Raw genomic sequence first — 51950 nt, 5'->3', positions numbered from 1 at the left:
AAAGTGGTTATTGTTAGAGAAATTTAAGGAATTCAAAAATTCATAACGTCAAAATAATGTTAGCGTGTTTAATGTTTACTGCTTGATATACGTACTCATTACACTAAATAAATGTTTTTTTTAATAATAATGCAAAAATTTGTTGCTAGTAAAAGGGAAGCTCAGGCATAATTAGTTCTCAGTTTGTGTTGTTTAGCTATTTTCCTAAACGTTAGCAAACGTTGGCTAGATCCAAAAATTGTAATTTGTTTTGGGCTAGAAAACTACAGTGCCCAACTTTATACCTAGTTATTAACTTTATACCTATTTATTGAATTATTATGTTATTTGACTTGAGGGGTAAATTCTTGAGCCGGTTGAAAGTTTGACCAATTTGAAGGCTCGAGTCTATTCTAAAAGTACTTTATCAGTTTATCTTATTGAACTAGATTTAGTATAGCGCGTCAAAAGTTTACCGTAATTTATTATATAAATAAATAAAGAAAAATTTATTGTAATAGTCAATCTTCTCGCTTCTTTTAAAACTCTAACCAAAGTTTTATTTTATTAAGAAAATAGCCCACTAGCCCGAAGTAAATTAATTAATCTAACAAGGTTAATCAATTTACTTTGGCATGTAAAATTATTTTCGAAATAAATTAAATTAACCTAACCATCTAATTAATTTACATCGACTTGATATGCTATTTTTTTAATAAAATGAAACTTTGACTATTTTTTCAAAGGAGGGTATGTTATTAGACTACTAGCCTAATTGTCCCACAAATATATAATGAGGTATCTGTGAAATTTGTGAATTTTTTTTTTGTAGAATTTACGGAATTTGATAAAATATTTGTAGTATTTGTGAAATTATTTGTGATATTTGTGAAATTTTTTGACGGAATTTGCAAAAAAATGAAGACATTTGCGAAATATACTCGAAACTCTATTGTGTGCCTGCGAAATGAGAGATCATGTGCAAAATCCGTGTTATTTGAAACCCCACTACTGACATAGAGTGGTTGTAGCTCAAATGGTTGTTGCTGACCTCAAGTAGCAAAGTAAATGATTGGATCTCACAATTAAAAAAATTACCGTTTCTAAACACTCATATCCACAAAAAATACTCATTTTTTAACTCCATCATTTTCATTGCCTATACAAAAGCCCCAACTATCTACCAGTATATTTTTCTTCTAATTTTCATCATTTCAACTCTTCCACCTACTAGTTTATCAATATCAAAGTAAGTGTTTTATATTGAATATGTGTGCATTGTTCATCAACAATTTACATTGTTTGAGTTTTCTAATTCATAAATACAAACTATGTGTTTGATGAAAGTCCAAAATTAATTTTTTTTTTTACAAATTGTGTTTTAAATATGACAAATTTTGCCTCCAATATTTTGGTTTTTACTTTTTTTTCCCATACGAATTTATACATGGAGAAATATTTCAAAAGAAAAATAAAGTCGACGGTCTTCATAGAAGAGCACTGCTAAAATTGCAAAGAAGAGAAGTGAAGAAGTAAAAGAAACATTTGGAGGTCAACTTAGAAGAACTCCATCCCAATCTGGGATTAAAGATTCCAATCATGAAAATAATGTTAATGACCAAGATGAAGTGCGAAGAAAATATATGCTCAAATGTGCTTGTCAACACACGACCCTGATTTTTCAATAAGATTTTTTGAACGAAAGCTAGATGATTTAACCCATCAAGAGAAAAATAATCTACTCGGTTAGAGTACAGCATATCAAAAGATGCACTCTTTTGTTTATGTTGTTATCTTTACAAGGAAAAAAATGGGAAAAGATAGCTCGTGACTCTTTTATTGGCAAAGAATTTTCAAATTGGCAAAAACAAAATTTGATTGCATTGATGATGAAGTTATTACGCAACTTTTTTATAATGTGAGAACTTGATGTGGAAATTCGTAATATTTTTACTAAATTGGATTATTTTATTATATATATTGTATGTTTAATTTTGTTCAAATTGTTATTGTATCCCTCATTAATTTAATTCCTGGTTCCGCCACTGCTCGTGCTCTTCGAATAACGTGAATTATAGGAGCACAAATGCAAGCAAAGAACTAAGTAGGGGCTAGTTGGGGACGTGTCTAGATGTTGGACTTCGTTCTCCATTTACATGTATTTTTAGGCCCAAATTGGAAGCAATTTGGCTCGAGCCAATGAAATTAATCCATCAAGACCATGAGTTGGACATTGCATACACTCAACCCGATGACTGCTGGCTTTGGAAAAGGCCAACTCGATCTGTATTCGCAAGCTTACCTTAGTGAAGGTCAGCTCCATCAGCAAACTTCTAAACCATTTCATTGAAGACATGTACAACGCATATCAGTCCCATGTCAAATCCTTCAATCGTTCATCCCGAACCGGGCCACAAGAGACATGTGGCCCCATGAGACCGACGTAGTACGGATTCAACGTACAACTTGCCCTAGAAGGTCAGAGCTCGTCAACTGCCTCTTGCAGCTATAAATATGAGATCATGGAGCATATTTACGCACATTATGTTATGCTTATATTATTGTTATTCTCATCTTGTGTTGATCTCATATCCTTTAGCTTACTATTTATATTTGAATTTGAAATTAGGGTTTTGAATGTGTTTTGTTGAAATTTTTTATAGATATGTCATGGTTAAACTAAACTTATTTGTTTTAAAGATGAAGATGATCTAATATTTAAATCTGAATTTTGATTTTTTGTTAAATTCTAAATTAAATTAAGCTAATGTTATTTAAATGTTGTGTTCATGGTTTAGTTATATGAAAATAAATTATGAATATGTATATGTATGTTTATGAAATTTAAAATTAATGTGATTTTTCACATTAAGAATATGTGTATATGTAATTATGTGGTATTTGTGATATGTGTTGTCACTTTGTGTTTATGAATTTATGTTTTACTTGTAGACTTGAAGAATGACGCCACCCGACCTAGCAAGGAAGTACTGTACATCCGTTCCGAGAAAGGCAAGTGCTAACACTTGTAATTTATGTGGTCATATAATGGAAGAAGGGGGGATCACTATAGTGAAAAATCACCTGGAACATTTGGACGCTTAAAAGAACGTAAAAATGTGTGATAAAGTCCCCCCTGAGGTGGTGGAGGAGATGCGAGCCTTAATCCTTGGTAATGTTGAAAAAAAGAAGCAGAAACATACCTTGCACGAAACGATTCGCAAGACCTTCAAAAATTCCTTTCACAATGATGATGATGAAGAGGATCCTGAATATGAATCCCTCCGAGCAGCGATGAAGAGGTCACGACAAGATGCGGCTTGATCAGAATGGGAAGCACGGTAGCAATCGAGTCCCGAGGGAGGCTCGGGTGCAAAACCTCCACCTGCGGCTCCCTCGTTATATAAGACTCCCAGGGCGAGGCAACCAAGAGTTGACGAGAATGGTGGACCCGAAGAAGAAGACGTGGCTTAGAAGATATATCACCATAAATATCGATTTTTATAGCTCTAAACAGGCCCAAAATTTAAACTTGAGTTCTTGGGCCGATGAAGGCTCATTGTTGCTTCTGAAAATTCATAGAACCACATAGGTTTATATGGAGTGATTTCTTTCAATTTTTTAATTTCACAATAAGGTGAACTTTACTTATTAGCTAAATAACATCAAAGATGTTTTATATTCTATTTTTATTTTTGTATTCTCTTGTTTCAAGTTAAAATCAATTGGTTCAAAATCCAACTAAATGTTATATATTCATTCATTAAATATATTTATAGATATGTTATATATATAATTATTATATGTATCATTAAATGATATATACATAATATTTATTTGTTATAGAATTTTTGTCGATATATCATCGGTAGTCGGTATTAAAATTGTTCTAAGATACCCGTCGATATATCCGTTGATACTCGATATATCAGTAAAATCAAAACTTTGGTATCGGTATCGGTATCGATATCGATATTTTAATCCTTGAGCGCGGCCACGATGAAAGTATGAATGATGCCATGTTATTTATGTCTACTAATGACGTTGATGACTTGTTCAACAACTTCTGATCGGTGACACTTACTCTTCAAGATACGGGGTACTCATACTCGTATTATGAAGGATTTTCCTCTTACTACAGCAACCAATATTGTCCACCACCACCTCCCGACATTACCTGAGTCCGACCGCAGTAAAGTTATCCCGCATACTCTTTCTCTACTGGTATGACTAATTGAGAATTTGACTATCATTTGAAAACGTACCAAAGTGCATATGCTCATTTCTTGAGTTTGTATGATTATTGTATGACGTTAGCTAATGGATATTGCCGAAGTAGTCATTTTATTGGTTATTTTTGTTGAAGTATGATATTTGGTAGATTGTGTTGGTCTTTTCATTTTGGATCGTACTTTGTATTTAACTATTTTCATTAGGGTTGTGTTGAACTATATTCATTAGGTTTGTGTTGAACTATTTCATATTGATTATGCAATGAAGATATTGTAAAATATTTTATTTTTATTTTTAGCGTATGGTAAGTATGACATTTTATAAATATTTGTTCAGTAGAAACTCCATTGGTAAATTCGGTACTTATCGGTAATCTAAAACTATCTCCTGGCAAACTATCAAAATTTTAGTAGTGTCTTTTTTCTTCAATAGAAAAATAAAAGCTTATTAGTGTATTTTGGTATGAAGTAGTGTAATTTTTTTTTTTTTTCAATTTAATGTGTTGCTCGCAGTATCTATTTTAATAAAATTGGCTTGTAAATCTATCTAAACAATCAGTGAGTGAAGAAAGTACTTTCAAGGTCCGGTAGGTCTTCAGAACTGAAGTCAAAAGGAAAGCTTCATTGAGAGAGAAAGAGAGAGAGAGAGGTACACACAACAAGGGCAGCTTCCTTTTCTTCCGTCGAGCTGCGAGAGAAATGTTAAGGTTGCAGAGGAGGGCTTCTCGGTGCTTCAATATCAATGGAGGTACGCTTTGTCGTCATAATCTCTTCAAGACTTTGATCACTCGAATACATTCTCTGCCATCTCCAAATAATCATCCTCGTACAGACGATTTGCGGTATTTGAAAGACGCTCTGGACTCGTTCGACGGAATGCTCCGAATGAGTCCTCTGCCTTCTGTGGTGCGTTTCACTCAGCTGTTGAATCAAATCGTCAAAATGAAGCGTTTCTCACTTGTGGTTTCTCTGGACAAGAAGATGTGTCTCGTCGGAGTCAAGCCTGACGCGTATAGCCTCAGCATCTTGATTAACTGTTTCTTTCAGTTGAAACTCACGCGATTTTGCTTTTCTGTTCTCGCAAAGTACGCCAAACTCGGCTTTAGACCCGACACCGTGACCATGACCACTCTCGTGAGAGGGTTTCTGCTTGAGAACAAGGTCAAGGAGGCGAAGGAGTTCTTCTATAAAATGGTCGCCGAAGGTTGCGAGCCAAATCTCATCACTTACACCACTTTGCTAAACGGGTTTTGTAAGAATGGAAACACTAGCGAGGCTGTTGAGCTGTTGGGAATAATGGAACAGACCGAGCACTGCAAGCCCAACATAGTGTCGTACAGCACCGTCGTAGATGGGCTTTGCAGAGACGGATTGATTTCCGATGCGAGAGATCTCTTCGCGAAAATGAAAAGACGAGGCATCGGTCCAGATGTTGTCTCTTACAACACCTTTATGTGTGGGCTGTGCAGGTCAGGCGAACTGGACGAAGCTATGAGGCTGTTCGGCGAAATGGATAGCCGACAGATCGCCCCCGACGTGCGTACTTTCAATATATTGATCGACGGACATTGCAAAAAGGGCATCGTCGTACAAGCCCGGAAGCTTATGAAGACCATGGCTCAACACGGCATCGAACCCGACGTGGTGACACACACTTCGCTGATGGGTGGTTATTGTGCGAGAGGAGAGACGAGCGAGGCCAGGAAAGTGCTCGATGCCATGATCGGCGAAGGTCGTGCTTGTAATCTGAATTGTTTCAACGTTTTGATCAACGGGTATTGCAAAAACAACGAGATCGAGCACGGGCTTACCCTTTTCTATGAGATGTCGGCAAAGGGATTTAATCCAGATGTTGTTACTTACAGCACTCTCATTCAGGGGCTTTGTGAGTCGGGAAGAACTCAACACGCTCAAAGCCTCCTCAACGAGATGCAACTTGGTGGGCAACATCCTAATGCTCAGACATACGCCATTTTGCTCGAAGGTCTCTGCAAGAACGAGCGGCTCGGAGAGGCGATGGAGCTTTTTTTGGGCATGAGAGAGAAGAATTTACCGGTCAACGTCGTGACCTACGGCACTCTCATCGGAGCTCTGTGTAAAGTCGGGGATTTGAAAGGTGCGAATAATCTCTTTAGGAGATTGCGTTTGGACGGCCTGAGTCCCAACGTCGAAACGCTTACGATGATGATCGATGGGCTTATTAGAAGAGGACTCGTCGATGAAGCATTACATTTGTTCGGAGTAATGGAGGAAAGTGGATGCCCGCCAAATGGAATCACTTACAACATCATGATTCGGGGGTTTGTCCATAATGACGAGTTTTCAAAAGCCGTTAAGCTTACTGAGGAAATGATCGGTAAGGGTTTCTCAGCGGATAATTTAACTTACAGAACATTGGTAGATCTAATTTTGGACAGGAAGTTAGATCCTTCTCTGAAACTGGTGGCTCAATAGGATGGATTCATGTGTTTATTGTGATATTTAATCTAAACAGTTGCTTAATGTATGATACTTCGGGTAATGGTTTTTTCAACTGCCATTCTCTAAAACTTGTGTATAAATAAAGACCCACTATTCTGGGTATGTATCTCCCTTCCAAATGCAAACTAGATCTTATACATAGCACATTCAGTCCTGTATAACCAGTAATATGGGACATACAAATCCTGACAAATGAACAACACTACTCGCTTCTGGTAGGTACTGTCAATGATCGTATGCATATACGTTTCAAACAGAACCATCGGCCAATTATCAGATATTTAAATCGCGAAAAAATGTAAAGATCGGTGAAGATGCAATGCAAGACCATGTTATTGCAAAAATCTGTTTTGCTGGTGAATGTTAGTGTTCAAAGTTTGACCTTTTAAAATGATGGAATCATGGTACTTGTAGTTTTATCAAATGAGAGTATTAACTATTAAGTATTAACTATGAACTAGTGAAGGTGAAGGTGAAGAAAAAAACCCAAACATATGCATCGAGCTTTAGCATAATGAGATATGCTTATGTTTATAGATAGATCTTTTATTAGTTTTACATTGTACGACACATGCTTCCTGTTATGTTTTTTACTTTGATACATTTTAAAGAAAATCAGTGACATTGATGGTTGTTTCAATAGTGACTTTAATACTCGCAGCAAAGTTGTTGATGTAGTGGAAGTTGTCCCACATGGGAAAGGAAGGGATAGAATAGGGAAGAGAAGTGGGTATAAGTAAGGAAGGATGTGGAAGGGGAAAGGTACTTACCTGGGCGGGGTCAATGAGCGATCAAGAAGGCTCATGGCCTGGGCCAATGGTCTCCATTGCACATTGAGGAGATGCGTTGGGCTATGATCTCCCCTCTGAGGGAGAGTCAACGTCGTTATTTGTGGCAGCGGGGGCCTGCGTTCGCGCGGCCCCCACCCAATTCTAAGTCTTAATTTTTTTTTTTTGTATCTCTCGCTTAATTCCTAATCTTTTTCTTGAGTTTATTCCTTGTCAGTTTGGTTTCTATTGTATAAATTATTAAACGTATAAGAATGAAATAATATTTTTAACAAGCAAGCACCATATAACCTGCTCAGACATCCGGCAAAACAAAATGTAGATAGTCAAAATCCTGGCCAGACTTGGTCCTCAACTATCTCCACCAATCTGCATCTAGAGAGACTGAGCTCTGTCCCACGGAACCAGCGTCGTGCAGATATTTTCCCACCCATGAGTTATAAGTAGGAGCAGAAGCACGGAGGACCCATTTCTGAAGCTCTGTCCATGAAGGCCTGACCACTAACCTGGCGGGCCTCAGGATCGGTTGATATCCTCCACGACCATTTCGTATCGCGTTATTATTGTCAAATTCAAACCTTCGTGTTCGGGTTTTGTTTCGTAAGATTCTCTGGTTACACACAGCCGAGGTTATGAAATAGCAGTGATTATAAGTTAGCCCCTATAAGATTCTCTGCTTGCACATATTTTTGGCATTTATTTATTTAAATTAGTGCTAAGCTCAATATGATTGACTCACTGACAATTGACCGCTACAAAACTAAACAAGTTTTTAAAAAAAGTTATGGTATTGGTCAAGTGAAATACCTTCGAGAAGATTCTCTATCCTACAATAGAGTATTGGTCAACTTGAAGCCATGAAAATAGACTTCATCTGGCTGGCAAAGGCCTTCATAATGGCTTCCCAAACACGATATGTTAACATGGTGTTGCAAAAGCAAATAGATACTCGTAAACAAATTAACATTATGCTAAATCGAAGGAAAAACAATTAAATGAAGCAATATGTACTCGCTGCAGAATGGAAAATTTTCCACCAATATCCGCACTTGCAAACTACTATATACATATATCCCTATGATGTATGTCTGCAAATATTTATTTCTTCTTTCAAGACTTTGATTCATTTAGGTTTGGATGCTCCAAGTAAAGCTGTACACAAAGAGGTTCACTGCTCATAGACTTTATCGGAGTTATTGAAGGAGGTTGTTCCCATTGCTTTGTATCCGCCGGGACCCAAAAATCCGAGTCCTTACTCGGGCCCGCCTCAGGAAGAGATCGGAAGTAGCCAGTTATTTCCCAGCTGCAATCTGCAACAAAGAATAAAATGAGAATAAAATGACAACTGAAACATATATCGTTAAGTAAGTGATTCCAAGCAAAGCCCAGCACAGCAAATGAGAGTTCAAAAAGAAAGAAAATAGAAAACGTTGAATAGCTGTAGCATAAGCGAAAAATGCAGTTGGACTTGCTTTGAGCCAAAGCTCTTGTAAGTGGTTCCGAGACCGACAGCTTGACGAGAAGTGACCGAAGAGCTAACTCCAAATTGGCTTCTTCCACCTTCAAGTCGTTCGACTGGTTCAGCGCGAGCTTGAACACAAACCTTTCCAATGGGACGTGGGCTGCATCGAAGAACACAACTGCTACTCTTTCAACCATGCCCTAAAGAGAAAGAAAATAAAAACTATTTAAAGAGATTTATGCCATTGTTAGTCTACTCCTTGGAAAACGGAGAAGCAATCTCATTTTTGTTGTGATGAGATGATTTTATGATCAATAATTTCAAGTTACCAACCCAGTTGCAAAATTAATTCCAAAATATATATATATATATATATATATATTACAAACATTAAATCATTTTCTTGCAAAGACCAACCAAATCCATGTAAAAAATAAAAATAACAAAGGGCTACTTTGCCAATTTCAACTATGACATTCAATCACTATGCCGATTTGATTTTTTTTTTTTTCCTACTAGAACCCATTCAACAGCAGAACATTAAACGAGGGCAACTGGAAGTGGAACAAAACCGGAATTTTGTTCTGATTCGCCTAAAAATTGGAACCGGAATCCTGTCCCGGTTCCGAAATACTCCAGTTGGTTCCACTTCTGTGAACAGTGCCGGAACGGAATTCTGTTCCAGATCGAGAAACTTTTTTTTTTTTTAATATCTTTTAGAATATCAGAGGCCATAAATGACTTTTTTCTATTTTTTATTCTTTTTTTTTAGTGAACAATACTGGAACGCAAAGTCATTTCCATTGGCAGCCGGTTGGGACGGAACAATTTTCTTACTCAGTTCGTTTAGCTAGTAGAAGTTAGAACCTGTATTTTAATATTGTACAAACCTAATACAATCATCAAACTGTTCACAATCTGATTTCAGTTTCATGGTATCTCTAAGCAAAAGATATTTATATGAAAACGAAAAGAAAATTAAAAACAAAATTTAAAACACGACACAAGGAGACCAAACCTTTTCAATAAAAGGAAGAAGTCGCGATACAGAAGTATATATATAATCTCTGAGCTCAGGATGATATGCCCTCTGAACCACCAAATTCATATATCTCCTCCTTTCAAAAGCACCTTTTAATACAAGAATTCCAAATTCACAACCAACAATAAAAAAGTTCCACATATAAATAAATATAATAGCAGTTCCTATAAGGGTTTATAGACTAGAGAAAATGGTGTTTCTTTCTTGGGTCTAAACATAAATAAATGAATAAACATCAGTGGCAACAAGTGGTATAAGAGATCAAAGTTCAAACCAGAAGGGTAAATCCCTTTAAGGAAAACGATCGACGAGATTGCAACCTCCAATAATTCCAATAGAATCCGAGCTATCCCACCTGAACCATTTCGTTTTCGTTAAATTTAGCACAAATCATTTAATAAATGGAAAAACGAAAACAGAGAGAGAGAGGCAAAACCATGGGATGATTGATCATCTTTGCGGCCCATTTATCGGCAGAGCTTGGTAAAAGAGTGTTCGTTTCGTACGAACGGAGAGTGCCAAATGAAAACGTCTTGAGAGTGGAAATTGGCAATATTAAAACGTGAGAGCTCAAAATGAACAAAACAAGTAGGGATAAATTTGTCCCAAAGTTAACCATCACAATTTTATCAATTAAATAAATATTTATTATCCCTCGTCTAAAATATGCATAATTCTTAATCTAGACCTTTTTAAAAAAAAAAAATTAATACCAATGTGAAATCTCGTCAAAATGATTATTTTGACTCGGGTGAAAACCTTTAGATACGTAAGGTGCTGAGTAAAAATATTCAACTACATGTAAGCTAAAACAAAAAAACAAAATTAGACATTTATTTAATTTAAAAAATTTGTCTAATTTTTTTTAGAAAGACCCTCAAATTGAACTTTTACCTACTTAGTCCATGAAAAAATTATTAAAAAAATTGATGTATTATTATATTGTAATGTTATACTTGTATGTGTAAATATTATATTATAGCTGGTGAATTTAATATAAAAGTAAATAATAATGATTTAATTTTCTATGCAAAATTAAAATATTATTTTCAATACTTCTTATAAGAATTTACATTAAATTGCAGATACTTAGAATGATGTATATTTTGTAGATTTTGAACAACTCGTTACTACTCATAAACTCAATCTATGTGATCACATTTTTTTTCACTGTTGTGTTTATATCTCACTAGTTTAAAAAGCGCGCCATGCGCGAGTCATCAATTTTTTTTATTTACTTTTAAAAAGTGAAAAAGAAAAATAAGTAAAATAGGGTAAGTTGAAGACTTTTAATTGTATTAAATTAAATCTAGCAAAATCGTTGTCAAGGATGTTTAAAAAATAACAAAGGGTAGAAAAAAAAATCTTTTATGATTCAAAGGTTTTCAAAATACTGCATGTTTTCCTATCTGTCAGATTTCGTAGAAGTACTATGGGAAAAAGAAATTTTAGGTAAGTAAAAGTTAAAGTTAAATTTTGATAAAAGAAATTAAAAAAAACAAAGATATAGAGAAATAGAAAGTATAAAAAAATTTCTTATATTTATAATATAATAAATATTGTTATGTTAAATTGCAAAAGTGTATTATACATCAAACAATAACATATAAAATATACGTGTAATATTAATACGACATAGTTTTTCCAAGAATATATATATATATATATATATATATATATATATATATAATAACACATACTCAAAATAACGTATGTTATTGGTATAGTATAATATAGTATAATAATGTATGTTATTGGTATAGTATAATATAAAATAATGTATGTTATTAAAAGTATTTAGAATAATATAAAATACTCTTATACCCTTTAAAATTTTGCCATGTTATCAAAACGTGAAATTTAACGTCCAAATACTGACGAAAGTGGGGCTTTGTAACACGTGTTTGAGTTATGAGTTGAGTTTTGCAACATTTCCAACTCCAAGGGTGAAATGTAACCAATGTACGAGTCCAGGGGGCAAAAATGGGATTAATTCATATGATTATAATATACATAAAAAATGATACAAAATATAATGATGAAAGATGGAAAAAAAAAAAAATTGAAGGCCGGAAAAAAAAAGAAGGCAAAAAAAAAAACCCGCAACGTGTCGCTGTCAGGCGGGGCCACGTGACGGCCCTAGGATGCATGTGGGCCAGGGCGGAACTAGGAATTGAAGTTGAGGGTGGCCAAGAAAAAAAAATTATGTAAATTAAATATCATAAAAAAATGTATCCTAATACATAATTTAATTAAAATAAAGAGCGTCTTGATTCCATATCACGAAAATCATCTATTATTGAATCTATGCTAAACATCTCAACAATTTCTTTCTCAATATTAATGAGCAAACAATCCAACAAGAAATCATCTTCCATCTTGTTACGAAGTGCAGTCTTCACTATCTTCATCGCTGAAAAAGAACGTTCAGTAGTAGCGGTAGAAACTGGAAGTGTGAGAATAAGAGTTATCACTTTATACACCAAAGAAAATATTTCCGATTTTCTTGTTTTCACCAATCATTGACATAGATCAAAAATCGTTGTCAATGATATGAAATTTGGAAGTTGTCGAACCTGATCAAAATATTGAAGCTCCATTTGCAACAATGTCATCTCATATTCCACAAAATCTTCTGAGTAAAATTTCAGCACAAGTTTACATATATCATCACCTCTTAATGATGCGCCCATCTCTTTCGGATCTAAAGCTGAACTGAGAATCATCAACTCCACTGTATTATCATTAAATCTGCTATTCAATTCTTGCAGCTGAGAGTCTATCACTGTATAGAATATATCAGCTTTATAATAATGCTCCACTGTAATGTCACGAGCCATTCCCCTCCGTGCAACATGAAAAGCACTAAAATTAGGCACTTCTATATTGACACTTCCACAAAACGATCTCACTTTTTCAACCAAATTGCTCCATCCATCATCTCTAAGCTTCTGAAAGAGTGACTTAGTTGATGAAAAAAGCTGCATTGCATTTAAAATATCTTGAGATTGAATCTGCAAAGCATGCTAGTGATCTCTAGAATTTCTTTCATCAGATGCATAATGAAGACAAAGTAATAAGAAGTCATTGTCTCGTAAGCTGAACCTGCTTCACCACGTTGGTTATGAGTAGTTTCATCATCAATGATGTTTAATAACACTTCACATGTTGCACTAAACATTTTAATCATACTAGAAATTGATTTAAAGTGAGAAGTCCAACGTGTATCACCCGGCCTTTGCAAAGAACCTATCTGGTTAAGGCCTTTCCCACTTTCAAGCTCCTCAATATTAAGCAAATAGGCAATATTTGAGGCATGAGCATCTTTAAGTTGATCGTTACGCTTACATGATGCACTCACAATATTGACAATAAAATTAAGCTTAGTAAAGAAAAAACTCACATGATAAACTTCCTTGGACGCCGCAACTAGTGATAATTGCAGGCGATGGGCAAAACAATGAACATAATAAGCATACGGGCATTGATTTGAAACTAAGGCTTGCAAAGCATTCCATTCTCCACGCATGTTACTTGCACCATCATAACCTTGCCCTCGTATAGATTGCACATCAAGACCATAACGAGTGAGCATCGAGAAAATACCATCTTTTAAAGTCAATGCTTTAGTATCTTTGACATGAAGTAAACCAAAAAAAGCGCTCTTTTATGCAACCATCCTTGCCAACAAATCTCAATACAAGTGACATTTGCTCCCTTTTAGATTCATCTCTAGCTTCGTCCACAATTATACAATACTTCGCACAATCAATCTCTTCTCGGATATACTTTTTTCTTTACTTGCCAAGACATGTAATATTTGCTTTTGTATCTTCAGTGATGTATACGATGCGTTTCATGGAGCTTTATCCAAAACGTTTGCTACATCATCATTTAAAGCTGCAGAATATCTCAACAATTCTAAAAAGTTTCCGCGATTTCTTGATGTGCTAGACTCATCATGACCTCTAAATGCGCATGCCTGGTATGCAAGCCACTTAGCTACTTAAATGGAGGTTTTAAGACAAAGTCTATTATCTATTATATCTTGAGATATAAAATTCTCAAACCTGTTTGGAATATGAGCAGACTGATTCAAGAGATCTGACAAGGCATGTTGTGCCTTTTGATGAGGAGAATTATGATCCTTTCCAACATGTGCCACCAGTGAACAATTTTTCCCTCCCACTTTACTCCACGTCCGAAACCCATTAACAGTGAATGCATTGGATCCTGATGGTCCATCTTCTTTATGAAATAAGAAGCACGGTAGACAAAATATAGCATCTATTACAGGAGAATATTCCAACCATGGTGAAAAGCGGGTAAACATAGATGGCTGAAAACTTCGAGAATGTTTTTCACCTGATTTTGGATACATAGAAAGTATAGGCTAATATGGTCCATTCTTAATATAAGCTCTTCGAACTTCGTCACGCTTATCGAATGGATACTTCCATATTTGTGGTCGTAAACCTGGATCACGTTCTAATTTATCGATATCAAATTCGGCAACAACTTCAACTCTTTGTAATTTTGAAGCATGATCCTCAGACTGTAATTGACTATCTGAAGATGAAGATTCAATATTTTTTTCTTTTGAAGAACGAATGAATTGTGGGTGTTTTCTTCTGAAAAAAAAATAATGAATTAAAAAAATATATATTGAATAAAAAAAATAATGAATTAGAAAAAATATATTGAATCAAAAATAATATACACATGTACATATCCTCAAATTCGCTTGAAGCTAAGAGAAATAAAAAGAATAATATTATGTCAGGATACATAAAAGCAATTGCTTTGCGTGACTGATTTGTTCAACAAACAACCCAAAAAGCAAAAAAAGTACAATAGATGGATAGATAAAATAAAGTGAATTGCTTCACCTGGTAGTGTACGCAAGTGTGAAGTATTGACTTTTCTTTATTTTTTTTAATCAAGCAATATAATATACAAAGAATTAAATGAGTAAAAGAAAAGAATTACCTCTGATTTGCGGCAGCCTTTAGGAGAACAGAGAAGGACAGGGCGCAGACTTCAGAAGGGCAGCGCACTGTTGGGAGGGAGTTGTGTGACGCAGGAAGATTAAAAAGAAATTGATTCTGAATAAACAAAACAATCAAAGAATAGAGTTTGTTCTCATTTAAATAGTGACTCCGATTTTTTTGGTCTTTTTATTAGTGTACTATAATTATTTTTTTATTTATATTTAATTTTTAACTAATTAAAAAATTATTAATTTATGAAAAGTGGGAGTGACCCGGGTCACCCCCGTTGACTATGTGGGTCTGCCCCTGCATGTGGGAGAGGAGTTGCTCTTTATAAACTATGTTATAGATATATAATAACATATACTCAAAATAATGTATGTTATTGGTATAGTATAATATAGTATTAGTAATTATGATTATAATATACATTAAAAAAAATTATACAAAATATATTGATGAAAGAGGGAGAAAAAAAATAATATAAATAAAAAGATATACAAAATATATTGATGAGAGGGAGACAAAATTAAAGGTCGGAAAAAAAATAAAGGATAATATATGTTATTGATATAGTATAATATAGTATTAGTAATTATGATTATAATATACATGAAGAAATTATACAACGTATATTGATGTTTGGAAGGTAAAAAAAAAATCAAAATTGGAAGCGAAAAAAAAAATCAAAATCGGGTGGCAAAGAAAAAAAAATCAAAATTGCGAAAGCGAGCTTGTTATTATCGTTAGGGAGACGGAAGCCCCAAAGCTGCACAAATTGGGCTTCTTTGAGGGAATGAGAGACGCAGATGGTGTTCCAGTCGCCGACGAGGTTGAGCACGGGCGTGTTTTCCATCATCCACCTGGTCAGCACCAGGTCCTTCATGCTCAACTCGGAGTCGGCCACGAGCACCTTCACTCTCTTTCCGGCCTTGAGGCTGGCCTTCTCGGCCGGGCTCAGCAGGGCGTCCTACTCGCTCTCCACCACTATCCGTCGTGTCCGTCTTCGTCAGCAGCTTGTTCATCACTATCTGGAACCCTTCTCCCCTGGCCTCCTCCAGCCTCGCCATCAGCTCCTCCGGTAACTCCGCCACAATCCTCTCCCGACCCTTCCTCCTCCTCCTCGGCGGCGGTGCCACCTGTCTTCTCTTCTTCTCCTTCTTCGGCGGTGGAGCCGCCAGTCTTCTCTTCTTCGTCTTCTTCTTCGTCTTCTCGGCCTCGGCGTTCTTCTCGGCCTCTTCCTTGGCGCGCTCACGAACGGCTACTTCGACCAGGCAGTGGAACTTGGTCAATTGATCCTCCGTAAAGTACGGGGCTTGACCGTACGGCCAACTCCTAGTCGGAGCTTCAGCTTTTCTTCTCTTCGTCGGAGCGTCACTTCTCTCCGCCGCCGCCGCCGCCACAGCAACGCCCGGCCACTCCCTCTTCTTCTTCGGAACCACCCCCCGGCCCCACGGATTCTCGTTATCCTTAACAGCCATCATTGTACGTTATATGACTGTGTTGAGTTTGTTTAGGTTTACGTGAGACTGTGTTTCTATTTATAATTAGGTACCTGAGAGACTTTTTAGTCAAAATATTAGTCGGACTAACGAAATATATATAACCAAATTCAAAAACTATTTTTTGTTGTTCCTTGATGATAAAGTAAACATAATATATATTGATCTTAATATATATTATATCGGGAGATTATATATACGATTTTTCGTTTAAAAATTTATTTAAATTCAACGAAATAAAAAATAATATCATATCATATATATATTTGAAATTTGAACTTGATGGTTGTCTACTTCAAATAAACTCTTTCACACGTGGTGTTTGTAGTAGAAACGTTGCTCATAATTTTCGACCAGTGTCGTTGCTTTGATCCAATAATTTTCCGATTTATCCTCCTGTTAACATTTAGTCAAAATTCCTTTGATCCAATAATTTCCCGATTTATCCTCTTGTTAACATTTAATTGTTTAAACAATATATACAAATAGCAATTGAACACATAGTTGGTAGTTGACAAAGAAGAATTATGTGATACCTTCGTTGTCATATTTATGAATTCAGCAATTATCAATATATCACTCCCTTTGGGTGGCGGAATTAGTTGCGTCATAAGATTCTTCTTTTGCTCTTTTACCAACTTTTTTAGAGTTAATGCATTTATACTGCATGTTTTCCTATCTGTCAGATTTCGTAGAAGTACTATGGGAAAAAAAAAAATTAGGTAAGTAAAAGTTGAAGTTAAATTTTGATAAAAGAAATTAAAAAACAAAGATATAGAGAAATAGAAAGTATAAAAAATTTCTTATATTTATAATATAATAAATATTGTTATGTTAAATTGCAAAAGTGTATTATACATCAAACAATAACATATAAAATCTACGTGTAATATTAATACCACATAGTTTTTCCAAGAATATATATATATATATATATATATATATATATATATATATATATATAATAACATATACTCAAAATAACGTATGTTATTGGTATAGTATAATAATGTATGTTATTGGTATAGTATAATATAAAATAATGTATGTTATTAAAAGTATTTAGAATAATATAAAATACTCTTATACCCTTTAAAATTTTGTCATGTCATCAAAACGTGAAATTTAACGTCCAAATACTGACGGAAGTGGGGCTTTGTAACACGTGTTTGAGTTGTGAGTTGAGTTTTGCAACATTTCCGACTCCAGAGGTGAAATGTAACCGAGGTACGAGTCCAGGGGGCAAAAATGAGATTAATTCTTATGATTATAATATACATAAAAAAAAAAATTATACAAAATATATTGATGAGAGGGAAAAAAAATTAAAGGTCGGAAAAAAATAAAGGATAATATATGTTATTGATATAGTATAATATAGTATTAGTAATTATGATTATAATATACATAAAGAAATTATACAAAATATATTGATGTTTGGAAGGTAAAAAAAAATCAAAATTGGAAGGGAAAAAAAAATCAAAATCGGGTGGCAAAAATAATTTTTGACCGCCACGTGTCGACGCCTGGCGGCGCCACGTGGCGGCACTAGGATTGAAGTTGAAGAAGCATTGTCTCTTATTAACTATGCTATGGATCAATGTTATATCACCCCTGAACGCAAGAGATGTTACACTACAAAGAAAGGAGGGATCAAACGACATGCCAGTTTGATGTATGTTTCGGAAATGAGGTACATGAAGACATTCAGAGCGCCATAGCCACCACGATCTCGGTGTCTCTATGTTCGCAAGAAGGGAAAAAAAACAAGACATATTCGCCTTTGTCCGAGATAGAGTTCATAGCAAGATTTCAAGTTGGCAGGGACACTACTTCTCACAAGCAGGAAAAGAAGTCGTCTTGAAATCCAATCTCCAAGAGGCAACGTAATATGTCATGAGCTACTTCAAACTCCCGAAAGATCTCACGAGAGAAATCCACAAGCTTTTCTGGCAAACTTCTGGTGGGCGAGCCCTGAGAAAGGACGAAATTCTCATTGGTATGGGCTTCCGTGATATCAAAGCCTTTAACTAGGCTCGCGTGATATCACCTCCAGAGCCGTGTGTTTATCCTCGTCCTTGATGAACTCGAATGGCAATTGGAACCTCACACTCATTGTAGAGTGTAAATCCTCTACATGTCCCAGGATTATCAACCTACTGATTGGAAGACCATGTTGTTGGAGGCCTCATCAAGGTGGCGGGTGAGATCTTGGAGTGGTAATTGACACTGGCCTAGCAGATTTCGAACAATCGGAACAAGATCATCACGGGGAAGAGAACCGAGCCGCAAACCAAAAGCCAGACCAACAAGCTACAATCACAAAGTCCCTGACCCCATCCTGGAGTGAGTCTTTGTCGATGCTGGTTGTGATGAGTCGGTCGGACACACAACGACTCGGTTATCTCGTCTCACACGGATCGTTTTCTCTCACCTTCTCCCGTACTTAACCTAGGCCCGAGCTATTCTATTCGGGGTCGAGATTGTGCAATCGGACTGCTTTCATACGCTCAACTATCGGCGACAAGCTTTGTCAGAGATAGGAGTCTTCACAACAAGACTTCTTCTCTTTGTAACTGGTTTAATTCCATTAAGTTTGTTTTTGTTCCAAGACTGTAATAAGCCGGCGCACTTGCTTGCTAAACTCGCTCTCAACTATGGTGTTTGTGTATTTCTTGGTCAGAGCATGTTTTTACGTAGTATTTATTAATAACTGATTGTATAAAAGCATCTTTTTACACAGTATTTACTAATTACTAGAACTACGACATGAATCTGGATTGAATGCACTTCATTTTCCTCTGAAATCTCTTCTCATTTTCTCTCAGTTCAAACTAAGACATGAAAAATTAAAGGGATTCCATTTTCATTGCTCTCCTATTTTCCAGGTTCCAAATACACCCCAACCCTTAGGATTGAACTGAAATAAACTAAATTTTTAACTTCGACAAAACCAGTAAAACTTTTATGTAGTGCGGATCAATGCTCAATCACACTAAACTTGATTTTGTTTATTAAAATAACTCAAATAATTAAATATAATAACAAAAAAAACAAAACCAAAACTATTAACTTATCTGACACTGATAACTTGCTGGAGATAGTAGGTAAACTATTTACTAGCTACTACAAGTAGAGAGTGACGTAGAAAGTAGAAATGTTGTATATTCGATCTCGCTTGTAATGCTTCCTATTATATCCTTGTGTAGAATTTGAAAAGGAAGGAAATGGACTGGTTTGATGTGACGACAAGTAATAGTCTAATACTAAAATCCCCAAAATTTGCACTGTAAGATACACAACTGAGAATTCGAATCCGCTACACTAAGTTTTCTCATCTCTTCAACTTGATCAGTAATTAGGTTTCTCCCATGTGATAAAAACTTCGAATACTGACTTATTTCTCTTTCTTAGCCAACGCCTCTCCTTTGCATTCGCTACCAGCTGTAACAACAAACCCTACTCCAACCTGCACAAAGTGCAAAGTTTGTGCAAAGATGAACACTTGAAATCAGCTCTGAGAGAGAGAGAGAGAGAGAGAGAGAGAGAGAGAGAGAGAGAGAGAGAGAGAATTTACCTGACAATCTTTTAATACGACACGCTCCTGGAGTTGAACGTTGTTGCATATCACCGAACCTTGGATTGAACAACCATCCGCAATTGTAACATGATTCATGACAACCGAGTTAACGACCTGCGGTTATATTTAAAAAAAAATACGAATGAGTCCAAGCTAAAGATCGTTGATCTTACTAGGGAAAAAAAGCTTATTATCTCTAGTCTGACCTTAACATTAGAACCTATCCGGCAATGACGGCCAATAACAGATCGCTTAACACTGCACTTGTCCCCCATTTGTGAGCCTTCCCCAAGCATACAATACGGCCCCACCTAGAATCATATCAGGCACAAGATGAGTAAAATAAGATTTAAAAAAAAAAAGCTGTTTTCTTGACCTACATTCTGCAAATAAATGGATATAACTCACAGTTGTTTTGGATCCGAGCTCCGCCGAAGGATGGATGATGTTATTATGGGTGGAGAAAGAATAACCTGACAAATTCCTTGCCTCTCCGATGACCTGACGCAATTAAAAGAGGAAATATTACGACAACCCCAGAGACGGAATAGGTTATGGCTAGATTATTTTATCTATCTCGCTTTCTTATTTGAAGGACGAAATGAAGTGTTCGTCCAGAACTTACATCTCGATTGATGTCACAGTATGCTTGGATGGAGTTCAATCGTGTACAATAATTGTTGCTGCTAGCAATATAAACGCAACATTTGTGGGTCTTTCGAACTAGATCTGAGCCATTATGAACCAAAGCATAGCGTTGATGAAAGCTTGGTTTAGATGCATTAGCCAGGATCTGGGACTGCAATATCTGGTTGTTTTGTGAACCAACGTTCTCGTCTTCATTTTCTTCCAGTTGGGGTGATCCTTTTAACAAAAGCTTGGACTTCTAAGATTGATAAAGAGACAGGAAATTACTCCAGGGACATTTTTACAAAAGCACCCATCCGGGACAAATCTATTTACAAGGTACAGACTTAAACAAACCAGCTGACTTCTGACAAGATAAGGCAACACATCTCGCCTCAAACTATGAAACTTTTCATTTTGATTCAGAACTTCCATCAGAGCGGACCTGGGAGAGAACAAGGAAATCACCTTGGGATGTCATAAAAAAGCAATCTCCATAAAATAAAAAGTAAGAAGTGTCGGACCTCTTGAAAGCATATAAATGAGTATCCATGAGATCTGATCGAATTTCCATCTACATGAAAAGATAAAACTATTAACCAATTAAATAAAAATATGAAACAGCTTCTCTTCGCATGTTTTCTGCAATTATTTTTTAAGAACCAAATTAATTAAAAAATAAAATAAAAAATTGGAAACTCGACTAGTGTGAAAACTAAAAAGAAAGTACTAGTATAAATGGCTCTCGACTAGTCTCTCACGAGGTCGGGTGAAAAAAACAAAGGATAACTACAAGCATGTACAACAGGCTTCTAATTCCCAACAAGACGCTGAAAGAACAGTCCATACTGCCTGACGCCACTTGAGATTCTTTTCAGGTCTTATATGAAGCTGGAAGAGCTCATCATATCACTTGAGGGTAGTTTCGTCAAAAGGATGTAGATTGACACTGTTTGGTGATTAGAGTCTGTTAGTCTTAAAAAAGTCACTGTTGTACGCTTCTACAAATGTCTTCAAAAAAGAGTCACTGTTGGACGCTTCTACAAATCAAAACAAAGAAGCCAAAACAGCTTTACTAATGAGCGAGTTTGCCTCCTATAGAGATATAGCTTCTCGAGCTGAGCAGGATATTCCAACTCCAACCCTTCGGATATGAGTCGCTGTAGTTTCGTCTAGTTATGGCACCATCCAGACGAACAAAGTCTCCATATTTCCCAAGCGCCACCAAGAAGCAAATTAGTTGACAGAGAAACTAGTTGCGGATTGATCATTAATTAGCCTTGCCATAAACTACACAGCAAAACTCTTAACGTTTAAAGAGATATTTTGCGTTCTTCAAAATTATCTTTACACAAAAATGGATAAATAGAGGAATTAAGAATCTACTATTATGACAGGAAATAAGAACCCTCACTAATTGTATAAAAAAAAAATTAGCACTAAAAAAAAACAATAGATAGCAAATAAATTTAGAGCTCAATAGTTTAGACAACGAGGAAACAAAAAAAAAAAGCGTTAGAAGTTTTACCAGGAATACCATGAAGAATAATAACAATTTACAACTAAAAATGCAAATAAGCTTGCAACATTGATTAAAATGGTATAATGCAATGTACTAGAAGAAGCCAGATAGTAGATTTACCAATATTTTAAAAATATATATGATACGAAAAGACAGCCAAACAATGTAAAATATTACCTGCCCAGCAGAGCGCAGTATGCTTTTTTGCACTCGAATATCCTTCTCAAGCTCTGCCCCTGTGGAGATTACAATATATATTTACTCTGGAACAAAAGCTTATATAAAGTAAGGGAAATATCACACTGGCATCTTGCATTTTTCAACCTTTCTTTTCAAGATTCCTTGATAGAAAATGTAAAACAATGTTTAGAAATTTGGATGAATTGCACTGATTGACCTCTGACCTTGAGTCATTTTGTAAGTCGATAATTAGTGGTTTGAAATTGTCATTACATGCTCTAGTTTTACCCAGACACCAGTACCACAAGATATCCTCCATGAACAAAATAATCAAGCTAGATGAATACACCCGATTTAGAACCAGATTTTCGTGAGGAAAAAAAGGGAAGGAAAATCCCGAGGAAGAGTAGGGAGAGAAAAAAAAAAATCAAGTATTTGGAACCTGGAGAATTTGTAAGGAAAAATATGAGTTTTCTTCCTATATATAGTCTATGTATATGCATGTACATGTAAGCGGTTTATGTATGTCTGTGTATATATATTACTAATATATATGTACATGTGCATAAGTATACATGTGTATCTGTATCATTCTAATTATATGCGTTTGTCTATACATCCACTTGAAGGAGTGTATCAAAAAAGATTCGTAAGATTTTTATTTTCCTCACCTAATGCTAAAGAAAGTTAAAAATAAAATGCATAGCTCCTTCACAAAATTTTCCCTCACTTTTCCTGAGAAAAAATACCACAGTAATTTCTAGGTTCCAAACACTAGACAGTGAAAATCCGTTTTTTTTTTTTTCTTCTTCAATCTCTTGAATCCAGTTTCGAAGCGGGGCATAAGGTATTCTCCACCATACTCCAAAACACTTATCAAGTGGAGGCAAGTACCAATCACAAGTCTAAGTCTAAGCTCGATAATATGTGCTAGGAGTGATGGAGGAAAATGCATTAGCGTGAAAATCTTCAGAATTGGCAGAGTTAAGGGAAGTTATTCCCATCCAGAATCTGAAAGGTAAATGAAAGTGTGGAGCGAAGAAAAAGAGAACAAAAGACCTGATCTAATCTAACCTGTTGCGATGTACGTTAGAAACTGTTTTGTAGGGTCCAAGCCAATGAGGTTGTAGCGTCCAGGCTTCTTGGTTTTGTCTTTGCCAGAAGAAGATCCAGAATCCAAAGGCCCACTAACAGGATTTGAGCAAAGCATCGCTGTAACAACCGCATCGTGTCGCCTGTGCGCGGCAGCCACTGCACCAGGAGGAACATCAGAAATAATATCACCACTCACAACCTGAATGAATAAATAGGAAGAAGATAAAATTCATCAGCCATAAAGAATAATTTCTCCCAGATCTTAGAACATAGTTATATGCAAATGGATACCAACCAAAATGTCATTTGCTGTTAGGTGGTGTGAAATTGCTCGAAGAGCGCCGGCAGTTCCAACATCCTCGGGCACTGCAGCAACCTGAGATACATAGAAAGATATACATATGGATGGTCAGAATTCTAGAAATTCACAGTGCTATGCTTTTGAATATAACTTTACCAATCACAGATATGTATGGCGAAAGAGTTGAAGAATGATTTTATTCCATTATTCTTTTGCATTATGTTTTTGCTTCATCGATCTTTTAGAGGGTATTTTATCCTCTCTTGTTATTGTACTTTTATCATATTGATGAAGATAGTTGTTACTTATAGCTAATAAATAAATGACTAACGAAAGATGAGGTTAAGTTCAAGAAAATGATGCACTGGAAATCGGAATGGCGGATAAAAAAAAAATCATGTTCAACAGTAGTAAATGGATGGAGCCTTGAATGTTCGTCATTCTTCCACGCCCAATCATTCTTTTAATGAATCAACATTAATGAATTAGGAATTTTTACAAGAGAAAACAGGCAACAGAAATCACTTACCTATTCGATAAAGGTTACTGCGAGAGTGCTTGAATTAACTATTCCTAAGAAATTGCACCAACACCTAAGAACTCATAGCAAAATAAAGAAATAGAGCATTGGTTTGAAAGGCAGCCATCAAATTATTTTCACATACTCTTCATTGAGATAGAAGAGAAAGACAGAAGAGCTGCCAAGACCAAAACTCACTGACAGACAGACAGTTCTTCTCCCGCAAGGACCTCCTTTTATGGGGAACCAAAATTTGATTAAGAAAAAGAAGCCACAAATCTGGTAGTCCTATTCGAGTCATTACCTAAGGAAGCATTCGATTAAGAAAGAGCCATTCACACCTAATCGAAATCTTCACCAATCAATCAAAAAACTTGCACTGCACATACTCCCTCCTCTCAATTAAGCCGATTTAGATTCTTTGGCATAAACTATTCACTCAAGAGCAGTATATCAGTTTTCCCAACACTTCTTAACCACCCATTACGGAGTCAAAAACACTGTCATCAAAGCTTCATTAAGAACACTCTTCATTCAACCAAAACTCTACAATCAATCAATCACAAGTTGTGATTAAAAAAAAAAATAATCAATGATCCAAAACATCATAAGAACCCCAGTTAGTCAAGTACCTCGACATGTAAACGGTCAACATAAGCCCCTGAAATCCAACCCCCAACACGAAGACCAGCGTCTTCGCCTTCAACCACCTGATCAGAGGACAAACAAGCAAATATCAAGACCAATTACACACTTCATTCCTTCCTCGTAATCTCAGGATTCATCATTTCGATTAAAAAAATACTCCCTAGTATAATGACTAAAATTCAACTTGCTGACACTCTGAAAGCGATATTAGAAAAAGAGGCAGAGGGAGAGACAGTTCGTACAACAATTAAATCCTTGAGATTGCTGAGTTCTAAGAGCTCGAGGACGTAGGAGAGTACTGGACGATTCGCAACCGGAAGAAGCGCTTTCGGAATCTCCTGCGGAATCAAGCGAGTAGTTTGATTAAACGGAACACTCGATAAAGAGGAAATGAATGATGAGAGAGATCTTGTTAGCTCCGAGAGAGAGAGAGGGACCTTGGAAACGAGAGGAACGAGGTTCTTGGAGGTTCCTCCGGCTAAGACAACTACCTGAAAATCCATGGGGGGAGAGAGAGGGGGTTTCAGTGATTCTCTGCTCTCTTTCTCCTAATATGTTCCCAGTTCCGAACGGATGAAAAAGAAGAAAGACGCGACACACTTCAGCGTAAGTTGACAAGAAACGACGTTCATATGTCTGTCACCTAAGGCCAAACCAAGTTGGGCCGAGCCAAGCCCTGCTCATGTACGGAAAAAGGGGCAAAAATGACTATTTTTAAGTATAATATTTCGAAAATGACTGATACATACCACAAATATATATATATATATTGTGTTAAATTGAAATACCGAATTTAACTTTTGATTTTAAAAAATATCGAGTTTGTACCATTTGTTTAATTAAAATGACAAAATTATATTTTTAAATAGATAAATATGTCACAAATATTTCTTTTATTGACTTTTTATTAATGTTGAATCCGATATTTATATGTGAACTCCGTTTTACACGTATCCATTCACGTCTTATAGTTCAATATGTAATTTATTGTAAAAATAAATAAATAACTAAAAATTACGATCTCTGAAATGTGAAATATCGTGAAAAACATAGATAAAGAAAAATATAAAAATCGAGATTCAAATAATATCAAGATCACAAATGCGAGCGTGAAATCTAAGAATCAAAGTCGTAATTTGAGAGGTATGAATTTTATTAGTCTATTTTGATTTAGTTCGATTCCTAAATTGGGGAGGGTTACTTTTTTATTTTTATTTTTTAAATAAATTACATATATGGTATAAGGCGCGAATGAATAAGAATAAATTGTGGTTATATATAAATATCATAGTCAATGTTAATAAAAAAAAATCAATAAAAGGGATGTTTGTGAAACAGTTATCTATTTTAAGGTATAAGTTCATCATTTTAATTAAGCAGATGGTACAAATTCGACATTTTTTAAAACTAAAGAATAAATTCGATATTTTACTTAAACAAATGGTATATATGCGTCATTTTCCCTTTAAAAAATAGCCAAAGTTTTATTTTATTATGAAAATAATCCACCAGACCAAAGTAAATTAACTAAACTGGTTGGGGTTAATATAATTTACTTCGGAAAATAGTCCACCAGACCGAAGTAAATTAAATTAACTATTTTAGGTAATTTAATATACTTCGGCCTAATGGACTATTTTTTTAATAAAATGAAACTTTGGCTAGAATTTTATTAAAAACCTCAGGATTAGTTGCAACAAATTCTTCTTCTTTTAAATGGTAAATCATTATTTTATTTTAAAATTAAATTGTAAATAAAATTAAATATAAGCATAGTCGAAAATAGTACACAAATCTTATAAAAAGATGGTCAACATAAAAAAAAATATTTGTTTTCAACTTAAAAACAGCTATTTTTGTAGAAACATGTTAACTATGCTATTTTCTGATAAATTAAAAAATATGGCTTCCAAAAAATATTCCATTGGATTGTAACAAAAAATTAGAGAAACAATGCTTTTAATCAAGGGAGTAATGCTTTTAATTTGTAATACTTTTAAAAAAAATATTTTTTAATTTTTTTAAAAAAGAATTTTCAAATATTTTAAACTTAAATCGAGCCCAAAAATATTTGAATTTTTTTAAAGAATCTATAATATTAAAATAAAATAAATTATTTATAGCTTGAAAACACTATTTTCGCGATAAAAACACTAGACACGTTATTCTTACATAAGTTTTATTAACCAACTGCCATATGCAATATTCGGTATTCGATATGAGTGAGTGTAGGTACTTAAAACAATTAATTTGTTATGGCATTATCAAAAGTTCAAACTCCGGGCATTTTGGTGCTAAGAAACTTGGATTTCGATAAATTTATATAGTTATTATAGGATCTTTCGAATACAAGCTCAGTGTACATTATATGATTATAGTATTCCGGCTCTCTATTTTTTTTAGAACAAAGTGACAAACAGTTCGGCGGACAAGACAGGACTGCAAATTCTGGAATAAGAAAAGCCTTTAAGCGTTGTTGATGAGTCTGCATAGTATTAGGTAGCTTGTCAGGTAAAGGATGATCAAGCTAATGATGCTTATGTTAGCAATATTACAAATAATATTGACGTAAATAAAAGAAAAATTGCATGCAAAGAAAAATACACGTAAAATAATTACAGGAAAACCGGCTAAACCTTTGAACCGGAAAAACAAATCTGAATAAAAAGTCGAGGCCCGTTGGACGGTTTCCTTGAAGCTTTTTATCGCCCTCCTACGGATGCTGGAACACGTGAGCGAAAGCCTCCCAGGATACAACGACTTGCAGAGACAAGTTTAGCACCAATCCACTTGACTCTCTCGGCGAACTGGAACCTGTGCGAAACTACCACCACGACAAAAGAAAAGAGAAATATTTTCTGGGAGAGAGGGAGCTCGGGAACAGTGGGGAAAAAAGGATTGCGAATTCTCTGTGTCCTTTTGAATGAGAGCTGAAGCCTCTATATATAGGCCAAGGCTAGGCTATATCAGTTTGAAGTTCAAAACGTTCAGCCTTAAAGGCATTTAACGCAGGTTATTATAACCATTTAACACAACGTTATGAATTCAAACATGCGAACAGTCCAACGTTTTTCCAGCCTTAATGGCATTATTACACAGCCATAATGCGCATTTAAAACTCAAAAACCATTGAGTTAAAGCCCACAAACTGTTGGCTTTAATTCTCAAACGTACAGTTCTTCGCCTCGTCTGGTCGAGCTCGTCCAGTCGAGCTCGTCACCTCGTCTGGTCGAGCTCGTCCAGTCGAGCTGGAATGACTTCGTCACCACTTCGTCTGGTCGAGTTCGTCCAGTCGAGCTGGAATGACTTCGTCACTTCGAGTACGTTGGCCTCGCCCTGTCGAACTGGAATGACTTCGTCAATTCGTCCAGCTCGACCTCGCCTAGTCGAGCTGGAATGACTTCGTCACTTCGTCCAGCTTGACCTACCTAGTCGAGCTGGAATGACTTCGTCACTTCGTCCAGCTCGACCTCCCTAGTCGAGCTGGAGTGACTTAGTCACTTCGTCCAGCTCGTCCTCCCTAGTCGAGCTGGATGGAATGACTTAGTCACTTCGTCACTTCGTCCAGCTAGACCTTGTCAATTTCTCATTCACCTTAGGTCCGATTTTTGGCAAACAAAATCAACCATCCACATGTTAATAAATAATATTTATTAACTTTATTCCAACAGCTTAGCTGGTCTTTTCGAATGATCAGACACATTGGGACTGAGACATGGCTCGAACTCCCACGAGGGGCAGCATTGAGGAATTTAAAACAATGGGCGAAAGCCCGATCTAACAATATCGTGATTTTGGAAATATTGGAAATATACTGATAAGACCCATATATAATGGAAATATTTGTTCGGTTAATTTTTTTTATTTAAATGTGCAATATACAAAAAAAAAAAATATTGTGATTGGTTGATAACTTGATCAACGAGATCGATAATAAGTTTTTTTTAAAAGATTACCCAAGCAAATCAAAGAAGTTAGTTGTTACAATAAATCTAGTCAAATCGAATGTTTACAACGACCATGTAAGCACTAAATAACCGTTTAGACTAAAGACCACACAGTTATAAAATAACTTTCATAATATTACACGGCATGAACAGTTACTAAATAACCTTCCAGACGTGGGAATTGATTGTCCCACGATCTAACCTCGTCATACCTGTAAAAGGTAAAACAATCTCAACATTAATTATTTACTCACTCGCATGGTATTGAAGAACGGTTGAAAATCATCTAAACATTAATCTACTTTTCAACAATCTCATTTGTATTTATTTTATACACTTTTTATATTAAGATTGGTCTATTTATAGGTTTTTCTGAAAAACGTTGTACCCCATTATTCTCAGGTCTTTGCGAATTTGAAGTTCTTGTAAAAATTCTCATGTTTTCGCTCGAAATGGAAAATAAGCCGTATATATTGGTCGACAATAGTACTCTCATTGCTTCTATGAATTGTGACTACCCAACTAGGATGTTTTAGTTGAAATAAGACATAATTCAAATGTGAAATTTCTGTAAAAAAAAATTATCATTGTATATTTTATTGCGCTTTAAATGAAAATATCAAGGTTTGAATTTTCGGGGCATGTCGACGAAATCGCGTCAAAATTACGTGAATCGGAAGAGTTCGACACAAATATGACTATATTATCGTTTCGTCGTTTTGTTTCACCGAAATTGTGTCGTTTTTGCGTGAAAAAATCGGTTTGCCGTTCAATGATGGTTATAAAAGACCAAATATTCTCGGTAAAAATACGTTTACCAGATGCGCGCAACATCGGCGGCATTTCGTCGAACAAAGTGACTTTTAAATGGTGACAATGCAATAACAACAATGTTTCGCGACTTTTCTTGGTGTCTCGGCGTCAATGCCTAGCTTCATCGTCCAATTTGTGTCTGTCAGACCTAGTTTTCTTGCTTGGCTTTGTTTTAGTATGCGTTTGTTTTTTTTTTTTCAAATACGTCCGCTTACACAGGAAGATGTTGGTGAAGAAGGGATTGAAGCCCTAATGGGCCAAAAGCAAAGCAAAAAACCATAAAACAAAAAGGGTGATTTGCACAAAAGTCATTTCTTATGGACAAAATTGCAGCTACGTCACCTCCAAATAATGTGTTGCAAGTAAGTCATTTTTACCAATTATTGGACTAAAATACCCTTACTTAGAGCAACCAAAAAAACGTTCTATGAAACACTCGCAGAGAAGAACGACAATTATTCTCCTTCCAAAATCCGAAGTCAAGCCTTCTAAAACGTAATCGCCGTTCGAAAATCAAAGATCCAGGTAGAATGGCGAAGATTTTTCGGTCCAAAAACGTGTTCTCCGCTCTCGTCTTCACTCGGCGTTCGAAATCGAAGGTCAAAATAGAACGACGAAGAATCTCTGGCAAAAATCCGTGTTCTCTGCTCCTCGTCTTCGCTCGCCGATCGAAATCAAAGGATGAAGTAGACACATGAGAAAAATCGAAGTGCCTCCTCGAATACTTTCACTGCCAAAGCCAAATTTTTCAGGTTTGAATATTTGATTACTTGTTTCTGGAAACTGAAATTGAAAATTAGGTTTTGGCAGTGATTTTAGAATGAAAAAAAAATTAAGATTCGTAGACCACAAACACAATCTACAACAAAAAACGGTGAAATTATTAGTCTTCCTCTGGTAATACGCACCACCAACAACATGATTTGTCTTCACACACTACAAAATAAATACTTGGAGGCTTTGCAACTTACACTGACATTCCCGTGCACATTGAAGGCTATAAATCTAATTATTACATTTGAGACTCAGACTTACAGATGAAAAAAAAAAACTCTCTCGTCAAAGATTTGGTGGTACTAAAATCATATCTAAATTTGAATTAGTGAACATATACTTACAGATGAAGTAGTAGCGAAAAAAACTCTACATTTATTTTACTAGAGATAGTTTATATTAATATTGAAACATATCTTTAAGATTTAAAAAAAAGAGTAAATCTCTGTGGAACTCCCTCAGAATAAGGAGTACCGATGGTCAATGACTACTCAAGCATCCTAAATTTCATGTTTAAATTTAGGACAAGGAGTAAATCATATCTAAATTTCATGTTTCTTTTCCATTCAAAAAATTGAAATTATTCCAATGATTTTTCTCAGCAATTCCTTTTTCTTCTTTCACATCGATTATTCAGACTATTCTCCTCAGCAAATCTTCCTCATCGACATTGATCACAGGTATTACCTACTCGAACTTCGGTATTTTTACACACAAACGTATTTACAGTAAGAATAACATTATTAGACTCATAGTGAAAATAAAGTAGATTCACAATACAAAGTTCAATAAATTCAAAGTAAACTCATAGTGAATTTTGGGAATCACATTGCACTAAAACGAAATTTACAATTGCATGATATCACAATGATTGATTCATTCAGCAACACAAACTAATTGTATTCTTAGAATATTCATGGTAGACTGACAGTGACGGATTTCTAAATAAAATGTAGACTTGCATACCAAAAAAATTTCAATTCATCATAAACACAGCTAAAAGTAAACTCACATAACAAATTACAGATAGTGTAGTGTATAATCACAGATAAAAAATTATTACACTTAAAAGAAATTTGATGATGTATTATATGTATATTTGCAGAGTTAATTTTGATAATGGAAAAGATCCCAATTGCTGTAAAATATGGTGGAATTTGGGATGCTGATAACGTATACATCAACAACAATGCAAATATGGTGCTACTGAGTCAAGGCATGAGTTACATTGAGCTCATTACGAAATTATCCAAGGAAGTTTTCAATGACAACAAAGCTGAATTAAAAGTATCATTTAAGACAGAGCAATTAGGGTTTAAGAGGAATGAGGATTGAAAATGACGACAATCTTCAAGTCTTGACGTACCTTCTGAAGAACGATTCACAGTACAAGAATTGTGCTTTAATCGTGGAAAACGATACAACATCAAATGAAGAAAAAGCTGAAACAAATAGAATCTGAACAAAGTAGACTCAATGTAATATTTTCATAAACAAAGTAGACTCATGAATCAAACCACATAAAAAAATCATATGGGACTAATATAGATTTATTTAAACACCAAAAAGTAGACTCAAGAAACAAATTTCAAACATTTTGGCGTGGATTAACAACACAATATATATATATATATATATATATATATATATATATATTAAACTAATATATATGAATGCCAATCAACAATCTGAACAAAGTAGACTCAATTTAATATTTTCATAACCAAAGTAGACTCATGTATCAAACTACATAAAATTTCATAAGGGACTAATGTAGATTTATTTAAACACGAAAAAGTAGACTCAAGAAACAAATTTCAAACAGTTTGAAGTGGATTAACAACACAAAATATATATGTTTTAAACTAATATATATGAATGCCCATCAAACATTTAAAAAAAGTAGACTCAATGTAATATTTTCATAACCAAATTAGACTCATGTGTCAAATTACATAAAATTTCAGAAGGGACAAATATAGATATATTTAAAAACTATAACGTAGACTCAATGAACAAATTTCAAACAGTTTGAAGTGGACTAACAACACAAAATATATATATATATATATATATATATATATATATATATATTTTAAAGAAATAGATATGAATGTCAATCAAGCATCTGAACAAAGTAGACTCAATGAAATATTGTCATAACCGAAGTATACTCACGTATCAAATTACATAAAAATAAAGTAGTCTAATATAGATTTATTTATACACCAAAAATTAGAATTAAAGAACAAATTTCAAACAGTTTGAAGGGGACTAACAAAACAAAATACATATAATTTAAAGTTCATTTCTATTGAATGTTAGAATAATAACTACTCATGTTATAAGTCTTGGTTTACTGCTGAACATAATTTAATATATTTGTCTAATTTATTATAAAAATAAAAAACTAATAAAGATGCAACTTATATTTCAATACAGATGTGAAGAATTTTTGGGCGAGGTTGACTTGTGGAAATTGTGGAGGAAAATGACACAACAAGGCAAGTTGCAAGAATGCTCCAACTTTCAGCAAAAAGAGTAAAGAAAATTGACAAAAGAATATTTGATTTTGTAATTTGACTTTCAGCAAGTTGACTTGTGGATATGATTATGTATTTTTTGGTGAATTCTAAATTGAGAACTAATTTTTTTAAATTGGGAATGGCTGAATTCTCAAGTTTTTGGTGAATTATCAAGTTTATAAGTACTCATTTCTCTTTCTTTTTTTGTGAACAATTTGATGGACTATAGCTGAATGTTGAATATATATTTTGCATGAAAAGTATTATGCTAGGAGTTCTGGCTAGATTTTGGACATATGATCAATGTAGACACAATGGTATTTTTTCATAACCAAAGTAGACTCATAGATATGAATGTCAATCAAGCATCTGAATGAGGTAGACTCAATGGAATATTTTCTTAACCAAAGTAGACTCACGTATCAAATTACATAAAAATTCATAAGGGACCATTATAGATTCATTTAAACACCAAAAAGTAGACTCAGGGAACAAATTTCAAACAGTTTAAAGTGGATTAACAACACAAAATATATATGTTTTAAACAAATAGATATGAATGCCAATCAAGAATCTGAACAAAGTAGACTCGATGTAATATTTTCATAATCAAAGTAGACTCACATATCAAACTACATAAAAATTCATAAGGGACGAATGTAGATTTATATAAATACCAAAAAGTAGACTCAAGAAACAAATTTCAAACAGTTTGAAGTGGACTAACAACACAAAATATATATATTTTAAAGTAATAGATATGAATGTGTCATCTGAACAAAGTAGACTCAAGGAATATTTTCATAACCAAAGTAGACTCACGTGTCAAATTACATTAAAATTCATAAGGGACTAATATAGATTTATTTAAACACTATAACGTAGACTCAATAAACAAATTTCAAACAGTTTGAAGTGAACTAACAACACAATATATATATATATATATATATATATATATATATATATATATATATATATATATTTTAAAGAAATAGATATGAATGTCAACCAAGCATCTGAGCAAAGTAGACTCAATGAAATATTTTCATAACCGAAGTATACTCACGTATCAAATTACATAAAAATAAAGTAGTCTAATATAGATTTATTATACACCAAAAATTAGAATTAAAGAACAAATTTCAAACAGTTTGAAGGGGACTAACAAAACAAAATACATATAATTTAAAGTAATAGATATGAACATCAATCAAGCATCTGAACAAAACAAATTAATAAAAATTAGGGGAGATCCACACTTAATTATTTACAAAAACAAATAAAGTCAAATCAACATTTAAGAAACTAGAATTGTACCATACTCAAATCCTTATCCTTTTTTACAAAACATATTTGTAAATAGTTCTTAATAAAATATTATGATAATTAACAGAATCTAATGAATAAAATAGAAAGATCATTTCAGTTAGTGATATAAAATCTAATACTAAATACAAATATTACTACAAATCTTGAACTTCAACAACGAGAACGAGTGTAAGTGCAAGTTCCAGATCGACAAATGTTCTCAAATTGTTGATCTTTATAACTTCTATCCATGGCGTGTTTCCAAAGCTGAGTGATGTACTTCAACCGGAGATTATTGATGCCTATTTCCTCGATTTGCATAATAGGACGATTTGAAATAAGTAAATCGGCAAATCCAACAACATAGATACCTGAATCAAAACTGAAAGATAAAAAACAAGAAAAATATTACAGTAATTAATGAGTAAACTAACAATGGTAAAATTCAGAATACAATTAATTACTAAAGATACAAAAAAGAAATTTAAGTTACAATGAAAAAATAAAGAATGAAAACAACTTACTAATTTATTCGTTTGGGTGTATCAGCAAAAACCAAGTCATATGGCTTGAACACATTTGGGACAACTGACTTCTTATTCTGATTTTTTTATCTTAGAGAGAAGTTTAGGCATCTGTCTACAATACATATCACACTTTTTCATCAAATTATTGTTCTCACGACCAATAGATGAATCAAAAACTATTATCTTGCCACTGACTGACTATATGGGAAACAGAGACCAATGGAAAAACCTATCTGCTCCATCAATTGAAATCTTGAGGGGAATAAGAATCAAATCCACATCTTCCCAATTCTGTGTGTTTGATATAATTTGTCCTGTTAAAAATAAAAAAAATTATAATTATGTAATAACCAATAGAAACTTATACTAAATATATAATAAAATATAGAAAAATTATACGAACTAGGCCACTTGAAACGTTGAAATTGTAATCTAGCCAACGTTTCATAATTGTTTCAAACATAGCCAATTAATCCTACGTGGCCATTATAATATGATAGACATTTACATTATTAACCTTTAAAAAAAATCTGTCATGTGATACCCACTACGGTTAAGCACACAATTGTTTCCAATTTAAAACACCACTATTTTCGCTCTCTCTTATTTATTATCTAACATTTATGATCACGATTGAATTGTGAAAATTTTTGTCTTCATACAGAGAGGGAAGTCTTCATACAGAGAGGGAATATTTCATATTTATGGGTTTAGCAGACACAAAATGTTAATATTTCAACAAATGACTCTAGCGATTGAATCTATCTAACCGCGGTTGGCTCGGTGATTTTGTTGCGTATTTCTGAGTCTGATTCCATTACTTCAATGGAGCTCAGAATCCAGGTCTCAAAGGGCTTCTTAGTGAGAAACTTCCAGAAATGGATTGGAAAAAGAAAATCGCCATCTGCGAATTGGTGGATCACAATCGAAGGTCATCATCTTCGTCTTTTTCTGTATTTTTGTCAAATCTCGAATATCTTTTTTGTTGGATCTGGGATTTTTTTTTTTTAAAAAAACTTTGTTAGCTGTTTATTTCAGTTAATTTGACACGTATTAATTGGTGGTCACTATAATTAACCATTATTTACTGAAATTAACTTTCATTTCGATTATACTTCTTCAACCTTCAAACGTTTTTTTTATCCGGATCATCCATGTTGTTCTACACATCAAAAGTCTGTGTGGAATATTCTTCGTTGTTACTAAAATTAACCATTTTTTACTAAAATTAACTCTTATTGTTTCAGATGGCGGCGGAGTCGGATCGGTTTCGTTCGCGGTGACGAGGGTGAAGGGCGAGCAAAATTAGTGTTTATTTATGTATATTTTTGTTTATTTATCGTTTCAGATGGCGGCGGAGTCGGATCGGTTTCGTTCGCGGTGACGAGGGTGAAGGGCGAGCAAAATTAACGGTGTGACCAGATCTCTAGCTTCTTTTTTTCCCTTTTTGATTTTTTGGCCAATCTAATCTGAAATCTCCATATGTATTTTCAAATTTTTATAGATTTTTGTGATCTATAATTGGCTAGAGTTATATTTTGTCATTCATTTCTTTTATTTTATTAATTTATTAATATATGATAATTGTTTATTTAATGAAGGGTAATTTTGTCTTTTAATATTCGTTTATTTCAGTAAATGGCTATATTACAAAATTTACCAAACGTGGGCTAAAAACTAAAAACCACGTTTCAAAATGGCTACGTTGCTAGTTTGCCCTAAAATATATAACCAAATACAAACCTTTTATAACATTCATGAGATAGGAATCAATCTCAGCAAGGAAATTAGAACTTTGAGGTACGTTTTCATCACAATACTTCGAGAAGTTTACATCAAACATAATATCGGTCATTGTAACACGCAACTGAAAGCATTGATGATATACAGATTTCATCCTCAAATAATATGCACATATCTCCATGTTCTGCAAAATACATTCATAAAATATATCACCAAAACACCTTCCCAGCAAAATGTATACTCGCAGTTAATCTTTATAATAACAAACGTATACTCACAGTGAAAAATTTAACACAACAAACTAATATTCACAGTTTATCAAAAATTCCTAGATAATACAACAGTCTCAGACTTGATTTATCAGAAATTCAATTGCACATTTCAACAAATATCATAAACGAAAATCGGTTCTTCGCAAATTATAATCTATCCATTTCACGATACAAACATAAGCATTAACACAAACAGAAGCACAAATTGACGATGAAGAACCCTAATACAAAGCCATTGTTACCTGATTGAGCTCGTCCACTCACCAACGAGCTTTCTCATCTTCCTCGTTGAACCTGAGTCTCCACTCCGCCGATTCGTCCATGGCTTCTCTGTTAGCCAAATCGCCTGCTCCGGCGAGCACCACCATCGGATCCGGAGAATCTCCGCGATCCCGAACTCCGGCGAAGGCGGCAATTGTGAGTTCGTCATCGGCAAGGAAGAAGCTGGTTCCGGCGGAAACCACTAGCGACAACGACAAGAACGCGAGGCCGTCGGAGCTGTGGTCGACGGCGAGGCTCGGGAAGCAGATCGAGAAGGAATCGGGAGCTTGGAGAAGAGGATTCTCCGATCGTCGTCGTCGGCGAGGAAGAGGCTAGTTCCAGCAGAGACCACCGGCGACGGCGACGAGAACGCTAGGCCGTCGGGGCTGTGGTCGACGGCGAGGCTCGGGAGCCAGATCGAGAAGGAATCGGGGAAGAAAAGGACGAAGGAGTGATTGTTTTCCGACGGGGAAGAAGAGAAGCATCGATGGCGGCGAGGAAGCGGCGGCAACACCAACGGAAGGACCACCATCGACGCCGCCAGAGCCGCCATCACCACCGCTCCCAGGCACGATCGGCTCATCTTCTCCGATCCACCATTGCGCACCAAATGTTTGTGAAAATTATGATAGAGAAAAGTTATCTGTGTGTTTGTGTGAAAGATCTCGCGGCGATGAGAGGGAGAGATTTAACTGTGTGTTTCAGTGGCAAGGGTAATTAAGACATTGTATAGGTGACAAATATGCAAAATAAAGACACGAATGCAATTTAGACTCATTTGTGATACAAATGAAATAATGTGCTGTTGTTGTGACTTCAGCAGCAAATTCCACAAACAAAAAAGGCATGAACCAATAAATGCCATAAAACAAAAAGCCCAATTATTATATTATACTATATGTTGAACTTTAACGGTATGATGTGTTTTAAATCTATTCTACCGACTATATGAATAGTTTTAGTTTACAGCATATATACATATATTATTAATATTTTCATTAGTATATCATGTAAACGTAATTTATAAATTATTATATTATTTTTAAAATTTAACCATATATAACAAAATACTTTTTAAAATTAAATTACATATTATTATTTTAGTCATAATTTTTGTGTTTTATCGTAAGTTTCGTCGACATAATTTTTTAAATTTCCATATTATTTTCATAGCAATTTCCATCGGCCACCGTAATTTCCGATTTTTTGGACCTTCGGCACAAAATTGACCGTCGGCATTTCAAACCTTGAAATATTATACAGCATATGTGTTTGAAAGTGGTAGTAGATGAATTGCGACTTTCCTTTTTTATCGCCACGATGGCGATCTATGGCTCGCGAGGGCCGATGTGTCGACAAGTGGCAATGGGAATCTCGGCATCGACAGCGTCAGTCATACTCGTCGCCTCTGACATGAAAGGGATGCACTTTGCGATGCCCAACACTCGGGTCATGATCTACTATCCCATGTTGGACGTGGAGATTCAAGCCCGCTAAGTCATACACAACAAGAACAACGTAACCACCGACTAGAGCTTCGAGCAAGTCCAGAAGGACATTGACAAAGATCGTTACATGTCTCCCATCAAAGCCATTGAGTATGGTTCGATCGATGGTGTTATCGACAGAGACAACATCATTCCTCTTGTGCCTGTGCCAGAACGTGTGAAACTGATCAAGGAACTTCGTAAAGATCCGATGGAGTTTTTGACGCCCGATGATGAAATATACTGAGCTGAGAGTCATTCTCACAGCTTGAACTTTGGGTATTAGTTGCAAAATAATAATAATAATTCATTTGCCGTAAACATAGCTCAAGCAAGAAAGAAATTAAAAAAAAAATCGAATGTTGTAAATCCATCCATATTGTAATTCAGTTTTGTGATTTCTTGTTTTTCCTTTCGCTAGAAGTAATGATCGAGTGAAAAGGGTTTTGGGTTCCCCTATATTATGCTAAATCAATGAGGATTAAAATGGTTTTTTTACCTAAATTTTGAGTCTCTTCTAATTCTATTGATAAAATATTCTAGTTAATTACTGATAGTTCGGAAATGTGAAATGTTTCAACTTGTTAATACAATTGAGCTGTTTAGTAAATAGAGCACTGATACATATCAGATACAAGTGGGACCCCACCCTCCTTTTCACATTAGCGGTCGCTGATGCCGCTAATGAAAAGTATTTTCCTTAGAGCTTCCGCAATGCATCTTCATTTTGAAGATGGAGATGGAGATGAGTTTGCAATGTATCTTCAAACTCATCTTCATTCTTCATATTTGAAGATGAATTAAATAGCGTATATTCATATTTGAAGATGCACTATTCCAACTCTATAATTTTTTTTAAATACTTAAAATTTCTAAAAATTATAGAATTAGCCAAAAATTCAATTTATAACTATAATTTAATACTTTAAATGTATTATGTATTATTTATAAATTAGTGTATTTAAAAAAAAAAATTACTTTAGATACACCTCGTACTTGAAAAAAAAATCAAAACTACTAGAATAGAAATCATAATATTTTACATAAACAATTAAAAAAAAATCAAGACATTTAAAAATTACATATTTAAAATGTAATGCTTTAATTTATCATCAAATATGATGTTTTAATTTATGAACTCTATTTTCAATCAATAAATTATCATATTTATGCAATGGATGAATAAATTATCATTTTTTTTTTTTCATTTTTGAATGTATTGTAACTAATTAGGCCACTTTAAACATGTGATTTTGGATCTAGCCAATGTTTGACAATTTTTAGGGATATAGCCAAATGGCTTATGTGGCAATAATTAAGGTCTTATTTGCCCTTTTTTATTAATAAATTCGTCACTTTCTCTCTCCTATTTTTTTTCACATATTTTTTTTTGCATCAAAACTTCAAAAATTTGTATCTTTCTCATACGAACTCGAAATTGAGTGATTACAAATCCTACAAATTCGTGGCGTCGAGATCTTCAAAAATAGACCAATTGTGTTTGATACAAATTATTTTTAATGCATCATATTCACATTTCCATTTGTTTTTTTATAATTTCAAAAAATTTCAGTTATTTCCATATTTAAGGTAGATTTTTCTACATCTATGGTATTAAACATTATTTTTCATCAAACACAATGAATCTATTTTTGAAGATCTCGGTGTCACGAATCCGTAGGATTTGGAATCACTCAATTTCGAGTTCATATGAGATAGATATGGTTTTTTGAAGTTTTTATGTAAAAAAAGTGTAAGAAAAAAATAGGAGAGAGAAAATGACGAATTTATTAATAAATAAGGGTAAATAAGACCTTAATTATTGCCACATAATCATGTTGGATATTTCCCTAAAAGTTGTGAAACATAGGCTAAAAACAAATTTTATAGTTTCATTTTGGCTATTTCGCTACAATGCCCTATTAATAATATATATGTATTTTGACTAATATGAACAAAGCCGGAAACGCTCAGAACACATGTTATGTCTAATAGTCTTAACTCTAAACTCTAAAGAAGGCATGTTATATGTCCTTATCCCGAGAAATTTTCTTTCTACCCAAACAAGTCATCCGTTGCCTTTTTCTTTTTCCCCTCTGAAATCGTAGAAACCAAGTAGTCCGTTCAACATATAATAACAACAATAATTGCCGATAGGGGAATTAAAAAATACAAGAACAATAATGTAAGAGAAACATTTTTCTAAATTCATTTTTTACTTTTGAAATGAATCAGACAGATCAGATGAATGAGTGAGAGCCCCAACAAATATCATGGCACTACTTTAATATAGGCCGCGAAAACGACGACGCTTGTAATCCACTTTTTCAGAAAGAATCCAAAGGCAGAATAAAAACAAAAGAAAAACTCGGCGTATACGTGTTACGTACGGCACGTGGGCTAGGTGTGGAGAGCAACGCAGAGGGGACGGCGAATGAGGTCCGGCAGATCGGGGGCTCTGGTCCATTCCTCGGCGGCGGGGTCGTAGACGAGCACGAGCCCCTGTCTCATTCCGCGGCCACTCCGGCCGCTCCTCCGCAGAAGGTCGTCGATGCAGCCCGACACCTGAACCAGCACCACCTTCTCCCCCACCCCCACGCAGCTGAACCGCACCCTCCCGTCCACCCTCACCTATTCAAATATTTCATTTCATTTCCTTTAATTTTAGAATTTCAGAAACAAACATGGATGCTTACCTGTGTGGGTAAAGGCGGGCTTTGAATCCTCCGCCACTCTCCGAACGCTCCGCCGTTTCCCTTCCGCCGACCGTCGAAGCTCCAGAACGACAGCTCCACGGCGTGGCTCGCCAGCACGTACACCCTCCCCGCCGCGGAGCACGCCGCCACCACGCACCCGCCGCCGGGAACGCACCGGCTCCGGAGCCACGCGCCGGCCTCCACGTCGAACAGGTCCATCGACCCAGCGTACACGTGCGAATCCCCGGCGGCGGCGCCCAGCCTCAGCCCTCCGACCACGTAGAAAACCCCGTCCGCAGACGCGCCAACGCACCCGTACCGGCTCCTCGGCGCGTGCCCCGCCACGCGCCACGTGTCCTCCCCCGGATCGTACTCCTCCACCGCCGTGGACGACGCGGCTCCGCCGCCTCCGGCGACGTAGATCTTCCCGGCGACCTCCGCGACGGCGAACTTCTTCCGCGGGAAGAGGGTGGGTTGCATCGGCGCCACCGCGCCTGTCCACGTGTCGTAGCGCAGGCCGGCGGAGCCCCGTCCGACGGCGAAGATGGTGGGTCCGACGGCGCAGATCCGGGCGTGCGGCGGGGCGGCGGCGAGGAAGGCGGAGAGGTTCCACTCTCGCGGTTTGTCTTTGGCGGGGAAGGAGAGGGAGGCGGAGAGGATGGAGGAGTCGGCGGCGGAGAGGGCGAGGAGGGAGTGGCGGAGGAGGTTCCGGCGGCGGCGGAGGTGGTGGAAGGAGGCGGAGAGGATGAGGGAGCGCCACCGCAGACAGACCAAAGAGAGGGCTTGGATGGATGACGACGGGACTCGGGAGAGGCACTCCAGGAGGACGTCGTCCGGGAGGGACGACACTGTCGTTTCCGTCGCCGATGTGTCGTTTGATGTCGTTTTGACTGTCGATGCGGCGGCGGCGGCGGTTGTGTCGGGGAGGCAGGACTTGACGAGCCATGAGAAGTGGCGGGAATTGCAGCTCTCTGACATCTCGCACGACTCACATTGATCGGATACTTTATTCTTTCTCACACTCTCTTCAAACTCTCTGTTTTGAGAGGATGAGTTTGGAAGACAGAGAGGACCAAAATGGGAGGGAGAGTGGGACAATGGGTTGGTCCCGAGTCCTCTCACTTTGCCCTTTTGCGTCTTCCAAACATGTGAATCTACATGTGAATTGTTTATTTATGAGAGTGATATTTTATTTTTATCCCTAGAATATAACATTATACTCCTCAAAATATAATAAAAAATTATGCGAATGAGATATTATATATATATAATTATAATTTATAAGTATAAAACAAAGAAACATTCAATCATTCAGAAAATAACAATTGTAAAAATATATAATTAAATCTAGTCGTTATATAGGAGGAGTTAAGCGGTCTCTCTCATTAGTTTTTTTTTTTTGTTTTTTTTATTTATTTTATGCTTGTATCTTACTATCTTCCTAGCTCTTAGATAGACTCTCTTCGAGATTCGGTGTGACGACAAAGTGTTTTATAGATGCGTGATCCCGAGATTAGTTTCTTGAGGGATAGGTGGCATCGAGAGTGGAAGTAAAGTGACGGTGGATGCAAATCGATCAATCTCCCAGCGTGAAAAAAAACCCGTAAATTGTTGTGTATCTCCGAGACGTTGCTCAGATGACGAGAGTAGGTGTGTGTTAAGCTTTTTTTGGATTTAACATTTGTGAACATGTGGTGTGCTTGAAATAGTCACGTGTCTAGTATTGGATGATCCCAAAATCACTCTTCGAGATTCCAGAGGGCTCAAGAAAATTTAGGACAATGCCCAAAGCATTCGAGAGCTTCAGAAGAATCTTTGAATTGTGATCTGGGAGGAGAAATGACTCTTCAAGATTCCAAAGGGCTTGAGGATTAATGTTAGGACAAGGCGCAACGCATCCGAGAGCTTCAAAGGATCATTGAATCGTGTAGTGGATCGATGAGATTTTCCTCTTACTAAGTGAAGAGCATGAGAATTGATTTCTCAAGCTGTTGGACACTTTTAGAGAGGAAAATGTAATCTGGCTCAGTTAGCCTTGGTGTGAGAGAAAGTGTTTTATAGAGAGTAAATATTTCTTCTCCCATTCTAGAGAGAATGAAAGTATATTATTTTTGGGTGAGATTGATGAGAGAAAATTGTTTTTTTTTTGTGGTGTTATTTTGGTCTCAAGTGTTCTTGTGATCGAAGAATAAAGAGAGAGAAGTGAGACAGAAATTTGGCATGGGTTCGCCTAGATTTTTCTTTCCTTGGAGAGAATGGTGATGAAGAGGGTTTTTTGAGTTATGTTGAGGGTTTTCGAGTATTAGATGGGTCCCTTTCAAGAAGGCTTAAAAAATAGTGTCTTGGTGCTCTTGGGCGAGCAAAAATGAGCTTGGGCGAGAGCATTTGGGCGGATGATGTCATCAGGCAGGCAGGCCGGGAGAAAACATGTAATTGGGCAGGCGCGTGGAGAAAAATGAAGCGTGCGCGGGAAGTTTAGAAGAGAAGAAAAAAGATTGGTAGGCCTTGTGATAGTTACTTTCGTAGTGGCTCCAAGGTTTGTGGGTATTTTTGGAACTTCGACCCAACAGTGTGCAAACAAAAATGAAGAGAAATTGGAAGAATAATGTTTAGAAAAATACAAAAAATTTAAATTAGTTATCACCTCATCAAAATTGTCTATTTTAAAAAAAAATCAAACGTACACTATTTTGTAATATTTATGTTTCAATTTTCAAGTAACTTAATCTACGTAATTTTTTTTAATGTATAATTACATATCATCTCCATGTTGTATTAGTAATTTCTTATATGTGCGGCAATATATATAAAATATATTTTTTTTCATAAATTTGTTTGTTATTTTTATTAGGGTCCAGTGGATATCTAGTCGTATGAAACGTTAGAAATTTTGAAATAGCCAACGTTTCGTTAATTTTTTGTAAATAGTCACGTAAATCTATTTACGCTATCAAAATAATAAAAAAACGCAGAATAAATTTCTAGTAAATATGACTATTTACTAAATATTAACAATAGTTTTTGGCTATTTACGAAAAATTTACAAAACGTTGGCTAAAACGAAAACGCTTATGTTTATGTGACTTATATCGTTAAATTTTTGTTTTTATTACTCAAAATAAATAGAAGTATGAGAAAGTACGAGGACATGAGTTTGCGTCAAGAATTACGGTGAAGCAAAAATCATTAAAAAAAAAAATTGTTAGTATTTGATGGTATCATCGCATCACAAATTTCTCACATACGTTTCTTCTTTATCATTTGCACTTCATTTTTTAATCTTCCTCTCTTTTCATATTGGGGTATCCACTTTTCTCAATACGATTGCCTTTATAGGAAGGCCTTATATAGATAAGCGTCAAAAATCAAGCAATGTGTAGCAACTAGGGTAAATGAATTCATTTGCAAAGCAGGGTGACCATGTTGATGTCAGGCTTCTAAGATTGCTTTATGGCTATAGTATGTCTCTATACTAGCCACATTAAAAACTCCTTATAATGGCTATGTTTGGCTCAGTTTATTAAACTTGATTTTAGTTTTTTCTAAAAGTTAAATCATATTCAAGTGTTTGGTAAAATTGCTTTTCCTAAAAACTAAAAAGTGTTTTTGAATATTTTAACTAAAAAACTAAAAGCTACAATTTGTAGTTTTTATACGTAGCTTTAGTTTTTGATTTGTAGTTTATCTCTCTTAACTTTTATTTTCTCTTACACTAACTTTTAATTCTAATTATCTTATATCTTATTATTATTATTAATTATATTTTATATAAATAATTATTACAAATAAATATTAATATATATTTTACCAAACACTAAATCAGCTTTTATTAACAACTACAGCTATTTTACAATAGTTTAACAAACACTCATCTGTTTTTTAAAACAACAGTTTTTTCGTACAGTTATTTTAAAATCATTTTTTTAAAAAGCAAAGATATGCCAGCCAATAACATACTCTTTATTTGTTATACTTATATGTGTATGGAGGCTTTTTAGTTCCATCACTTTTAAAAGCATCGCGTTATTGCTTTTGCATAAATAAGAATTGGGACGTGAAGGAGTAACGTCTTTTATTAACTTTCAAGGATGAAGATGAAGCATTATGGTTGGTCCAATCGAGTCGTGTTCATTGTCATTAGATATGTAATGTGATTAATAACTTGGGAGTTTAAATATATACACTTTTGTGCAATGAAAGTCACGATTTTGCAGCTTTTTTTTTTTTTTTTTACAATTTCCTTCTAAAGAAAATTCTACCTCGTCGCTAAAATTGTACAATCATGACAAGAAACGAAAAAAGAAAGAAAGAGTAATAGGTTCGAAAATAGGAGTCACCACTAAATCATGTTTGCAGCATTTATTTGTTAACTGAATGCTTATATGTAGGGGATTTGCGCTTCCACTAGTTCTTGCCATTTTTTATTTTTTGTCTTTGTATATAATATAAAAAAAAACAAGTTACTTATATTTAACATGAATTTAATCAAACAGTCCATATTTCAATAACTTTAAGACAATTATTATTTATTTAGATCTTTCAGAAATTGTGTCTTTGTCCCAAATATTTCAGCCCCAAAATACTTAAGTTCTTGTTTATTTGATGAGTGGCACTTATTTACTCTCTAGATTGTATGACTACAATGCAAATTAGGTTAAACAGATACATTGATTTATTTTTTAACCTAAATTAACCGGATAAAATTAACTGTTCGGTTAATTTTCGGTTAACCTAGATTATAATACGATATATTATTTTTCAAATTAAACTAATTAATTTAAATCTAATTATATCTAATAATATCTATTAACAAAATTTAATTTAATAAACTGAAATTTATTAAAATTTATATACGAATTTATAATAATTTTAAAAAATTAATTACATCAATTTATTAATTAATTTAATTATAATTAAATTAAAGGTATTAATTTTTTAAATAAATTTAAATATTAAATAAAATATATTAAAATAATCCGGTTATTTTCGATTAACCTAATAAAAAAATTCGATTAAACGGTTAACCTTTAACTTAAATTTTTGGTTAAAAATTAATCTAGATTAATTGAATTTCATTTTTAGTTGTATCACTATCTGATTGGATTTTGGATCAACATATTATTGGGATTTTACCCTTGTAACTGTAACTGGACTTTGCCCAATTCAGGCAGTGCCAGTGTCCCAATCAAAGAGATTTAAATTTGACTAAAACTACAAGCTATATACATAAATAATATATAGGTTGCCAATAATGTAATCGGTGCATGTGATTCCCTAGCAGAAGAAAATAGGAAAAAATACAATAAAATTATTAGAGAAGTAATTATACTGTCCAGTAATCATGTGACAACGCTGAAAAGAGAAAAGAGAGAAAATTTGTATGATAACAATAATAATGTAATTTTAGGGAAGAAAAAAAAAGTGAAAGCTACAATTGAAGATCAGTCTTGACTCGAAAAATTTAATATAAAAGAATGGCCTATCTGTGTGCATTGTCTCGCTTCGTCCGAGTAACTTTTCAAAGTGAAATGATTCGTCCATGTCTTCACCTATACGTTTCATCATACCAATGATAAATATTTTGAAAACTTTTAGAGGAATATACAATAAATAAAATTATAACGGCCGCATGTAACTCTAGGTCAAGCAGGAACAGTAGGGGCATATGTTTTGTAAGATATTATAATTAATCATACTTATAAATATAATTAATTATGTACAATGAGTTGGCGGAAGAATAGATCGTTAGTTATTCAAGAATTTTCAGTGAGGGGCCAACTAATTTAAATTTATAAGGCACGTAAGAAATATATTTATTTAAGAAGACATTTATATACACAATTATATAATTTTAGCCTAAAAATATGAAAGTGTTGGGTAAATCGGTAATTAGCTCACATCGTCTTTAGTTATAGGCAACACAATCAACCATCATCTCGACGCAAACCACCCCGCTTTCAGTAGGGCCTGCAACCTCACCAAGTCGTTGCTAACGCGGTCCATGAGGGACTGAAGAGAAGAGGGACCTCGAGGGGTGGGGATGAAGTCCAACCACTCGAGTCACCAACAATCTTCATCGTAATGTTTACTTACAAACTTTTATAACTTTGTGATGATTTGATTCATTACAATTCGTGCTTATTCCGAGAACATGTAATGAACATCCTCACTAGTTAGCCAGAAATTGTTTAAACTTTGATTCTTATTACCTTGAAAGGCTATGGTTCTCTAACCATAATTTGAGAAGTACTCATGAACATAGTTATTTGAAAATATTGCGTATTGTTTTTCATTTTTAAGATATTTATAAACAAAAAAATTGAATAAAAATAAGGGACAATATTTTTTGGATTATTTACATCAATGCCCCATGAACTCCTGCATGTGTAACATTATTACCCCTCAATTTGAAAATCGTACACAACCAACCTTAAAATCCTGCATCGTAGCAAATTCAGGCCTTCTGTCACATATTCTTGACGAACGTTGGGTGTGTGGTCACGTTTTTAGCACGTGACAAGGGTAAAAATGTAATTGGATAAATAGCAGTAATGATGTAATTGTATCGTCGACATAACGAAATTAAGAAAAAAAATCGTAAACTCGATTTGGCGAATATGAAGTCGACTGTGAAGAAGAAGACCCCAGTTCGAAAATCCAAAGCCAAATCGCCGGCAAAGAAGAAGAGCCCAGTTCGAGAAGCTCCTGCAAAGCCGCCGCCAAAGAAAAAAAATGCCTGAATATGGTACGTATTTCTATGAAAAGGGTTATTGCAATCGAGTGGTTTTTGTCTGGTTTTTTGTTGGTAAATGTTCGTTGTGGTGGTCCCAATCTTAGGTTTTTGTCTGGTTGTGTTGTAGTGAGTATTCGTTTTGGTGGTCCCAGATTTAGGGTTTTGTCTGTTTAATTGCAATTCCCGAGTTGTTGGTGGTGGTTGTGGTCCCATTTTATATTCGTTCGTATATGTCATTGGAATATTAGTATAGAAATGCAAGGTAATTTAATAGTACTTTAAAATGGAATAGTTTGACGTTTTCAGATCTGACATCGACGTTGTTCACCATCAAACTTTATCACGGGGGTTCTATGGAATTGATCGATGAAGTTATGACGTATGTTGGTGGGTTTCATATGTTCATAGACAAGTGTGACTTGGATTTGATATCCATCGTCGATTTAGACAGCCTTTTGAGAAAAAAAAATTAGGGTACGCGAAAGGAGTAAAGTATTACCTACCTGTAGTAGGGTCCCCGACTGAGAAGGAGCACAGTTGTACTGATGAAGCTCTTCTTATTTAATTGCGCAAGTTAATTGACATCTCAGGAGAAGTAGTTGTTTATTGTGATCATCCTCATGGGCAAGAGAAAGAATAAGCCACTGATCCAGTGCAAGTTGAAGATGATGAAGAAGGGGCAAAACCAAGTAGATGAAGAAGAGAACGACCAAGTAGATGAAGAAAAGCAAGAAGAAGATGATGTAGAAGAGCAAGAAGAAGATGATGTAGAAGAGCAAGGTCCGATAGAAGAAGATAGTGGATATGAACGCAGTGAAGATGAAGTTGGTATTGACGGACAAGGGATAGATGTCGGACTTGTTGGGAATATTACCCACTTGAAGATAATGATTACTAAATTCGATAATAAGATCACTTTATTAGCATTATATGATTAGTGGGTTGAGTTCGGGCGGTGTGCTAAAACATGGTAAACAATTAGAATCAATAACAACTATCTTCCATAGCCTCCGTATCTAACTGAGTCACGTGCTGGGCACCTGAGTTCGGGCGGTGTGCTAAAACATGGTCGATGACTGATATACACCTGGAAAGCTATATCTAAAGTCATATATGTGGAACACATAGGTGAAGGCTGATCACTATGTGGGAGCATTCTGCACTTGTGGTAAGTGTACGACCCGGACAGGTCTTGGTGTAGATGTGTCGTTTAAGGACCGTTACGACACACTAACCGAGGCCACTCTGATGGTCACAGTGAGACTTGATCTAAATCCTGAAGTGATCATGGACACTGGGTTATGTTACTGAGCTCTTTGACTCATTCGCTAAAAGGCTATTCATGCTAATCACAGCTTATGTCTTGGGAGTTTTCTCAGAGCATGATTCGAGTGGGAAATGATTTACAGATACGGAATCCAGCCTTCCTGAAAGAAGGTTAATGTTCACTCACCTAAGGGTTGATTCCAGAACCGATAGATTGCTAGCACTTTCGAAGTAAGTAACGTTCGAAAGAATCTTTCGCTGGGAAAGCAACAATGCTTAGGGCTGATATGTATCAAGAGAAGTATAACAGATAAATTGACTTCTCTTGACACGGGATGAACCTGGAGGATCTTGATCACGAACTGACTATATCAGTGGACACTCGTCACGATGAGTAAATATAATTCTAGTATAAAGGAGAGTTCAGTCTTGGCTTACAAGGTGGAGTATTTGACCAAGATTAGACGAATCGATGGACAAAAGAGAAAGGACTATTTCGTCTTTTTCATCGGATTTGTTAAGCTCCTATTACTAGGTCCATAGTCCCCGATTCGGCTCTGATAATGGCGGATAAGAACTTTCGTATAATAATGTTTATCATTATTAATCTCACTTGCTGTAATTGTGATTGACAACATTAATTCTGGAAAACGGGTATTCGCAGAATTAAATAAATATTTATGGTAGAATTGTTTATTTATTGTTTGATCAAGTAAATAAACAATTATTAATTATTTGTTTATTGTTGGACCAAGTAAATAAATGATTAATTGAGTTTTAAGCAATTGGGCCTTGCACACATGGAAAATTCGAATTTGGTTATTTGGCACTAGGGTTTGCGCAAATCTCCTTGGTCGTGTGCCATCAAATTCGAAAATACATAATTGGTATTTACCAATATTTTCTCTTTAGTTGTTTAAATAAAGGAGAGAGAAAAATATAAGATATTGTCCTATATTTTCTCCTTATTTAAAGGAAAGTATTTAGGAGAATATTTAGGAGAATAATATATTCTCGTTTATTATCTCACTAAATAAATTATTCTCTATTTAAATAAAAGAATAATATCCCATAGATATTGATCTGATGGATGAGAGAAAAAGTAGGATTCACTTGTTGAGATCCAATGGCCTAGATTTAATCCACTAGTGTGAACACAATAAAAGGAAATAAAATATTCTGGAAGATTCCATGAATATCTCATTTTTACTACTATAAATAGGGGTTCATGAGAAGGCAAAAATAAGCAATTATTTTTAAGGAATTTTGAGTGAAAATTTCGTGCATCCTAGCCTCTCCTTGGCCGTGCATCTGCCTCTCCCTCCCCTCGGAAATTCGTTTCCATTCTTAGTAAAATAAGAGCGAGATCTCGAAACACCTAGTTTCGTGATCGAGTGAGATAAAGACTGTGCCCACTCATCTTTCTTATTCGCCTCGGAGATTACGTTTCGGAAGACTAAGGTGTCATCCTCGAGTCCTTCATCAAGACGACTCAAGACGAAGACGGATTGTGAAAGCTTTCAGTTCGTGAGCCAAAACTGTAAGTATTCGTTTTTCGTTCAAATCGGTTGCTTGACTTATATGCTCTCGTGAATTAAATTAATTAAACATAACTAGATCTTGTTAATTATAACCATAATTTAATTAGCTTATGATCAGCGTAATTAATTATTTTTCCGCATTAATATGGTTATATGGTGGAATCATCTCAAACGAGTCGCATCGGAGCGATCGTTCGTGTCCGATGGGCGCTCGATCCACCGACAAGTGGTATCAGAGCGATTGTTCGTGTCTGATACCCACTTGATTCCCCAACAAGTGGTATCAGAGCTAGATGTTATGATTAATTAATCGAATCGTTCTTGTAATTAATTTTAATATGGTTTGAATGAAATTATATGTGGATGTGAATTTCATGCAATTCAATATATGATATGTGAATTGTGATTCGTGGTTTGATTGTAGAATATTTGATTCTCGCTTTTCTAGATTTTTTTTTGTAAACCCGAAATTCAAAGGGTATAGGTTTTATGTAATTATTATTATTATTGTTGTAATCCGATGGTGCGACGTTCTTGATCACGACGATCGGCGAGAGACGGACACACAACGAAGAAGCATGACGGACGAAGAAAGCCTCCACGACTACGCCACAAGAAAACTTGTCACAAAATTTTGTGACAAGTTTCGGCCGTCCTTTTTTATGCCGGGCCGCGCCCTCGTGGCGGCGGCGGTCCGGTGCAGCCTCAAGTCTAATCTTGACCTAGGTCAAGATTAGAGGATTCGTCCGGGCCTCAGCCCGGAAACCCGTGGGCCCACTCATTAAAAAAAAATTTACCGAAAAAAAAAATTAAGTTTTTAAATGTTTTATTTAATTAATTGTATGGGCTGAGCCCTAATGATTTTTTATTTAAAACATTACAAAATAAATGATTATGATATCGATTTATTTAAATGGGACATTGGAATGGGCCCTTACTTAATTAATTTTTTCGATAAAAAAAAATAAATAAATAAAAAAACTAGAAAAATTAAATAATTTGATATTGATTTATTTTTCTAAGGGACATAAGAATGGGCCCAATTGAATCCATGGGCCAATATGATTGGGCTCATCTTGATTTACTTTATAGAATCAAATAGGA

General features: G+C 35.1%; 5 protein-coding genes and 1 non-coding gene across 7 annotated transcripts; 2 read left to right on the top strand and 4 right to left on the bottom strand.

Annotated features, from left to right (window-relative positions):
- The first annotated feature begins 4764 nt into the window (after positions 1-4764).
- Positions 4765-6830, top strand: LOC149380943 (uncharacterized). Its single transcript, XM_089600822.1, has one exon. It carries the CDS (start codon positions 4911-4913, stop codon positions 6663-6665), a length of 1755 nt encoding a protein of 584 aa, XP_089456948.1. The 5' UTR covers positions 4765-4910; the 3' UTR covers positions 6666-6830.
- Positions 6831-7454: 624 nt separating this feature from the next.
- LOC149380942 (U1 spliceosomal RNA) lies at positions 7455-7618 on the top strand. Its single transcript, XR_016293976.1, has one exon. It is a non-coding gene; the product is annotated as a U1 spliceosomal RNA (small nuclear RNA).
- A 254-nt stretch (positions 7619-7872) lies between these two features.
- REV7 (DNA-binding HORMA family protein) lies at positions 7873-10472 on the bottom strand. The gene is made up of 5 exons (XM_089629928.1): positions 10421-10472; positions 10259-10339; positions 9961-10073; positions 8953-9142; positions 7873-8790 (listed from the first exon to the last, which is right to left on the bottom strand). The coding sequence occupies exons 1-5, from the start codon at positions 10449-10451 to the stop codon at positions 8591-8593; spliced, it is 615 nt and encodes a 204-aa protein (XP_089486054.1). The 5' UTR covers positions 10452-10472; the 3' UTR covers positions 7873-8590.
- Positions 10473-12391: 1919 nt separating this feature from the next.
- Positions 12392-12971, bottom strand: LOC149380940 (uncharacterized). The gene is made up of 2 exons (XM_089601250.1): positions 12561-12971; positions 12392-12430 (listed from the first exon to the last, which is right to left on the bottom strand). The coding sequence occupies exons 1-2, from the start codon at positions 12969-12971 to the stop codon at positions 12392-12394; spliced, it is 450 nt and encodes a 149-aa protein (XP_089457376.1).
- Positions 12972-19651: 6680 nt separating this feature from the next.
- Positions 19652-25545, bottom strand: LOC149380939 (transferases/nucleotidyltransferase). The gene is made up of 13 exons (XM_089601102.1): positions 25388-25545; positions 25193-25288; positions 24935-25012; positions 23777-23857; positions 23461-23680; positions 22384-22442; positions 21209-21258; positions 21042-21129; positions 20683-20943; positions 20466-20558; positions 20264-20368; positions 20055-20171; positions 19652-19946 (listed from the first exon to the last, which is right to left on the bottom strand). The coding sequence occupies exons 1-13, from the start codon at positions 25451-25453 to the stop codon at positions 19875-19877; spliced, it is 1386 nt and encodes a 461-aa protein (XP_089457228.1). The 5' UTR covers positions 25454-25545; the 3' UTR covers positions 19652-19874.
- A 15195-nt stretch (positions 25546-40740) lies between these two features.
- Positions 40741-42528, bottom strand: LOC149380938 (Galactose oxidase/kelch repeat superfamily protein). Of its 2 annotated transcripts, none has more exons than XM_089601778.1 (2): positions 41307-42528; positions 40741-41241 (listed from the first exon to the last, which is right to left on the bottom strand). In XM_089601778.1, exons 1-2 carry the CDS (start codon positions 42282-42284, stop codon positions 41011-41013), a joined length of 1209 nt encoding a protein of 402 aa, XP_089457904.1. In that variant the 5' UTR covers positions 42285-42528; the 3' UTR covers positions 40741-41010. The 2 variants fall into 2 exon arrangements, with proteins under 2 accessions (XP_089457904.1, XP_089457903.1); XM_089601777.1 differs by having other exon boundaries at positions 40741-41212.
- Between the last annotated feature and the right edge of the window lie 9422 nt (positions 42529-51950).

The sequence above is a fragment of the Urtica dioica genome, chromosome 11, assembly GCF_054948205.1.
Source record: "Urtica dioica subsp. dioica isolate 48M chromosome 11, U.dioica_male_clone48M_v1_H2, whole genome shotgun sequence".
In the NCBI taxonomy this organism is placed as follows: Eukaryota; Viridiplantae; Streptophyta; class Magnoliopsida; order Rosales; family Urticaceae; genus Urtica; species Urtica dioica.
Note: the sequence above shows the minus strand (reverse complement) of the source record. Positions and strands in the feature narration are given on the sequence as shown.

What these genes read in the sequence shown, in the direction of transcription:
- LOC149380938 (XM_089601777.1), bottom strand. Translation starts at nt 42,284, where the DNA reads ATGTCAGAGAGCTGCAATTCCCGCCACTTCTCATGGCTCGTCAAGTCC. An exon ending in GCCCGCCTTTACCCACACAG is followed by an intron (nt 41,213 to 41,306) that starts GTAAGCATCCAT and finishes GGTGCGGTTCAG; the next exon opens with CTGCGTGGGGGTGGGGGAGA.
- LOC149380939 (XM_089601102.1), bottom strand. Translation starts at nt 25,453, where the DNA reads ATGGATTTTCAGGTAGTTGTCTTAGCCGGAGGAACCTCCAAGAACCTC. An exon ending in TTGACCGTTTACATGTCGAG is followed by an intron (nt 23,858 to 24,934) that starts GTACTTGACTAA and finishes TATGTATCTCAG; the next exon opens with GTTGCTGCAGTGCCCGAGGA. An exon ending in ACTGTGACATCAATCGAGAT is followed by an intron (nt 20,559 to 20,682) that starts GTAAGTTCTGGA and finishes TAATTGCGTCAG; the next exon opens with GTCATCGGAGAGGCAAGGAA.
- LOC149380943 (XM_089600822.1), top strand. Translation starts at nt 4,911, where the DNA reads ATGTTAAGGTTGCAGAGGAGGGCTTCTCGGTGCTTCAATATCAATGGA.
- REV7 (XM_089629928.1), bottom strand. Translation starts at nt 10,451, where the DNA reads ATGGGCCGCAAAGATGATCAATCATCCCATG. An exon ending in TTCTTCCTTTTATTGAAAAG is followed by an intron (nt 9,143 to 9,960) that starts GTTTGGTCTCCT and finishes CTTTCTCTTTAG; the next exon opens with GGCATGGTTGAAAGAGTAGC. An exon ending in TACAAGAGCTTTGGCTCAAA is followed by an intron (nt 8,791 to 8,952) that starts GCAAGTCCAACT and finishes TCTTTGTTGCAG; the next exon opens with ATTGCAGCTGGGAAATAACT.
- LOC149380940 (XM_089601250.1), bottom strand. Translation starts at nt 12,971, where the DNA reads ATGCAGCTTTTTTCATCAACTAAGTCACTCTTTCAGAAGCTTAGAGAT. An exon ending in AGCTTCAATATTTTGATCAG is followed by an intron (nt 12,431 to 12,560) that starts GTTCGACAACTT and finishes TCACACTTCCAG; the next exon opens with TTTCTACCGCTACTACTGAA.